The sequence below is a fragment of the Schistocerca serialis genome, chromosome 12, assembly GCF_023864345.2.
Source record: "Schistocerca serialis cubense isolate TAMUIC-IGC-003099 chromosome 12, iqSchSeri2.2, whole genome shotgun sequence".
Lineage (NCBI taxonomy): Eukaryota > Metazoa > Arthropoda > Insecta > Orthoptera > Acrididae > Schistocerca > Schistocerca serialis.
Genome location: NC_064649.1, coordinates 96,641,392 through 96,713,480, shown reverse-complemented (window position 1 = coordinate 96,713,480; position 72,089 = coordinate 96,641,392).

The following is a 72,089-nucleotide window of genomic DNA, read 5'->3' as shown; positions in this document are numbered from 1 at the left end:
ACAAGGAAAATTGTGTTTACTCAAGGCAGATGCATATTTCCTAGTTACATATCCGTCATAAAATTTCGATAGATAAGCTACAAGTATAAAAGGATGATAATTTTCTGTTAATAATTACAAAGTACCCATGGCTACAGCAGTCTGGCCGCAAGATTTTTGCAGCGTCATTTCGGATCCCTTTAGAGGGTAGGTGCCGTGCACGCATGCGCGAGAACTGCGTATAGCGGCTGCCAGCAGAGGGCGGTCGTAATGCGTGTTTACTGCGCGGCCAGACAGGTTTACTGAGCGCGCAGCTACGCAATGTCGGCCGCGTTATGAAGTGTGCGGCGCGTTGCGTGGGCGTACCGCCTACACCTGCACGCTGTGCAAGCTTTGTTTTGCATGCGCCGAGTGTCGCTCCAGCTGCGTGAAACGCAACCAGCTGTCGGGCATTAGGGAAGAAGATACCGTGGCGTGAAATGACCAACCACTTGTCTCTAATGGCCATCCGAAAATACAGCTCATTTTGGGTAGAAAATTGGCAATCAAGATGTCTGAATCAGGCAGGCTGGTCACTTGCCAGAAACTGGTCAGAATAGTTGGTTGGTTGATTTGGGGAAGGGGGCCAAAGTGCGAGGTCCAAAATGGTTCAGATGGTTCAAACATGGTTCAAATGGCTCTGAGCACTACGGGACTTAACTTCGGAGGTCATCAGTCCCCTAGAACTTAGAACTACTTAAACCTAACTAAGGACATCGCACACATCCATGCCCGAGGCAGGATTCGAACCTGCGACTGTAGCGGTCGCGCGGTTCCAGATTGAAGCGCCTAGAACCGCTCGGCCACCCCGGCCGGCAGTTCAGATGGCTCTAAGCACTATGGGACTTGACATCTGAGGTCATCTGTCCCATAGTCTTAGTAGTACGTAAACCTAACTAACCGAAGGACATCACACACATCCATGCCCGAGGCAGGATTCGAACCTGCGACCGTAACAGCCTCGTGGTTCCGCACTGACGCGACTAGAACCGCTCGGCCACAGCGGCCGGAAAAGTGGAAGGTCGTCGGTCCCATTGGATTAGGGACGGATGGGGAAGGATGTCGGCCGTGTCCTTTCTAAGGAACCATCCCGGCATTTGCCTGAAGCGATGTAGGAAAATCAAGGAAAACCTAAATCAGGATGGCCGGACGCGGGTTTGAACCGTTCGGAATGCGAGTCCAATGTGCTAACCACTGCCCTACCTCGCTCAGTGAGGCCAGAATGTCTTGTAACGAAGTGTATGAGGATTAATGGTCAATATTCGAGGACATGATACACTCCTTAAAAGCCTGCATGACCCTATTTTGCATCGCGAACACCTGAGATACGTTCTGGAACGGAGTCAGGGAGGCTGTGGAATTAAAAACAGGGATGTGGAGCCTTGCAGGCTGCATTGCCGCAACAAGATGGGCTAGGTTTCTAGGTGGTGGATCGACAACACGACCAGCCCGTTAGAGGTGGTCGCACAGATTCTCGATTGGGTCTTAATCCACAGAGTTTGGTGGCCAGAAGAGTACGGTTAACACATCCTGGTACCCTTCCATCAACGCACGTACACTTTCTAGTAGATGACATTGAAATGCCTGATGTAGCAGGAGAGAGCGTATTAAGTTGTGGAAAGGGCCCAAAATGAGTTCCTGTCAGTTGCACTCAACATACAAAGTTTATTTATCAACACACAATATTACAGCACGGATGCAAAACACTCAGAACTTTAATCGACCTCCTTTGATTAACTTTAGATCGGCTGAAGGCCACATTCAAAATCCAAGACGCAATGCTTAAGCAAAATTGAAATACAAGTTTATTCTGGAGGTTCCACCCAAGAATATTTCGTAAATCTTCAATCTAATCGGCTGAAGGCCTTAGCAAATTTAATTGTAATGGAACTAGGCTGGAAGTGTCATATTAAGCAATAAGAGGAGTTACAATTAAAAGGCAGAAGGCCGTATCTTAAAACATTTCATATAAAAGAAAGAATAACAATCTCATGCCTTAAGGGCAAGACAAGGACATTAATTTAAGAGCTTTTGATACTCGGCTGAAAGCCACACATCAACCAAATAACTAAAATCGAAACAGGGAAAATACTACGTAACATACAAGGAATGGAGCTCAGAAGTTTTCAAGAGTCGGCCTTGGGTTGTAATACTAACGGCCGTTTGGGTGAGACAGGCAGCCTGTCCAACCACTTATTAATCTGGAGGCTACTCAACCGACAGACAGCCGACCGACCAATCAACCAAATCAGTTCCGCTCCACGTAACCAAACGACCATAAGGTTTCAATACATGACACACACAATATTAGCGCCCACAACGACCAACAACACCTCAGCTGCCGAACTACACGCCACGCTGGACAGCAACAACATGACGAAGTAAATACACTGCCAAAAATTACGTCAGCGACCAGGGCAGGTAACGGGAACGTCTACGGCCACAAGGCAGAAGATACCGCTGGTGAACTTCAATAACAGGGAATAAACTAAGTTAAATTCCACACCAAGACGGCTGGAATCTTATCCGATTTAAATACACACACGTTGTTGTTCGTGGGAATGGCCGAAAAGAGACAGTCAGGATCAAACGAAGAAATGTAAACAGTTGAGGCTCAATAGTAAGTTAAGTGAGGACTCAACTTGCATGTCAAAGATCGGTGGGCGACGAACTTCGTCAGACTCCAACCGCACGTGCACGCCGCCAGCGGCTCCACGCCAACCGACCGCCTGGTCTGCTGGTCTGTCCGCGGCTGCTGCTCCGTCGCGACTGCACTGCTGGCGCGTCCCCCACTCACTGACTGCCCAACGCACAACGATCCGGAAATACCATCGGTCGCTCCAGAGATGATACGACAGGGCGCTTATCGATACGCGCTGCTGCTGCCACTCATGGGCAAGTAAGACAGGAAGTTCGTGACGCCAGTAAATGGAATAAGAAATGAAGGGGGGCACTACCGTGGTAGAAGATGACAAACAGTTAATGGGATGAACATGAGCCATCCACGGCTCAGCCATCGTGCAGAGGATGGTCGTGGTCACCAAAAATAAACGCATATTACTGTTTATCCACTGTCCCTTCCAGAATGACGAGATCACCCAGGGAATTTGTTGTGTACATAGTTCAGCGTAGTCAGTGCGTACACAACTTTCCCACTAGAGCGCGCCCCGCTAAGCACAACAGCGCAGGCGCAGCGCTCGTCCGTCTCCGCACTGCGAGATGGCGCTGCCTTAGAGACGGACCAAATTCTGCTTCCGCCGATCCACGTATTAATATGTAACGCAGCCAATGAGATTGCTGCTAACATAGAACCTTTCCTCCTCGCGGATCACACTCGCGCAGTGATACCTGAACGCGCGAGGTATTATAACGAGTGTACAGACCTCCGATCAATCAGTCTGCATTAGTTGCTATCAGTCTGCATTTATCTGCACCTGTCTGTACCAGTCTACATTAGTCTGTAGCAGTTTCAGTCTGTGCCTAATAAGATTACCATATTCCTGCACATAGCCGTACGGTGGAGCATAAAATGCTATTCGACTGAAACGACCAGCGGTCGCCATCCAGTGGAGGTCCCAGTTTCGGTACCAGCGTGCAAATTCCGGCCTCCGTCGCTGGTGAACACCAGTTAGCATGGGCCCATGAGACAGCCATCTACTGCAAAGACTCATTTGCAGCAACGTTTGCTCAACAGTCGTTGAGTAGGCGCCGTTGGTAGTTCCTTCGTTCATCTGGGTGGCCAACTGCTCAACAGTCGCACATCTATTCTCCCGCACACATCTCCGCAGCCGTCGTGCATCCCTGTGGTGCACCACACTTGCATCGGCGCCATTTTTGGATAGCTCCAATTTGGTATGCACAGTAGTCTTTAACCACCGAGGCACGCCGGCAGTTTACAGATTTTGTTTCGAAAATGCTTATACCCTTGGGCCGAAAGCCAATCATCACGCCCTTGAGTACAGGGTTACTACAAATGATTGAAGCGATTTCACAGCTCTACAATAACTTTATTATTTGAGATATTTTCACAATGCTTTGCACACACATACAAAAACTCAAAAAGTTCTTTTAGGCATTCACATATGTTCGATATGTGCCCCTTTAGTGATTCGGCAGACATCAAGCCGATAATCAAGTTCCTCCCACACTCGGCGCAGCATGTCCTCATCAATGAGTTTGAAAGCATCGTTGATGCGAGCTCGCAGTTCTGGCACGTTTCTTGGTAGAGGAGGTTTAAACACTGAATCTTTCATATAACCTCACAGAAAGAAATCGCATGGGGTTAAGTCGGGAGAGCGTGGAGGCCATGACATGAATTGCTGATCATGATCTCCACCACGACCCATCCATCGGTTTTCCAATCTCCTGTTTAAGAAATGCCGGATGAAAGTCCTGTGGAACACCATCCTGTTGAAAGATGAAGTCGGCGCTGTCGGTCTCCAGTTGTGGCATGAGCCAATTTTCCAGCATGTCCAGATACACGTGTCCTGTAACGTTTTTTTCGCAGAAGAAAAAGGGGCCGTATACTTTAAACCGTGAGAGTGCACCAAACACGTTAACTTTTGGTGAATTGCGAATTTGCTGCACGAATGCGTGAGGATTCTCTACCGCCCAGATTCGCACATTGTCATCGGGAGTCAGGGCTTGTAGCAATTGTAAACGGTAAGGCTTTAGCCTTTTCCGTAAGATTTTCGAAACCGTCGGCTGTGGTACGTTTAGCTCCTGCTTGCTTTATTCGTCGACTTCCGCGGGCTACGCGTGAAACTTGCCCGCACGCGTTCAACCGTTTCTTCGCTCACTGCAGGCCGACCCGTTGATTTCCCCTTACAGAGGCATCCAGAAGCTTTAAACTGCGCATACCATCGCCGAATGGAGTTAGCAGTTGGTGGATCTTTGTTGAACTTCGTCCTGAAGTGTCGTTGCACTGTTATGACTGACTGATGTGAGTGCATTTCAAGCACGACATACGCTTTCTGTCGCCATTTTGTCTCACTGCGCTCTCGAGCGCTCTGGCGGCAGAAACCTGAAGTTCGGATTCAGCCGAACAAAACTTTATGAGTTTTTCTACGTATCTGTAGGGTGTCGTGACCATATGTCAATGAATGGAGCCACAGGGAATTTATGAAATCGCTTCAATCATTTGTAATAGCCCTGTCCATCAGATAAATCTCTTCGTTTCCAGATTTAGACAAAGACTCGACTGTAATTTTTTCTACGTCCTCCCCTCCCCCCCCCTCCCGACACGCTTTAAATACTCTCCACTCCTATGTTGCCAGCTGCCGTCTGTGGGGGTTGGGTTGTGTTGTGTTGGGGAAGGAGACCAGACAGCGAGGTCATCGGTCTCACCGGATTAGGGAAGGACGGGGAAGGAAGTCGGCCGAGCCCTTTGAAAGGAACCATCCCGACATTTGCCTGGAGCGATTTAGGGAAATCACGGAAAACCTAAATCAGGATGACCGGACGCGGGATTGTACCGTCGTCCTCTCGAATGCGAGTCCAGTGTCTAATCACTGCGCCACCTCGCTCGGTTGCCGTCTGTGAGTTGAGGTCGAACACATGCAGTGGTAACATTAATGTGATTGGACAGTGAAGAATCGATCAATCGAAGCAAATATGTTTAGCAAACATGGGCTCTAAAATGCATACCTTGACAGGTATAATCTCTTCCTCAGTGGAAGAGATTCGTTTCACAGTTCCCATAGCTCTTAACGAGTGAACTTTAGATTCCATGCATATTTTCTTCTTGTTCTCTGTTATACTCCCAAAATATGAGAACCAAAGAGCTCGCAGTAGACGAAATTTGTTTCACAATATAGAAGATGGGGCGGGCTCGTAGTTCCTAAGTAGAGCGCATATTTACTACACTTTTTTGCTTTCAATGATCAAAAATGGTTCAAATGGCTCTGAGCACTATGGGACTTAACTTCTGAGGTCATGAGTCCCCTAGACTTAGAATTGCTTAATCCTAACTAACCTAAGGACATCACACACATCCATGCCCGAGGCAGGATTCGAACCTGCGACGGTAGCAGTCGCTCGGTTCCAGACTGTAGCGCCTTTAACCGTACGGCCACACTGGCCGGCTTCAATGATCGTTCCTGTCATACTCCTCATGAATAATCGTTATCTTGGGACACTCATGTAAGAAACCGACTGGCTAGTCGCATACAGGTGAAGTACCTAATTTTTCCATCTCAAATTACTTTAGACCCTTTAAAGACATTTGTAGTCTCTCCACCTAGACGAACAATGACCAGCGCCTTATGAAACAAACAACAATGCATCAGAACTTCACTGATAGCCAAGACATAGGAACCTACATTTTAGTAAGTGACACTATGCTATTTTTCCCACAGATGAGACAAAATGGGTGATAAAATTCATTTGTATACATAACAAGAAGCTACGGGGAGGAATTCAATAATTCTGGGGACGTTTTTGCTGTTGTTGTGGCTGTTGAATGGCCTGCCACCTAGCAGTTACGACATTCGGCAAGGAAACTTGCACTATCGGTTGGAAAAATGTTTCTATATAAAGAAATTGTCATATCGCTGGGAGATCATTCAGCTGGGAGTAACTTGCGGGAATTTTTCCACTTCGCGCAGTGTTCAACTAAGGGACAGGTATGTATAAGAACTGGCACAGTCAGGTTTGTTAGTGACAAAATTATTAGAATTTTCCGCAATAATTTAATCATGTTAACTGTAAATCAAATCATTTCTTCCACTTGTTTTACATCTGCTGTGTCATTTCCACATCGGTAATAATTCGTACATTAAAATAATAAATAAAAAAGCAATGACTGTGAATAAGAACAGCGACGACATTATTATGTACCGTAACATTTCTGTTGGTGTATCGCACAGTGATTCATTCGTTCTACCGATACGTGACGGAAAAAATTTGAACAAGTATCAATCGAAGATTACGAGACGAAAGCCAATAGGCAATACAAGTGCACAACGAAAGCTCAACATTTTTAATGTAGATGAATTGAAAGTTAAAAATGTTTGTTGTTAGGCCGTTCTAACACTCTAAGCCTAAAGCGTTTTGTCCGTTGTTCAGTTTCTTCTAGAGTATATTTTAAAATGTGGACGAGTGCAAGTGCCATAGTGACCGATTTTTCACTAAAGTAAGGAAATTCTTAAAATCATGTTCAGAATTCTGGCAATGTTGTTGTTCAGTACAACGAAACTATTGTGTCTTTCCAGGCTAGCTTTTCTCAGAACCACCTCCTTAGTCACTCGATCTACTAATCCAGTCTTCAACAGTCTTGCGTATAAAACACGTTTTAACAACTTCACTTTTCTTCTTGTCTCATCTACATTATGTGCACTTTGAGATTTGGTACAAGGCAATCCATAATATTAATACCTTCAGAAAAGACTTACTAACATCAAAACTTATATTAGATGTTTAAAAATCTGTTTTTCGGAAACCGTCTATTTCACACTGTCTGTGTACGTTACACATCCCCTCTACTTCGGCTAGCATCAGTTACCTTAGTGGCAAAATAGCAAAAGTCATCTGCTACTTTTAGGACCTAATTTCCTAATGTAATTCCTGCAGCATCATCTGATTTAATTCGACTAAATTCCATAAACATTGCCTCAGATTTTGTTGATTTTCATTTTACAAACTCTTTGCAAAAAGCTATCCATTGTGCTCAGCTGCCGCTACCAGGTGTTTTTCTTCCTTGTCCCTGGACAATAAATCCCTTTCCAGATCTCTCCTTGGTTTCTTCCACAGGTTGTTCAGTACAGAAGTTAATAAGATGCAGACAGGCAAGTGCCCTATCACACCGCTTCTCTACCATTGCTTCCCTTTCATATATTTTGACTCTTATAACTGCAGTCTGTTTTCTGTACAATCTGTAGATAATCTTGTGTTCTCCGTATTTTCCTTCAACTATTTTAAGATTTTAAAAGATCGTATTCATGTCAATAGTTTCAAAATCGGTCATTATATCTACAAATGCTGTAAACGCAGTTTTTTTTTTTTTTTTTTTTTTTTTTTTTTTTTTTTTTTTTTTTAAGCTTCCTTCTAAGACAAGTCGTTGATTAGTATTCATTCACGTTTACCTACACATTAAACTTCAACTCAATAAATCTGAAAGCATAAGGGGCAATCAAATGTAAAAGTGACAGATTCAAAGAAGTAAATAAACCATTTATTATTTCAAAAGTAATCACCGTAACCGTTAGGAAATTTATCACACTGTAGGACGAGACGGTTAATGCTTTAATGGAAACACGTGCGCGGTTGCCTAAGGAACCATTATTGTACCCAAGCGTTCATTTCTTCGTCGGGCACCAATGTCTTCCTTCAGGGTTGCAAAAATGTGGAAGTAGCGTGAGGAGAGATTGGGACTGTACGTGCCTGCCCACTCGTTGACAAGATTGTTTCGACTAAGCAGTCGAAGTTTCAAAAATGGTTCAAATGGCTCTGACAAGGGAACCTCCCCATCGCACCCCCCTCAGATTTAGTTATAAGTTGGCACAGTGGATAGGTCTTGAAAAACTGAACACAGATCAATCGAGAAAACAGGTTGGTTCAAATGGCTCTGAGCACTATGGGACTCAACTGCTGAGGCCAATAGTCCCCTAGAACTTAGAACTAGTTAAACCTAACTAACCTAAGGACATCACAAACATCCATGCCCGAGGCAGGATTCGAACCTGCGACCGTAGCGGTCTTGCGGTTCCAGACTACAGCGCCTTTAACCGCACGGCCACTTCGGCCGGCCGAGAAAACAGGAATAAGTTGTGTGGAACTATGAAAAACTAAGCAAAATATACAAACTGAGTAGCCCATGCGCAAGATAGGCAACAACAAAGAAAGAGCAGGCTCAGGACTGCCGTGGTCCTGTGGTTAGCGTGAGCTGCTGCGGAACGAGGGGTCCTTGGTTCAAGCCTTATTTTCAGTTTATGTGACAAACGCTTATGTTTTCATCACTTTTTTTGGGAGTAATTATCACATCCACAAGAAAACCTAAATCGGGCAAGGTAGAAGGTTGACAACATATTCCTGTCATGTGACGCACACGCCGTCACCAGTGTCGTATAGAATATATCAGACGTGTTTTCCTGAGGAGGAATCGGTTGACCTATGACCTTGCGATCAAATGTTTTCGGCTCCCATTGGAAAGGTACGTCCTTTAGTCTACTAATCGCACGGTTTTGCGGTGCGGTCGCAAAACACAGACACTAAACTTATTACAGTGGAAAGAGACGCCAATGGACGACGGACAGATCATAACTTTGCGAAAATAAAGAAAGTAAACTTTTCACCCGAAGGAAGACTTGAACCGAGGACCTCTCATTCCGCAGCTGCTCACGCTAACCACGGGACCACGGCGCTCCTGAATTCAAACAATCCTTGCCTATGTTCTGCATGGACTACTCAGTTTGTATATTTTGCTTACTTTTTTCATAGTTCCACACAACTTCTTCCAATTTTCTCGATTGATCTGTGTTCAGTTTTCAAGGCCTATCTACTGTGCCAACTTATAACTAAATCTGAGGGGGGTGCGATGGGGAGGTTCCCTTGTGAGCTCTATGGGACTTAACTTCTAAGGTCATCAGTCCCCTAGACTTAGAAATGCCTAATCCTAACTAACGTAAGGACATAACACACATCCATGCCCGAGGCAGGATGCGAACCTGCGACCGTAGCAGCAGCGCCTAGAACCGCTCGGCCACACCGTCCGGCCTCGGCAGTGAAATTAGGCATCGTGCAGCGTATTGCGCACAGTTTGAGTCGTAACACGACGTACTGTGGCTGCACGAAAATCATTACTCAACACGGTGGCGCTGCTGTCAGTGTTCCTCTGAGCCAAAATCCGTAGGTAGTGGTCATCCACTTCAGTAGTAGCCCTTGGGCAGCCTGAGCGTAGCATGTTATCCACAGTTCGGGTCTCTTTGCATCTCCTCCATGTCCAAACAACATTGCATTGGTTCACTGCGAGTCGCCTGAACACTTCCATTGTTGAGAGCCCTTCGTGGCACAGCAATGCGGACGCGATCTAACCGCGGTATTGACCGTATAGCCATGGTTGAACTACCGAAAACACGAGTCGTGTACCTCCTTCCTGGTGGAATGACTGGAACTGATAGGCTGTGTGAGCTCCTCCGTCTAATAGACGCTGCTCATGCATGGTTGTTTACGTCTTTGGGCAGGTTTACTGACATTACTGAGCAGTCAAAGAGACTGTGTCTGTGATACAATATCCACAGTCAACGTCTATCTTCAGGAGTTTTGGGAACTGGGGTGATGCAAAACATTTCTTGATGTGTGTAGTAGTCTTACAATATGACGTCATAACACATAATAGTGACATACGTGGCCGGTGCTGAAGATCTACATTGCAGACTTTTTAGTTTCAGGTGGTTCTATCTTTTAGCACGAGAACTTGGTGTGGAAGTAAATGCTTTATTTTTCCCTGCTATTTCTGGTGTTTTTGTGCTCCGGCATTCATGCTGTTGAGGCTGGTATGCATGTTCGAACTTTTAATTTTTTTTATATACAGGGTGTTACAAAAAGGAAGGGCCAAACTTTCAGGAAACATTCCTCACACACAAATAAAGAAAAGATGTTATGTGGACATGTGTCCGGAAACGCTTAATTTCCATGTTAGAGCTCATTTTAATTTCGTTCTTCCATCTACGCTCAATGGAGCACTTTATCACGATTTCATACGGGATACTCTACCTGTGCTGCTAGAACATGTGCCTTTACAAGTACGACACAACATGTGGTTCATGCACCATGGAGCTCCTGCACATTTCAGTCGAAGTGTTCGTTCGCTTCTCACCAACAGATTCGGTGACCGATGGATTGGTAGAGGCGGACCGATTCCATGGCCTCCACGCTCTCCTGACCTCAACCCTCTTGACTTTCATTTATGTGGGCATTTGAAAGCTCTTGTCTACGCAACCCCTGTACCAAATGTAGAGACTCTTCGTGCTCGTATTGTGGACGGATGTGATACAATACGCCATTCTCCAGGGCTGCATCAGCGCATCAGGGATTCCATGCGACGGAGGGTGGATGCATGTATCCTCGCTAATGGAGGACATTTTGAATATTTCCTGTAACAAAGTGTTTGAAGTCACGCTGGTACGTTCTGTTGCTGTGTGTTTCCATTCCATGATTAATGTGATTTGAAGAGAAGTAATAAAATGAGCTCTAACATGTAAAGTAAGCGTTTGCGGACACATGTCCACATAACATATTTTCTTTCTTTGTGTGTGGGGAATGTTTCCTGAAAGTTTGGCCATACCTTTTTGTAACACCCTGTATAAGATAAACTCCAATTTCTGAAGACGTCGTTTGTAAGATAAAACAGTCTCTTTCTGTGAACAAATGTTAACAAAATCAGAGAAAAAAAAGGTTGATGTTGGAGAGAATTATATAATGAATGAAGCAGCTGCCGCCGGCAGAAACGAGCCGAGGGCAAAGTTAATTAAAAAATGCGCGTGGGAACGACAGCGCCAGTGCAAACCGGATGGGAACATCCACCGCGCCCAATAAAGTGGAAAATCTCTGTAAAAATTTTAACTTACTTTTTGTGATCGACGATATAAAAGTTACTGAGTCGGTAGGAGGCTGTTTCTGTACAAAATAAAATAATCATTGCACAGCACATTTATTCACCTTTCTCACAATTTTGAATTGCTTAACAATATTGATACGTGTTACAAACCGGACACAATAGGAAGGACCAGGCCCCTTTGCTTTTTTCTTTTATCACTCGTTTCTTACGTCAGAGAAATTCACATTTTAAGACAAAATTTAACTGTATGACATATTGCTCCCTGTAAAGGTTAACATAAGCAGTGACAAAAGTTAGTTGTCTTAAGGGTTTTTGCTGGCAACAGATTTTAAGGAGGCAATGTAAGGTTTATATCAATTTAGCTCAAACACGTAGCTAGTGAATGAATCACGACACAGACACTTCAATAATTTCGGTAACAAATAAATAGCGTCAATTTGTACTCACAGTAACCAACTAATCAACAGCCTTGCCATTGAATAAGTAGTAGTCCATTTGGAACGAATTAGCAACACCCCGCAACTAGGGGAGTTAATACCAATAGTCTTTAAATGTCTTGCTCCCCATTAAATAAACAAACTTACAGTAATTAAATGAATAACAAATTAACACACTACGCTCCACTGAAACTCTTCAGTGGAAGCCAAGCCAAAATGAAGATCCCATTAACTGACTAGCACTGAAGTGACACTAAAGCTCATCTCTGTGTTTCCAGACACACATGGGGCAAACTTACACAAGACAAGATTTTGAAGGGAGCACATCAGTAAAACCGGTAGTGGAGCTAACTCGTGCCACTGAAAATTAAGGTACTAGGCCGGGACACAAGGTTGTATACAATGAGGTTGCCTTAGTGCTATACTGCGCTCCAAAATATTAATTCAAACGGCCAATTCAAAATTAAGTACACATAAACCAGCATTAATTAACGAGGAGTGACACCAGGTCGCTCGAAGGGATGACATCACTTAATTGAAAAGACAAATGCCGGAAGCGGCAGTAACATCAAACACCTTCTCCGAGTTTTAACCAGGAGTCACTTCCCGCTACACAAGTAAACGTTTAACCAAACACAAGGAAGGAATCCCAAAGAGAAAATTCAAATAAAAACCCAAAAGATTATAAAGGACAGGGAACTCCAACTATTTAAATTTAAAGGAATTAGCTCTCCCCAAACGCAGTGTAAACGCGAAGGCCACACTTACGAGGCCACCAAAATTGGTTACAAAAGGTCTTATACATTTGCTCCTATTGTTTAAAGAAACACAAGGCTGCTTAACTTCTGCTGGACGTACGGTTTGGTTCGTGTAGGATACACCAGGCAGTAACCCAAGCTAGGCGGTCACAAGGCACGGCGAGCAAAATCAGGAGAGCAGACAGGCAGGCAGCCAACACGTATCCTCCATGCTGAACCGGCAGACCGCGCACAACCAACTCCACATATACGTAGTTGCTTCCACCTCGTACCTCGCGGGGTCTCAGCAGGTAGCCCGAGCAAACGTCAACTGCCCCTCGCCCCGCGAATCCAGAAAACAACAAGGCAAGCAAAGATAAGAAACATCGAAGGTTCGATAATGGGCATCCAAGAGACTGGCGCGCCAGTAACGAGCGCCACGGCTGAAATATCTTTGATCTTGTTGCCAGTAAATTTCCGCACGGTAAAACCCCTACGTGGGAAGGTATTTGGTATGAATACTGGGCTCTTCAGAAGTTTTCCGCGATGGTATGTGTAGGTTCTCGATAACAGACGCAAGACCTGAGAAAAATCAAGATACTTTCACTGGATTTGTAGATCTACAAACGCGTTAGAAAACTTGTAAGTGTGGGCAATGTTGGAAGATTCAAAATGAAAATAAAGTGCTCATAAGGAATCATTGGGAAACTAGGTCTAGGTGGTCGGAAGAGAGTGGTAATATACAACATGGACAAGCAGCAAGAAGGAAAAACAGGAATGGAAGAATAAGAACAAAGTGCTCGGATTATAAACGGCATAAGACGGGGATCGAATCTTTCGCCCCTATATGTTCACTCTCAACAAAGGCGCAGTGACGGAAATAAATGAAAGGTGCAGAAAGGGAATTAATTTCAGAGTGAAAGAATACCAATAACATTCGCGGATGACATTGCTATCTTCAGCGAATATGATGAGGTATTACAGGACAACTTCAACCTTTTTGTCTTTTTTTTTCCTCCGCCCGTTTCCCCTTCTACATCTGTTCCTTTCCCTCTCTCCCTATCCATCCTCTTCTTGAACCCATGTCCTACCCCTCCACACTCTAAGTGGCTATCTCCCCCTCCTCCTCTTACTCCTCCTCCTCCCTTCCCTCTGTCCCCCTCATCATCCCCCTTACTAACCATCTCCTCTCCCCGTCTCTCTGCTCAGCCATGCTAATCTGCATGTATAGCACCTGCAATGTGTACTCATATTACCGGAACAACAAACTTCTTCCCGTCTCTATATGGCTATCTCCTTCTTCCCATTCCCTCTATTTCATACTCCCTCCCTTCCTCTCCCCATCCCCTACTCCCCCCATCCCCTCCGGCCCCTCTAATCATGACTTTCTTCCCCCTCCCTCCTCCTCCCCTCTGTCAATCACTTTCTTCTGTTTCTGTCCATCCATCTCCGTCTCCTCTCTTTTCTGTCTACCTCACTATCCATCTACTGCTCTCCTCTCTGCTCAGCTGTGACCACTGCATGTGTAGCCCCTGCAGTCCATGCTAATAGCACAACACAACTGTTGTGACAAGTTGGTGGTTTGGTGGTGGAGAATACTTTTTTGACCTACTTCCGCACTCCTATGGGAGCTAAGGGGCTCTAACTATCACAGTGCTCTCTCTCTCATATATATATATATATATATATATATATATATATATATATATATATATACTCCTGGAAATTGAAATAAGAACACCGTGAATTCATTGTCCCAGGAAGGGGAAACTTTATTGACACATTCCTGGGGTCAGATACATCACATGATCACACTGCCAGAACCACAGGCACATAGACACAGGCAACAGAGCATGCACAATGTCGGCACTAGTACAGTGTATATCCACCTTTCGCAGCAATGCAGGCTGCTATTCTCCCATGGAGACGATCGTAGAGATGCTGGATGTAGTCCTGTGGAACGGCTTGCCATGCCATTTCCACCTGGCGCCTCAGTTGGACCAGCGTTCGTGCTGGAGGTGCAGACCGCGTGAGACGACGCTTCATCCAGTCCCAAACATGCTCAATGGGGGACAGATCCGGAGATCTTGCTGGCCAGAATAGTTGACTTACACCTTCTAGAGCACGTTGGGTGGCACGGGATACATGCGGACGTGCATTGTCCTGTTGGAACAGCAAGTTCCCTTGCCGGTCTAAGAATGGTAGAACGGTGGGTTCGATGACGGTTTGGATGTACCGTGCACTATTCAGTGTCCCCTCGACGATCACCAGTGGTGTACGGCCAGTGTAGGAGATCGCTCCCCACACCATGATGCCGGGTGTTGGCCCTGTGTGCCTCGGTCGTATGCAGTCCTGATTGTGGCGCTCACCTGCACGGCGCCAAACACGCATACGACCATCATTGGCACCAAGGCAGAAGCGACTCTCATCGCTGAAGACGACACGTCTCCATTCGTCCCTCCATTCACGCCTGTCGCGACACCACTGGAGGCGGGCTGCACGATGTTGGGGCGTGAGCGGAAGACGGCCTAACGGTGTGCGGGACCGTAGCCCAGCTTCATGGAGACGGTTGCGAATGGTCTTCGCCGATACCCCAGGAGCAATAGTGTCCCTAATTTGCTGGGAAGTGGCGGTGCGGTCCCCTACGGCACTGCGTAGGATCCTACGGTCTTGGCGTGCATCGGTGCGTCGCTGCGGTCCGGTCCCAGGTCGACGGCCACGTGCACCTTCCGCCGACCACTGGCGACAACGTCGATGTACTGTGGAGACCTCACGCCCCACGTGTTGAGCAATTCGGCGGTACGTCCACCCGGCCTCCCGCATGCCCACTATACGCCCTCGCTCAAAGTCCGTCAACTGCACATACGGTTCACGTCCATGCTGTCGCGGCATGCTACCAGTGTTAAAGACTGCGATGGAGCTCCGTATGCCACGGCAAACTGGCTGACACTGACGGCGGCGGTGCACAAATGCTGCGCAGCTAGCGCCATTCGACGGCCAACACCGCGGTTCCTGGTGTGTCCGCTGTGCCGTGCGTGTGATCATTGCTTGTACAGCCCTCTCGCATTGTCCGGAGCAAGTATGGTGGGTCTGACCCAGCGGCGTCAATGTGTTCTTTTTTCCATTTCCAGGAGTATATATATATATATATATATATATATATATATATATATATATATATATATATATATATATATATATGTGAAGTAGAACAATTTAGGATGCACGTAACACACTCAGAACAGCGAGCAACAAAAAATGTGTAAAGCAGCAGATAAAAACGGCTACTTCATACTGTGATGATAACAAGGACCCATACTCTGAGGAGCGCAGGGTCGATGCGGGAGACCCTCACCGCTCTACTAGGCAAGGTCCTAGTGGGTGTGGTTTCCCATTGCCTTCCTCCGACCGTAATGAGGATGAATGATGATAATGAAGATGACACAACAAAGCCAGTCATCTCGAGGCAGGGAAAGATCCCTAACCGCGCCGGGAATCGAACCCAGGACCCCGTACACGGGAAGCGAGAACGCTACCGCAAAACCACGAGCTGCGGACGCTTCATACTGTACTGTCAGCTAGGTAATATTTGCTGCAACTCAAAACAAATGGCTAGCGGTGGAAGCTGTCCGACTTATTCTGATAAATTACAGTTAACACACTGTATATCCACTTGCGTGGCGCGTGGGACCGTTTACACGCGCTTCTCTCCTGCCCCTAACACTGTACCGCCCCCTCCCCCTTCTAACCGCACGTGCTCTCTCTCTCTCTCTCTCTCTCTCTCTCTCTCTCTCTCTCTCTCTCTCTCTAACCCCATCGCACTCTGGAGAGTGGAGTATTCTGTACGGCGGCAGCCCCTCGTGGCGGCGGCGAGAGGGAATTTCCCTTCTGCGGCAGAGCCAGCCAGAATAGGCCTCCGGGGCTGTAAATCGCTGCAGACGCATTCCGGGCCATTGTCGCCAACAGCGCCGCATAAAATTACCTGCACCTCCCCGGCAGATTCCTGACCCGCGTTCCCAGCGCTCCGTAGGCACCTGGAGTTTGCAGAACAAGCTGCTGCCGCGATGGAAACGCCTATGATGTCCACTGTTCTGACTCATTAGGAAAAGTAATGGGAAGTGAGTTTCAAAAAGTGAGTGGAATTTTGCAGTTTGCCCGCATCTCGTGGTCGTGCGGTAGCGTTCTCGCTTCCCACGCCCGGGTTCCCGGGTTCGATTCCCGGCGGGGTCAGGGATTTTCTCTGCCTCGTGATGGCTGGGTGTTGTGTGCTGTCCTTAGGTTAGTTAGGTTTAAGTAGTTCTAAGTCCTAGGGGACTTATGACCACAGCAGTTGAGTCCCATAGTGCTCAGAGCCATTTGAACCATTTTTGAATTTTGCAGTTTGGTCAGATTCTCGTAGTTTAACTGTTGTGGTGTTGGTAAAAATATCTGGAAAGCGTGTAGACAGAGTCAGGCACATTAGATATTTAAACTGTTTTAGCTGTCAAAGCCGGCCGGAGTGGCCGAGCGGTTATAGGCGCTATAGTCTGGAACCGCGCGACCGCTACGGTCGCAGGTTCGAATTCTGCCTCGGGCATGGATGTGTGTGACGTCCTTAGGTTAGTTAGGTTTAATTAGTTCTAAGTTCTGGGGGACTGATGACCTGAGAAGTTAAGTCCCATAGCGCCCAGAGCCATTCAGCTGTCAAAAAGGGAATGACTCTACATATTCGAACATGGGGTCGCTGACGCATATTTACGACTGTTGGTGACCTCCAAAAGTCATCGACCTGCCTGGTGGCGCGACAACCGGCGGTACGAGTCTGTAAGTTGGATGAGTAGTGACTTTTGTTCTCGTTGGTACCTGTGTCCGAACGAGGTAACTCTGCACTTGTTCCCGTTGTCCTCATTCGGTGCTGTGTACCAGAAATGTGCCGCCGTTCGTGTACTTTGCTTCCATCTCAACGCAGTTCGTAATCAAGAAGGTAAGATAATATGTTATGGAACAATGGTATGCACTAGCAAATGTAATAACAATGTTTACTCTGTGTTATCACGCGTGGGACAGGAACTTTTTCAGGTGGAATGAACTGCAGACATGCAGTTGGCTTCTGGTGCTGCAGCAACAATGGACGGAGCACTGCGTTTGTACCCAGAACGTTGTCCAAACAGACTAAATCCAAATCAGAGAGCAATTGCTGCTGTGGATCGCCGTCTCCATGTAAAGGGTACGTTACAGGGAGATGCCCATGCTCGAGGTCGATCACGGAGTGTACGCAGCCCTGGTTTCGAGGAATGAGTGCTACAACAACAATGCTTCAGATAGCGTACGCTCCGCTGCCCATGCTCTAAATGCTAGTTTTAGCAGTCTTTGGAGAATTCTGTGTGATGATCATCGTCATCCATACAAGTTGTGTAAAGTACAGGACCTGAAACTTCCTGGCAGATTAAAACTGTGTGGAGAACCGAGACTCGAACTCGCGACCTTTGCCTTTCGCGGGCAAGTGCTCCACCAACTGTGAAATTTGGAAGGTATGGGACGAGCTACTGGCGGAATTACAGCTGTGAGCACGGGTCGTGAGTCGTGCTTGGTTAGCTCAGATGGTAGAGCACTTGCCCCCGAAAGGCAAAGGTCCCGAGTTCGAGTCTCGGTCCGGCACACAGTTTTAATCTGGCAGGATGTTTCGTATCAGGGCACACTCCGCTGCAGAGTGAAAATTTCATTCAAGTGCTGACCGTCTACCCACTGATTTTCCAATTTGGAACGACTCTGCCGTATGGCTTTTGCAGCAAAGAACGCTGACTGCCGACTTTGCATTGTTGATTGGACTTTCACCCTAGAAGTAATGTACAACAATCGCAACTCCCATGTATGGTCTCACGAAAATCCATATACATATATACACATATATGTATTCGCTGGTAACAAAAATGTCAAAAAGATATTGGTCGATTGAGTTAGTTCAAATTTAAAAACGATACTCTATTAAACATTCAGACGGAATATACTATATATGTACTGAACAGCAAAGTGCAAGTTTTGTGTTAAAACAGATTGTAGGAAGGAAAATATTCCATTGCAGAAATTTGCGATTTTGTTCCCTCGGTTACTGGCTGTATCGACTATGACAGCGGCCACCATTACACGAATTCTCTCTCTCATATATTACTTTCTCATTATATTTTAACATAAGTTCGATAAACAGCAAAGTGATGTTTTGTTTTCTTCAGCATAAACGGTATTTATAGAAACTAGTAAAGCTGTATGTCTGTCTTATCGGTTTAAGATTAGAATACTACTAAAGAATGTGAATCTGCAACAAAAATAAACGAGGATCAAAGTCTGAGAGGGGTGGAGAGAAAGAGGAAATGAAGAGAGATGCGGAAAGAAAATTATTTAGAACAATTAGTTCATGAACCAACTCGAAGCGTAAATGGTTGCGAAAGCATACTTGATCTCTTAGCGACAAATAATCCTGGACAAATAGTATCGTGAAGAATGCAGGGATCAACGACCACAAGGCAGTTGCTGCTAGGCTGAATACCGCAACACCCAATTCATCAAAAAGAATTGCAAAGTTAAAAAAAAAAGCTGGTAAAAAGTTTTGCAGAAGTTCGAAATATAGCGCATACTTCAAGGGGAGATGCTTTTAGTCATTTCCAGAACGAAATTCTGTCTCGAAATCTCGTAGGAAATCCAAAGAGATTCTGGTCACACATAAAGCACACGAGTGGCAAGACGCAATCAATACCTTCACTGCGCGATAACAACGGTGAAGTCACTGATGACAGTGCCACTAAAGCTGAGTTATTAAACATAGTTTTCCAAAACTCCTTCGCCAAAGAAGATGAATTAAATATTCCTGAATTCCAATGAAGAACAACTTCCAAAACAAAAAGCTTAGAAGAAGATATCTTCGGTGCAGCAAAGCAGCTTAAATCACTTAAAAAAGCCAAGGCTTCTGGTACAGACTGTATTCCAGTCAGGTTCCTCTCAGAATAGGCTCGTACAACAGCTCCGTATTTAGCAATTATATACAGCCACTCGCTCACTGAAAGATCCATACCTAAAGACTGGAAAATTGCTCAAGTTACATCAATACCCAAAAACGAAAGTAGGAGTAATCTGCTGACTTACAGGCCCACATCACTAACGTCGATTTGCAATAGGGTTTTGGAACATATACTGTGTCAGAACATTATGAAGTACCTCGAAGAAAATTATTTATTGACACATAGCACGGATTCAGAAAATTTTGGCCTAGCGAAACACAATTAGCTTTTTATACTCATGAAATAATGAATGCTATCGACAGGGGATGTCAAATTGATTCCATATTTTTAGATTTCCAGGAGACTTTCGACACCGTTCCTCACAAGCGTCTTCTAACCACACTACGTGCCTATAGAAATTCGCCTCAGTTGTGCGACTGGATTCATGATTTCCTGTCAGAAAGGTCACAGTTCGTAGTAATAGACGGAAAGTCATCGAGTAAGACAGAAGTAATATCTAGAGTTTGCCAAGGAAATGTTATAGACCCTCTATTGTTCCTGATCTATATGAACGACATAGGAGACAATCTGAGTAGCCGTCTTAGATTGTTTGCAGATGATGCTGTCATTTACCGTCTTGTAAAGTCATCAGATGACCAAAACGAATTGCAAAAAGATATCTGTATGGTGCGAAAAGTGGGAGTTGACCCTGAATAAGGAAAAGTGTGAAGTTCTTCGCATGAGTACTAAAGAAAATCCGCTAAATTTCGATTACGCGATAAGTCACACAAATCTGAAGGCTGTAAATTCAACTAAATACTTAGGGATTACAATTACAAATAACCTAAATTGGAACGATCACATAGGTAATGTTGGTAGAGCAAACCAAAGACTGCGATTCATTGGCAGAACGCTTAGAAGGTACAACAGATCTACGAAAGAGACTCGTCCGCCCTATTCTGGAGTGTTGCTGTGCCGTGTGGGATCCGTATCAGGTGGGAGAGACGGATGACGTCGAAAAAGTACAAAGAAGGGCAGCTCGTTTTGTATTATCGCGAAATAGGGGAGATAGTGACACAGATATGACACGTGAATTGAAGTGGCAATCATTAAAACAAAGGCGTTTTTCGTTGCGACGGGGTCTTTTTATGAAATTTTAATCACCAGTTTTTTAATCACCAGTTTTCTCCTCCGATTGCGAAAACATTCTGTTGCCACCCACCTACACAGGAAGAAATGATCATCACAATAGAATAAGAGAAATCAGGTCTCGCACAGAAAAATGTAAGTATTCGTTTTTCCCGCGTGCCGTTCGAGAGTGGAACGGTAGAGAGACAGCTTGAAGGTGGTTCATTCAACACACTGCTAGGCCCTTTATTGTGGATAGCAGAGTAATCACTTAGATATAGATGTAGAACATAGAGAAAGGAAAGGAGGAGATGGACCGAGAGATGGGGCAGGAGGGAGAAAGGGGGGGGGGTGGAGATGAATGGGGAGAGAGAGAGAGAGAGAGAGATGGGTTGGAGGAGACAGAGAAACAGAGAGAGACAGAGGCGGGGAAGGAGGAGCAGATAAAGAGAGGGAAACAGGAGAAGATGAACACAGACAGAGGGGAGAAGGGGGCTAGGTCGTTTATCCATCTCCTATGGATTCCAGAGAGCTCTCCCATGTCTTTTCTTTCATTTCTACTGAATCAGACCGAGACACAGCAACGCGAGGCCGGATAGAATTACTTTTGTGTAAAATGAAGCAAAGAATTTTTATTATATTTTATTGTAAGAGTTGAATAAAATGATGCAAAATTTTAGAAATATTATATACTTCTTTCATTGAGTCTGCTACGAGTAAAAAGAGAGGTTTGAGAGAGGTGTAAGCGTTTCAAAGAAAGCCGTGATGTTGAAGCCGATGAGGGCTGTGTGCATCGCAAGACGCTATCATCCTATGAAATCGTGCAAAAATTCGAAGAAATAGTCACGAACACCCGCCCAATCACAATCAGAGAAGACTGATGATGTTGGCACATCAAACGGTTCACGCCATGAACTTTTTCGGATGTTTTGGGTATGGAACGTGTGACAGAAAAATTCATTCCAAGCTCGACGATCTTCGAACGAAACCAGCGCTGAATGAAAGCGGTTTAACAGTTGCCAGATGGCGTCAATAACGAAACAGAACTACTGCGACGAGTCATGACCAGTGATGAAACACGAACCCATTGATACGACATCGAAACCAAGGCTCAGTCGTCTCATTGGAAGGGCTCTGGATCGCCAAGATCGAAAAAAGCTCGAAAAATGCGGACAGATGTGGAGGTTATGCTCACTGTTTTCCTCAGTTTGAACGACATAGTGCAGCATAGTTCTTTTCACAAGGTCGGACGATCAATAGGCAATACTACTTACAAGTTCAGCGCCGTTTTCGTGTCGCAATCCGAAAAAGAAGAAAAAACTGTACGTATTTTCAACAGAGAAATTAATAGCACCGTTTTCGTGTCGCAATCCGAAAAAGAAGAAAAAAATTGTAGGGGTTTGCAACAGAGAAATTAATAACTTTAGCAACACGAGAATGCCTCATATCTCGTTGATTTGTGAATTTTTCGCAAAGCAGTCTACTATAATGCTGCTCCAGCCACCGTTATCGCCAGAAATGGTCCCGTTTAACTTCCTTTCTGTGCTAAAGAAAATTTTAAACGGCTGTCGGTTGGGAAAGGTTGAGCTCCAGAAGTGTTTTGAGGATAGAACAAGCACTGGAGTAATTAAATAATATGGATTGTTAATGGATAACACTGAAGTATACAAATAAATAAAATTATTACCGAATAACAAACATTAGCGTTGTTCATTTAAAACACCTCGTACCTGCTAATGCTAAAGTCAGTTTTGAATTAGAGCACTGCAAATAAAATCTTTTCGTAAGCAGCGTGTATGAGGAGGAATGGTAAATATTTAGGAATATGAGAGGAACGATAATTCGAAGTAAGAGATTCTGGTAAACGTGGTTATGTATACCTAAAGAAATATGAGAACCTCACCAGTAGAAGAGATATGTTTCACAGTATCCAGGACGCACAAGGACTCACAACGCTTTAGGTACGTGTTTTAGGGCCCAAGTTTACTGGACATTTTTTTGCTTCAAATGACCGTTCCTCTCATGTCCCTAAATACTGACCATTCCTCTGCTACCTCCTCGTAAGCTGAGTGAAGTAAAAAAGATTACTGGCATTCCTTAAGAACTCTGACGTCTCTTGTTTTTCCCTTTTACTCCATACTCGGCATGAAATATCGACGCAGTAGAACAGTTCCGCAGACTTTCATAAATGCAAAATAACATTTAACGAAATGCTTGGCCTCTCCTCTCCAATGATACTGACCCACACTGAAGCGTCAAAGAAATTGGTATAGGCATGCCTATTCAAATACAGAGATACGTAAACAGGTAGAACACGGCGCTGCGGTCGGCAACGCCTATATAAAGGCAACAAGTGTCTGGCGCAGATGTTAGATCAATTACTGCTGCTAAAATGACAGGTTATCAAGATTTAAGTGAATTTGAACATGGTGCTATAGTCGGCGCACGAGCGATGGGACACAGAATCTCCAAGGTAGCGGTGAAGTGGGGATTTCCTCCTACGACCATTGCTCGGCTGTACCGTGAATATCAGGAATTCTAAAACATCAAACCTCCGACATCGATGCGGCCGGAAAAAGATCCTGCAAGAACTGAACGAACGACGACTGAAGAGAAACGTTCAACGTGACCGAAGTGCAACCCTCTCGCAAATTTCTGCAGATTTCAGCGTGGGAACCATTCAACGAAACATCATCGATATAGACTTTCGAAGGCCCACTCGTGTACCCTTGATGACAGCAAGACACAAAGGTTTACGCCCTGCCTTCGCCCGTCAACACCGACACTGAACTGTTGATGAATGGTAACGTGTTTGTGTGAATTCCTAAGAGACCGAACTCCTGAGGTCATCGTTCCCTAGACTTAATGCCCGAGGGAGGAGTCGAACCTCCGGCGGGAGGGGCCGCGGAATCCGTGACATGGTGCCTAAGACCGCGTGGCCACTAAGCACGGCCTGGAAACATATTGCCTGGTCGGACGCGTTTCGTTTCAAACTGCATCGAGCGGATGAACGTGTACAGGTATGGAGACAACCTCATGAATTCATGGACCCAACATGTCAACAAGGAACTGTTCAAACTCGTGGACGCTCTGTAATGGTGTGGGTAGTGTGCAGGTAGAGTGATATGGGACCCCTGATACGTCTAGATACGATTCTGACAGGTGACACGAACGTAAGCATCCTGTCTGATCACCTGCATCCATTTATGTGCATTCTGACGGGCAATTCCAGAAGGACAATGCGATACTCCTCACCTCCAGAATTGCTGCAGAGTGGCAGCAGGACCACTATTCTGAGTTCAAACACTTCCTTTGGCCACCAAACTCCCCAGATATGAACATTATTCAGCATATCTTGGATGTCTTGCAACGTGCTGTTGAGAAGAGATTTCCACCCCCTCGTAATCCTACAGATTTGTGGACAGCCCTGCAGGATTTATGGCGACAATTCCCTCTAGCACTACTTCAGTCATCAGTGGAGTCCATGCCACGTCATGTTGCGTTACTTCTACGTGCTCGCGGGGGCCCCTAATTCCTTTGGCACTTCAGTGTCACAGCCGAGTGATTACTGAAAGACGCTCTTACTAACAGAACCAACTGGTAACAAATCAGTCCCTATTTCTTCGATATCTTCTCTAATCCGACCTGCTGGAGATCCCAAACGCCCGCAGTTTCCTCTGAAAGTGTGATACTTTTCCAAGAAGTCTAGTCGTATACCATAGTCTCAGCCTTCCTATTACTCGTTCAAGTGATTTCACAGTGGTGTGTTGGATATACAGGGTGTCCCAGCTATCTTGTCCACCCAAAGTATCTCTGGAACAATAACAGCTATTGGAAAACGACTTTCACCGGTATCAGTGTAGGGCTGGGGCCCATGAATGTACATATTTGGAAACTTTCTAAAACGAAAGCATATGTGTTTTTTAACACAAACTTATGTTTTTTTAAATGGACCTCCTATATTTTTTCTTCAGAAATCCATAGCATGACAAAGCACATACACAATGGCGTTGATTGCATCGCAATATTCCCATTACATCCCGAGATATTGAGACGCGAAGTTGACGCTTGAAACACCCGACATGCGCTGCTAGCGCACGTCCTGAGGCTCAGGCGTGAACCCCATGCTGCCCGTAATCGCGATGTGATTGACATGTGTAATCACACCTCCATACTTATCAAGAGGTCCGAAACGAATAATACGGTCTGCTGCGATTACGGGCAGCATGGGGTTCACACCTGAGCCTCAGAACGTGCGCTAGCAGCGCATGTCGGGTGTTTCAAGCGTCAACTTCGCGTCTCAATATCTCGGGATGTAATGGGAATATTGCGATGCAATCAACGCCGTTGTGTATGTGCTTTGTCATGCTATGGATTGTTGAAGAAAAAATATAGGAGGTCCATTTAAAAAAACATAAGTTTGTGTTAAAAATCACATATGCTTTCGTTTTAGAATGTTTCCAAATATGTACATTCATGGGCCCCAGCCCTACATTGATACCGGTGAGAGTCGTTTTCCAATAGCTGTTATTGTTCCAGAGATATTTTGGGTGGACAAGATAGCTGGGACACCCTGTATAATTAGCGTGACTGGCTCAAATAGCTGCGACCACTGTATTCAGTCATTAAAGCACAAGCCAGAAATCGTTCCAAACTCACTTAATCCTTTTGAGACGCGTAGCGTCGATTAAAATTATTTCCATCGTTTGTATAGTTACTGGCCATCATAGATCTAATTTGTCTGCAGAAATGGTAGTAAGAAATTATATTGTTCAACTTTTATTTTATTGATATACAACCCATTTCTAAAATGTAGATCACTGAAACACGAACATCCTTCTTTGCATGTTGTTTTCGTTGTTGTTGCAATATGGTTACAATTCATATTCACATTGACACTTGATAGTGCAATCGTGTTCAACTCACTCTTTCGACGTTCACGACTCGTGCTTTGTCTCGCACTTTTCACCTCCTGAACTGTTTCAGAATATTCTCCACCTTCTAAAATCTTAATAATGATGTACCAACAAAATAGTACTGCAACAGCTTCTAATCTTGCCACAAAACAGATTGAACACGAAAGAAAATTAAGTGGGACGGATGCATTGTTGTCCAGCAAACACTTAGCAAACAGTTCAAATATCTTTTAGGATGTTCTGCGACTGGCTGACAATAAAACCTTGCGAGCGTAAAGATTGTTAAATTTAACTGTTAAATTTTATATTCTAAGTTTCAACCATGCTCTATAATAGAACGATATACTGAGTTTAAAAAAAAAAGAAACTGGTGGTTGTTAAGTTTTGTAAAAATGGTGCTTCCTTGCATCCAATAAAATTTCTGTCCTAGTCATTCTGAATCCCTCTATAGTGATTTAACTAGTTATTGAAATAATTGACATTGCGCTGTCATTCTCCAACCATGAGAAAGTTGTGGGGCTCAGGTTATAGTAGTTTCTGTTATCCTACATTAATGTGTCTCTTGGGTTGATGTTTCCGTAGCAACCCCAGCTGTCATGAAAGATAATTTATAGAATTACTATGAAAAAGCATCATAGCAAAAAGCAGCATTATAGCAACAACAGGAATGCTTAAGTGGGCTGCTTCTGTGTTGGGAGCGCTGTGTAGAGCTTTGCGTTGGATCTCTGACTGCGCTTTCTTTGTAAGAGACTCTGTGGCTGGTCGGACACGTTGTTGGAAGTTAATCGCCAGTAGTGTTGGCGAGCTGGAAGTTAGTCGCCAGCAGTGATGGAACTATTGTTGGGCAGTTGGAGGTGAACAGCCAGCAGTGATGGATTAGATGTGAGAAGTTAGCATTGATGGAGGGTAGAAGTCTGAAGTGTTAGCGTAGGCTAACGATCTTTACATCTTACACTTGGAGATTGAATATTATTCATGATTATATACCTTTGTACTAGATGTCAGTGGCGATTTATATTCGTGTCTGAACTGGATGTCGCATTATTAAGGTATAAAATACATTATTTGGTTTGCAACAAAATCTTTTCTTTGCTAACCACATGCCTATTATTAGTTAGTGCCTTTAGTAGCTAGAATATTTTATTTAGCTGGCAGTAGTTCGCGTAATGAAGATTTTTGTGAGGTAAGTGCTTAAGTATAGGTTATTGTTAAGATTTCTTTTTAGTCTTTTGAATTAATTATCTGAAGTCAGGTTGTAATTTTTTCGAGCAGTCACATTGCGTTACGCTAGAATATTGTGGGTCAGTGTTGACATGATAAGAAAAAGTAAAGAGAAATTAGGCTCAGTACGTTCAGTTTTACTCAGCTGTTTCAGAGTCAAATAACGTAGAAGGTTCATCTTCTCAGTCATTCTGCAATTTAAGTATAGACACACTCATATTTAGAGAAAGTAGTTTCAATGTAAATGAAAAGTCATTTCGCAACGTTTGTCCCTCAAGGCGCTCCACGTGTCCGCCGCGTGTAGCAACTCACTAACTCGCCACAGCGTCCGCTGTCCAGCAGCAGCAGCAGCAGCAGCAACTGGGGGAATCCCCGAGGAGTGTGCCCGCAACAGCTGCGGTCCTTACTCGCCGGGGCTGTAAATCTCTGGCCACCCCGCGCCCCAGTGCGGCCAACCTCGGTACATAAAACTCCCCGCGACTCTCCCTCACTCTGTCGCTGCTTGAACTAGACCACTGTCCCCAGCTGGTGCCCAATTGTCCTCTCACGTTACGCAACCACTTACTGTGTCCATTGGCGTTAACCGATCTCATGATTCCACACCCTAACACAAATTGCTACTGCTATTGGCTACGATCGTGGATAATCCCAAAATACTCAGTTGATGCCAAAGTCCTAGTGGTGTCTTTTTACTGTTATAACACTTTCTATTTGAGATGCTTAGATTACAGAAATTTATCACTATTTACTGAAAAAGAATATGTGATCAGTGATTGTATCTCGATGCAAACAAGTGCTATCAAAAAATAGTTTCAGCGACATCGCGCCGTCGGAATTTTTCTCTGAAAGTATAGATGGGTAAGTATAGTAAAATGCCAATTTTAAATGTTATTTTGATTTGGTATATGTCTTGGTTCTTTAGAGTACCTTTACGTTTTCTTTTGTTTGCAAGATACTAGTTTCATAGCTTATTTTGTCTCCTGATACAGCACGCCAATTGCAAAATGAGCACCTGTTGTTAAGGAAATTTACCAGTAATAATAAATACCGTCAGGGTTAAGAATATCGTAGTTCACGTATATGATATGTTGAATGGGGTGAAGAGTTTAGTGAGCACAGAATATGGCCTCTGAATAAACTGAAGGTAGACAAAACTACAGAATGAGATTAAAGATACACTTACCATCAAAACTGGTGTCTGCAAAATGCATAAAGTGAAGGAATTTTCGTACCCTGGAAGGAAAAAAACAGTTCACAGACGAAGCAGGAAGGGCCTGAAAATCATTCTAGTAGGGAAAAAGAGGGCGTTCCTGGTCGGTCTAACAATTATAGGCTTTACATTGAGGGAAAAATTGTGAAAATGCAACTCTGTAGAACAGCATGTATCGAAGCGAAGCATGGACTACACTGTCATACTGAAAGATGAAGAAATGTAAGTGGACCGATAAGGGAATAAATAAGGGGATTCTCTGCAGAATCGGCGAGGAAAGGAATATGTCGAAACCACTGAAAAGAAGAATGGACAGGTGATAGGGCCTGTGTTAAGAACTTAGGGGATAGCTCTCACGATGGAAGAGGGAGCTATAGGATAGAATTGGAAGGAAAATTAGCACTGGCCATATCTTGTTGTTTTATTGTCAGCAAAATCGATTTTCAGTTACTTAGTGACCATCCTCAATGCTGTACTATACAATTAAAATTGGTAAGCACAAGCTTAGAGCAATCACATAAACTGTACCTGTAGGAGTTAATATGATAAGAGAACACAGAGACTGTAATATATCCAACAAATCATTGAAGAAGTTAGGTGTGAGTGCTGTTTTGAGTACAAAAGGTTGACTCAGGAGAAGAAATTGTTGCAGGCTACGTGAAGATTAATCAGGCACAATTTGGCTGGCCAGTCTGATGTATGTAATTTATACGTGGTGTGTGAGCAACTTAATAAGACTGATTTCTTACCTGCCACTTTTTTTATCATTTTTTTTTAAAACAACAATATTTTCTCCATCAAAGGAGTTCACTTCAGCTGCTATACAAGGTGCATTCAAGTTCTAAGGCTTCCAATTTTTTTTTTCCGGACTGGAAAGAGATAGAAACATGCGCATTGTTTTAAAATGAGGCCGCGTTCATTGTCAATATGTCCCAGAGATGGCAGCACCGTATAGCAGATGGAATCTTACCGCCAGCGGCGAGAATGAGAACTGTTTTAAATACTTAAAATGGCGATGTTTTCTTTATTTGAACAGCGTGCAATCATTCGTTTTCTGAATTTGCGTGGTGTGAAACCAATTGAAATTCATCGCCAGTTGAAGGAGACATGTGGTGATGGAGTTATGGATGTGTCGAAAGTGCGTTCGTAGGTGCGACAGTTTAATGAAGGCAGAACATCGTGTGACAACAAAACGAAACAACCTCAGGCTTGCTCAAGCCTGTCTGACGACATGATCGAGAAAGTGGAGAGAATTGCTTTGGGGGATCGCCGAATGACTGTTGAACAGATCACCTCCAGAGTTGGCATTTCTGTGGGTTCTGTGCACACAATCCTGCATGACGACCTGAAAATGCGAAAAGTGTCATCTAGGTGGGTGCCACGAATGTGATGGACGACCACATGGCTGCCCGTGTGGCATTTTGCCAAGCAATGTTGACGTGCAACGACAGCATGAATGGGACATTCTTTTCGTCGGTTGTGACAATGGATGAGACGTGGATGCCATTTTTCAATCCAGAAACAAAGCGCCAGTCAGCTCAATGGAAGCACACAGATTCACCGCCACCAAAAACATTTCGGGTAACCGCCAGTGCTGAAAAAATTACGGTGTCCATGTTTTGGGACAGCGAGGGCGTAATCCTTGCCCATTGCGTTCCAAAGGGCACTACGGTAACAGGTACATCCTACGAAAATGTCATGAAGATCAAATTCCTTCCTGCACTGCAACAAAAACGTCCGGGAAGCACTGCGCGTGTGCTGTTTCACCAAGACAACGCACCCGCACATCTTCGTGATAACAATTTTGAAGTGATTCCTCATGCTCCCTACTCACCTGACCTGGCTCCTAGTGACTTTTGACTTTTTCCAACAATGAAAGACACTCTCCGTGGCCGCACATTCCCCAGCCGTGCTGCTGTTGCCTCAGCGATTTTCCAGTGGTCAAAAGAGAATCCTAAAGAAGCCTTCGCCGCTGCCATGGAATCGTGGCGCCAGCGTTGTGAAAAATGTGTACGTCTGCAGGGCGATTACGTCGAGAAGTAACGCCAGTTTCATCGATTTCGGGTGAGTAGTTAATTAGAAAAAAAATCGGAGGCCTTAGAACTTGAATGCACCTCATACAACGGCGGTTTCGTTGCTCCCAGTCTTGGTAACAGAGCTGAAAGGATAGAACTGGTAGGTCCTTTAACATGTCGATCACATTCTTCAGAATGTTCTGCAAAGTCCCAAAATGACGTCCTTTTAAGACAGCTTTAAATTTTGGCAAAAGAAAAGGTCACAAGGGCGCAGATCAGGTAAACAGAGGTGCTGTGGGACAACAGGGACGTTTTTTTTGAGGTCAAAGAATCCGTGATGGAAGAGGCCATATGACATGGGGCATTTAAATGATACAGCGTCCGCTTGTCGGTGATAAGTAATAGTTTATTTGGGTCTTTTTTTCACGAGTTATAATGTTTCGAGTATTTATTGCGTATTGAACGTGTTTTACTTTACATAGGGACGTTTGACTTTTGGAGTTTTGAGGTGTTGTGATTTTGGTTTTGTTTGTCATAATTGTTGGTGTTGGTTTTTTCGTATCAATAATTATGATTGACCAATACAGGTCTAGGGAATGACCGATTCCAATTTTCATAGTTTTGTATGTAGGTATTGGTGCTTTGGTATCGTCAGCTGCGGTTGAGCTACATAGGTTTTTTTACTGTTATATTTAGCTTGACACTCCCTACCGCCCCCTACCCCCCCCCCCCCCCCCCCTCAATTTCCCACGTTTGTCTCGTTAGTTTGATTTTTTTTTTTTTAAGGGAGATGTTATTGTCTTATTAATACGTATCTTCGTGTTTGTTGCCGTGTGTATGTAGTGACACTACAGGCGCCATATTGGAAACTCTTAGAATAACCATTTCGGCCATATTGATGACACCATGGGTCAAAGCAGACGGGTGGGATTGGACACTTCCGTAATCACCGCTTTTCTGCATTGTCCGTTCTCGCTCGACTCACCGCTTTTCCTGAGGCTTTCGAGGACATCTTGCTAAGCCGCGTGGTTTGCCTAGAGGAACAAGTTCTTTATGCACGATACCTCTACCGTCGAAACAGCAAATCAGCATCCAATTGACCTTTAATTTGCTCATTCGAGCTTTTTTTTCCGTCTAAGACACGTCTCAGTGTGCCACTCTGCCGCTTGGTCTAAGATCGAACTCAACAATCCTGGGTTCGTCATTACTTGCAATCACACGACTGGACCATTCATAGTTATTGGGAATCCCATCAAGATCAACGCACACGTTTCTTCAATTGTCATTCTACTCATTTGTGAGGTTACTCGGCGCCGTCTGGACAAAAATCATTCCCATGTGGGCAACTTCCGTGAAAATTTGATGTACGGTGAAAGCGTTTTTGTTTAACACGTTACACATCATCCTTATTGTTAAACGTCGGTCTTTCTTCGGTTTTTGAAGGTCTCCCTGAACGAAGCTCATCTTCACTCGTTATCTTCGCCTTCCCAAAATTATTTGTTCGAGCGAAAAACTTGTGCTCTAGATAAGGAATGTCCCCCATAGGACCATTTGAACTCTTCAAAGGTTGCATTCAGAGATTTCCCAAGTTCGACACAAAACTTCAAGGCACAACGTAGCTCTAAATTCCGCTATTCGATTTTCCTAACACATAACAAAAATGAACTTCACCGGTGGGTGCTCTCGAGAATCACGTGATTACTGTAAGTTGCTGAAACTCGGACTGAAAACCTGGTAGGGAACAACACACTGGTCTACACAATTAGAACAACACAGCGTTGCCAGATCGCTCGCAGTACTGTCAGTATCATTAATTCTCTGTCACACCTAGTTTATTGGCCTCGATTTACTGCGAGACTACCTAGAAAAATTCATATTTGTGTTCAAAACTGCGATATTTCCTCGGCAATTCTCTGATGGCGTACCCTGAAGATGACCTACTTGCAAGTTTTACCCACTGACAATCGCGATATATCGCTGAAAATAACTGAAACTAACAAACATGTTGACACCATGCTTGTTATCCATTTTTGTTGCAAGGAAGTCCCAGCCATATCACGAATGACGTCAGCAGCTTTATCGCTTTATCTTGTGCATTGCGATTATTAAAATCTTGTTACTACGGAACCATCGTTCTGGAAGCAGATGGCACGTTTCTTGTGGGCGAAAAATTGTTTGAACAAAGGTGACCTCCGCTGTGATTCGAGGTTCGCAGATTTGCTGTGAGGCAGTGGATAAAATGTGCACCAGCTGCATGGACAGCGCTTGCCGTCTGCAGTGATCTGTGTGTGGCCGTAGGCCACAGGACATTCCTGATGTTCGTCCCTAGTTCGTAAGTGTTTCAGGCCTATAGTGTTAGCAAAATATTTGCCAAAAATTTAGTAGGACAAGTAGTTAGGACTAGGAGTGGAAGGTTGGCTTTGGTTGTGACCCATTTGGTTCACTGTTACATACAAGATGAACCTCGCAAACACAACCTCAGCAATTATGAATCGTAAACAATTTAAAACTGATTTGGTAAGAACTATTGAATCGGAAATGAACTGTCTTGGAATTGCTGAACTTTAGTATTGTCTGACAGACAAACGATGGAAAAACTTTACTCCTTAAAATACCTTATTCTTATGGTTTTTGGGGAGGGAAATCCAAATATAATACTTAAAAAACTGTATCATCCACAATTTCTTCACATTTTACAGTTAAATTTATTAAATTAAACGATTATTTAAGGAATTTAACAGCTTTTATATAGCTAAAGTAATTTAAAACGGAGGTGTAATGGATGTACACTCCTGGAAATGGAAAAAAGAACACATTGACACCGGTGTGTCAGACCCACCATACTTGCTCCGGACACTGCGAGAGGGCTGTACAAGCAATGATCACACGCACGGCACAGCGGACACACCAGGAACCGCGGTGTTGGCCGTCGAATGGCGCTAGCTGCGCAGCATTTGTGCACCGCCGCCGTCAGTGTCAGCCAGTTTGCCGTGGCATACGGAGCTCCATCGCAGTCTTTAACACTGGTAGCATGCCGCGACAGCGTGGACGTGAACCGTATGTGCAGTTGACGGACTTTGAGCGAGGGCGTATAGTGGGCATGCGGGAGGCCGGGTGGACGTACCGCCGAATTGCTCAACACGTGGGGCGTGAGGTCTCCACAGTACATCGATGTTGTCGCCAGTGGTCGGCGGAAGGTGCACGTGCCCGTCGACCTGGGACCGGACCGCAGCGACGCACGGATGCACGCCAAGACCGTAGGATCCTACGCAGTGCCGTAGGGGAGCGCACCGCCACTTCCCAGCAAATTAGGGACACTGTTGCTCGTGGGGTATCGGCGAGGACCATTCGCAACCGTCTCCATGAAGGTGGGCTACGGTCCCGCACACCGTTAGGCCGTCTTCCGCTCACGCCCCAACATCGTGCAGCCCGCCTCCAGTGGTGTCGCGACAGGCGTGAATGGAGGTACGAATGGAGACGTGTCGTCTTCAGCGATGAGAGTCGCTTCTGCCTTGGTGCCAATGGTGGTCGTATGCGTGTTTGGCGCCGTGCAGGTGAGCGCCACAATCAGGACTGCATACGACCGAGGCACACAGGGCCAACACCCGGCATCATGGTGTGGGGAGCGATCTCCTACACTGGCCGTACACCACTGGTGATCGTCGAGGGGACACTGAATAGTGCACGGTACATCCAAACCGTCATCGAACCCATCGTTCTACCATTCCTAGACCGGCAAGGGAACTTGGTGTTCCAACAGGACAATGCACGTCCGCATGTATCCCGTGCCACCCAACGTGCTCTAGAAGGTGTAAGTCAACTACCCTGGCCAGCAAGATCTCCGGATCTGTCCCCCATTGAGCATGTTTGGGACTGGATGAAGCGTCGTCTCACGCGGTCTGCACGTCCAGCACGAACGCTGGTCCAACTGAGGCGCCAGGTGGAAATGGCATGGCAAGCCGTTCCACAGGACTACATCCAGCATCTCTACGATCGTCTCCATGGGAGAATAGCAGCCTGCATTGCTGCGAAAGGTGGATATACACTGTAGTAGTGCCGACATTGTGCATGCTCTGTTGCCTGTGTCTACGTGCCTGTGGTTCTGTCAGTGTGATCATGTGATGTATCTGACCCCAGGAATGTGTCAATAAAGTTTCCCCTTCCTGGGACAATGAATTCACGGTGTTCTTATTTCAATTTCCAGGAGTGTAGATGACATTGGTAGCACTGCTGAAAAACGTTTGCTGGCAAGAAAAAGTCGATTCTATTTTTGTGTTAACAGATCTTGTTTTGTTTACTGTCAACCTAACCTCACTTTCCCATTTCCTGTACATGTGCTCAGTACAATGTCTAATCGTGATTGTAAAAACTCTGCTGACAGTTTTTGTTATATTTGTGGTGAATCTGTGATTAAAAAACACCAAAGAGACATTAGAGACTTTGTGAAAAACGTTTATCTATCATAATTTGGATATAAACTTGGTGATCGAGATAAATCTTGGGCGCACATACGGTATGTTATGTCTTTGTTGATGATCTGAGAAAATGGTCCAAAAAGGAGAAAAAAAGTCTATATTTGCTGTTTTATGAAATGAAGTGAGCCAAGAAATCATTCTGATGATTGCTACTTTTGCAGTGTTGACATTACTGGTCACAATTCGAAAAAGAAGATAATAAGCTACCCTAACCTTCCATCCGCCATCCGACAAGTAGGGCATGGTGTAGATTTGCCGGTTACTGAACCACCAGATGGTTTAAATTCTATTCCAACAGAAGTATTTCCTGATGTACAATCCGATTTACATGAACCAAATGATGATGAATTCCATTTAATACAGAAAGTCTAGAGCCCAGGTTGTTTACTCACACCGAACTTAACGATTTGGTTAGGGATCTGGGCTTAACGAAAGAAAATGCTGAATTCCTTGGCTCTAGATTAAAAGAAAAGAACTTATTGGCAGTTGGAACAAGCATATACATGTAGAGAAAGAGAGAGCAGCAATTTTCCAAGTTTTTTCAACAAGAAGGTGATTTAATGTACCGCTCAGACATTCATGGTCTGATGAATGAGTCTGGTATTGAATACTAAAAGGAAGACTGGAGGCTGTTTATTGATTCATCCAAAACTAGTTTAAAGGCTGTTTTATTACACATTGGTAACATGTATGCATCTATACATGTTGGACATTCTGTACATATGAAAGAAAGCTATGAAAACCTAGAAATGGTGCTAAATAAAATAGAATATTTTGCTCATGTTTGGATGATATGTGGCGATCTAAAAGTAACATACATGCTCCTTGGTCAGCAAGGTGCCTTTACAAAATTTCCATGTTTCTTGTCTGAATGGGACAGTAGAGCTAGGGATAAACCGCGGTGCACAAAGAAGTGGCCTGTGAATGAGTTTTTAAAGCCTCGTGAGAAGAACATTCTACGCAAAAACCTTGGAGATCCAAAACACATTCTCCTACCACCTCTACATATAAATTTAGGGATAATGAAACAGTTTGTAAAGGCATTGCCTAAAGATGGGCCACGTTTTACGTATCTCTGCTTTTGTTCGAAATTCAACGATTTTACAAACAAACTTTCTGTTACTTGTTGCATGCTCAAAACAACCAAAAAGATCGTAGCAGGAACCAGTTGATGTGGCGACATCATCAGCGGCTCGCCTCACTGAGACGGTAATAGTGCACAATTATTTATATCCTTCTGTTCAGCGATTTCATCGCTTACGACGTGCTGGGGTGCCCAGGCGCTCGTTATCTTCAACTTTACTACCTTCTTCGAAACGCTTATGACACTCGGAAATCCTTGTTTTACTCATAGCAGACTGTCCAAAACAAATATTTTATAGTTCTAGAAATATGCTACATTTTATTCCATTCTCATAGCAAAATTTAAAGAAATTCTCTAACCAATTTATTATTATTGTTATTGTTATTATGGGATTAATTAATATAAATATCAGATAATAAAAACATTTTGGTGTATTTCTGTTACCTTCTGCAATACATGTCTTTTTTCTGGGCGTCCTCCTTGTGTAGACCAGGACGCTCTACTATTTCGTTTATGGTAGGGGTAATATCAGGGCAAGAGACCAAACAGCGAGGTCATCGGTCTCACCGGATTAGGGAAGTATGGGAAGTCGGCCGTGCCCTGTCAAAGGAACCATCCCGGCATTTTCCTGAAGCGATTTTACGGAAATCAAGGAAAACCTGAATCGGGATGACCGGACGCGGGATTGAACCGTCGTCCTCCCAAATGCGAGTCCAATGTGGTAGCCACTGCGCCACCTCACTCGGCCATTTCGTTGATGTGGTCTTTCCAAGAACGTAGTGTTCTGTCTTTTTTACGTCCTTAAGAAACTTTGCACCGTTGATCAGGCATTCTCAACAAATGCCCATGCACTTTAATAACTTCCTTTCAGTGGTATCTGTTTCATCTGCCCCCATTTCAACTTTTACTTCATCAGTAGTTATTCTTTCGATTCATGATACTCTTTCACTCCCGTGTAAATAGTCGCTTCGACAGATATCAGTCTTCTTTTGAGGCCAGCATTTAAAATTCGTTGTCTTGATCCATACTACAGGACAGATTCAACTGTTAACCTACCCACTCTTTTTATATTGCTAATAGTAATGATGTTGTCCCACCAAAAAGTATTCGTGCAATCTATTGCGTTTCGGGTTCAATATATGTTCCTAGGTACTCAGATATTTACTACTTGTCTTATTGATGTCAGCGATTTGAACTTCAAATTTAGTGTCGTTATTCTCTACCAGATATTCATTTTTGTTAGACTCATCAGTAGTCCGGCTGAGCGCCCCACAAACCAAACATCATCATCATCATCTGCCATATTCCTTACATCAACCTCAAATCAGGAACAGATAAATTGTATTCATCCCGTGCCAGAATGGCATGATCATCGACAAAACTTAGCGAAAACACATGTATATAATTAACAATGGGTTTGGTTGTTTGGGGAAGGAGACCAGACAGCGAGGTCATCGGACTCATCGGATTAGGGAAGGATGGGGAAGGAAGTCGGCCGTGCCCTTTCAAAGGAACCATCCCGGCATTTGCCTGGAGTGATTTAGGGAAATCACGGAAAAACCTAAATCAGGGTAGCCGGACGCGGGATTGAACCGCCGTCCTCCCGAATGCGAGTCTAGTGTCTAACCACTGCGCCACCTCTCTCGGTCATTAACAATGATTCTCATTCCTCCACAGCTGTCCTTCCGTCTTTGGAGAGCTATTTCTACACATATCCTGAACAAAATGAGTGACATCGGCAATCTTGCCAATTCATTTTCTGACATTAATAGGTTTTGATAATTTTGACCCTCTTTTAACATGTATTATCTCTGTACATTTCAATAACGATCTGTAAAAGATGGTCACCCATATATCTATCTTTCGAAGCTCCCCACAGTTTTGTTCTAGGAACCGTGACATAAGGTTCTGCTGAAAAGTAAAGTCTCCGAAGATTTTATGTGAAAACTCTTAAGGCTTGCCAGTGGAAACAGACGATATTAACATTCTACATCTGTATTCTTCATGTCCACATGTTTATTTCTGAATGTAGTCACCCCAGAGGCAAGTACATTTCTTTCAATGAGACACCAGTTTGTTGATACCATCAGTTTGACTTTGTAGACGGAGTCACAATCTCACCTACGCTTGCACCGCTTCATCACTATCACAGTCAAGTCCTCGCAAGTGTTCTTCGAGTTTTGGAAACAGATGAAAATCGTATGGGGCCAAATCGGGACTGAATGGAGGACGATCGACGGCAGTGAACCCAAGGCGTCGGATTGTTGCGAATGTCGAAGCTCTCGTGTGTGGTCCGGCATTGTCACGCTGAAGGAGGGGGTGGCTCCATGTGTGGGAGAATTCTTCGACATCGTGCTTGCACTTAGAAACTCTGTTACAGCACATGCACCAACATACTTACGTAACACATACAAAGCATTAAGAACTTTCACACAGAAAAATTCGCAGGCATTAGCTTTCAGCATGTCGTCGTACAAAGCTTATAAACCTATAGGTCATTAAAACTGCTACACCAAAAAGAAACGCAGATGATAAATGGGTAAATCATTGGAGAAATATATTACACTAGAACTGACAAGTGATTACATTTTCATGCAATTTGGGTGCCTAGGTCCTGAGACATCAGTAGCGAGAACAACCACCTCTGGCCGTAATAACGGCCTTGATACGCCTGGGCATTGAGTCAAACAGAGCTTGGATGGCGTCTACAGGTACAGCTGCCCATGCAGCTTCAACACGATACCACACTTCATCAAGATTAGTGACTGGCGTATTGTGACGAGCCAGTTGCTCGGCCACCATTGACCAGACGTTTTCAGTTGGTGAGAGATATGAAGAATCTGCTGGCCAGGGCAGCAGCCGAACATTTTCTGTATCCAGAAGGGCCCGCACAGGACCTGCAGCATGTGGTCGTGCATTATCCTACTGAAATGAAGGGTTTCGCAGGGATCGAATGAAGGGTAGAGCCACGGGTCGTAACACATCTAAAATGTTACGCCCACTGTACATAGTGCCGTCAATGCGAACAAGAGTTTAACCAATGGCAAGAGTGTAACCAATGGCACCCCATATCATCACGCCGAGTGATACGCCAATATGGTGATGACGAATACACGCTTCCAATGTGCGTTCATCGCGATGTCGCCAAACACGGATGCGACCATCATCCATCATGCTGCTATAAACAGAACCTGGATTCATCCGAAAAAATGACGTTTTGCCATTCGTGCACCCAGGTTCGTCATTGAGTACACCATCAAAAGTGCTCCTGTCTGTGATGCAGCGTCAAGGGTAACCGCAGCAATGGTCTCCGAACTGATAGCCCATGCTCCTGCAAACGTCGTCTAACTGTTCGTGCAGATGGTTGTTGTCTTTCAAACGTCCCCATCTGTTGACTCAGGGATAGAGACGTGGCTGCACGATCCGTTACAGCCATGCCGATAAGATGCCTGTAATCTCGACTGCCAGTGATACGAGGCCGTTGGGATCCAGCACTGCTTTCCGTATTACCCTCATGAACCCACCGACTCCATATTCTGCTAACAGTCATTGGATCTCGACCAACGCGAGCAGCAATGTCGCGATACGATAAATCTCAATCGCGATAGGCTACAATCCGACCTTTATCAAAGTCGGAAACGTGATGGTACGCACTTCTCCTCCTCACACGAGGCATCACAACAACGTTTCACCAGGCAACGCCGGTCAACTGCTGTTTGTGTATGAGAAATCGGTTGGAAACTATCCTCATGTCAGCATGTTGTAGGTGTCGTTACCGGCGCCAGCCTTGTGTGAATGCTCTGAAAAGCTAATCATTGGCATATCACAGCATCTTCTTTCTGTCGGTTAAATTTCGCGTCTGTTGCACGTCATCATTGTGGTGTAGCAATTTTAATGGCCAGTAGTGAATGTGAACCCTTCCGCACTGCCAAAAATTGTAATTTCTTCATTAGCTGTTGTAAAAGAAGAAGGTTGTCTGTACAAGATCTCTTACTACTAAGCGTACTCGGTATTTTCTCATACGTAATTTTGCCAAATAAGCGGATCATCAAGCAGTTAACACTAATGCCTCTATAGTTTCTTGAAAACGCAAGCCATCTTTTCCATCATCATCGTATTTCATTTTGTTGACAACTTCTGTTCTTACAGTGCATTATTCCTTAATTCAAATGCTGTACCCCAGCTTTCCGTAACTCCACAGGAACATTCCCAGGATCAGGTGATCGTCCATTTTGCACTTAAGCTAATGTGTTCTTCACTTCATCTAACGTAATGGTCATATTTCGAACAGTTTCTTCAGTATTGCCTTCCCCCCTCTTTTGTGTACATGCATCTGCCGTCAGATAATAGATCCGTACAGTAGTTTTTCCATGCCGTTAAAGGAATTAAAGCATCTGCTGCTTAGCTTACTGATTATATCTTCACACTAGTAAATATCCTCCACACGCCTCCCGTTTGTGATCCACCTGCTAATCTTTCAATTTCAATGCGATTCTGTTCCCACAGCTTGTTCTTTTCTGATTTAAATCTCTTTTTATCTCCTCATGTATTGTTTGGTAGTTTTATCTATCTTGAGGTGATTTAGTTGATACGTGGTTTTTGCATAAATTCTTCTTTTCCCAAATCAAAACTTCTTAAGGTCATCCGACATCCACACACTTATCTACACACTTACTCTCGCTTCCCAACACAACTAGAGCAATTTCCATAACTGCTTATATAATATTCTCATTCAACACTGTAATCTTCTGGCATTACTTCCAGTTCACATTCTAAACTTCATTGACTTAAATCATTTTTTAAATTTTTTTACAAAATGAATAACGACAGATACTAAAAATCCATACATAACCATTTTCACAGCTGACAGCAGACTAAATATCCCATACGGCTAACACTGTGCAGAAACATATGAAATATGTTTACCAACACAACAACGAAAAAAGTCTCTGTTGATATTGCCGCAGGTGTAATGTGTCAACCACTAAACAAATAGAGGTGGCTCTAATTTTTACTGTGGCAATGATAAAAAAAGTCTGCCGCTTGCTGGCTTATGGCGAGTAACGGACTTGTATATCACTGCTGCTCGGACGGACATTCGCGCCTAATTTATGGCTGCTCGTAAAAAAGTCATGCTCGGACGTAAATGAGATTTAATGTTCCTCAATTTATGCCCAGAAAAATTCTCAGCTCGCCGTGATTTATTTATTGCCGTATCACCGTCCATATTTCAATAAACGCTGGGGGCGATAAATAAAAAGTAATAACGCCAGCCTTCCTCCAGCTATTGTACGGGGTATAGCTAGAACGCTCCCAATCGACCCCACAAACTCTAGCAAACCCGGGGGAAAAAAATTAAAAAAAGGGATGGAGGGAGCGAAAAAAAAGAACTGTCGTTGCAGCTTGTTGATTCCTGGACGGCGATACTTTATGAATTTATTACCGCACGTCGGCGGTGCAAATTAAAAACGAATTCTGGACGGCTAATGGAATTGTTAAAGGCACCCCGGGTGGATAGCCCAGCCGTATGGACGATCGGCGAACTGCCCGAGACGAAAGAATTACCGGTCCTCCACTGGGCAAAAAAAAAAAATAATAAAAAAAGAGGGAGAGTAATTGTTCCGCTAAAGACACTCACGACCGATATTGGATGTTTAATTCGTAATATGCCGGGATACAATTTGCCGCTTGACGGAACGCCATTGCGTGTAATTGTTTTCCTGCCGTAAATAACCACAAAGTTCAGTGACCCAACAGCTGAAGTTGGCTAGCTACGAATGCAGCTGCCTGTGAGTCTGTGGGTCTGAAATAACCTGGCTGATGCTTTGAGTCTCCCCCCTCGCCATAGTTATTATTTACAACTACAACTACATACATACCATCCTTGCACCGTATGGCGTATGGCGGAGGGAACCTTGCACTACTAGACATTTACTATCCTGTTCGACTCGGAAATGGAACGAGGAAAAAACGAATGTCGAAAGGCTGGTTTGATGCAGTTCTCCATGCTACTTTATCCTGTGCAAGCTTGTTCATCTCCGAGTAGCTACTACAACCTACATCCTTCTGAATCTGCTTAGTGTATTCTTCTCTTGGTCTCCCTCTACGATTTTTACCCTCCACGCTGCCCTCCAATAGTGAATTGGTGATCCCTTGATGCCCCAGAACACTTCCTACCAAACGATCCCTTCTTCTACTCAAGTTGTGCCACAAATTCCTCTTTTCCCCAATTCTGTTCAGTATCTGCTCATTAGTTAGGTGATCTACCCATCTAATCTTCAGCATTCTTCTGTAGCACCACATTCAGAAACATCTATTTTTTTCTTGTCTAACTTGTTTATCTTTCATGTTTCACTTGAAAGGGTCCTGCAGCCACCTTTCATTAGTCCGGTAGCCCATTTTCATTACCATTTCTCTTTCTTTTCCTCGTTTCTCTATTCTCTTTACTCTCATAGTAGTGTGATTGAATGAATGTGGTTGTGCGTCCCGTTGCTAGACGGTGGCGTAGTCTGCTGCAGAAAGTCTGCGATAGTCGTACAGATTCAGCAGCAGTTGTACAGAGTAGCCAACTCTCGTAGTGGTCAAGTCGGCAAAGAGGTTTCCGATACTTGTAAGAAATCCACCTGCGTTAGGTTGGTGGCGGGAATGGCATCTTTGGGTTTTCCGGTCCACGCGGAGCGTGGAAGAGGCTGGAGAAGCGGGAGGCAGTCTGCCGCCGGTACGGGAAGCGTACACAGCTGTGCTCCAGTCGAAGAAGGGTGAGTTAGACTGACCGCGTGGCGTGTTGTTACTTGGCGAGGGGAGAGCTGTTAGCCTTTGGTCTCGCTTTTCAAATCTGGAAGATTGCTTTGCCTTGTCGCAGCAAGGAATGCAAAACTTTGGCAGATTTTTCTTTTAGCAAATTTCTGTAGCAGACTTGGATCCGCCGGAAGAGCGCCACACAAAGGTGTCGATAAGAAGTGAGCACTCGCTTCTGTATGAATGTCTGTTTGCCTTCAGCTGTTCCTGCATAAGCTTTCACCTTTCTAAATATTTAGAGCCTTGCCTTATCGTAAATTGTCCTTGCTTTCCGTGTCTTTCGTCCGTGAGGAGCCAATCACGTGGTAGAACATTATAGTTGTTGGGCTACCGGCATCACTAACTGTCCGATCGCATGTTTGTTTTGGATAATGTTAACATGATTGTGTGATGTGATATTGTTGGAATTTGGCACTATACCTAGAAATTGTGCCTCCACAAACCACGTGTTATCAGGAATCGTGTACATGCCTCACATCCTTAGTTTAGGAATAAATGATTTTATCTACAATTTTCTCTTGTGTTCCGAGATTACGTTTTTGCGCCTAAGCCACTCACCTCGTAGCTTTCCCGTTAGCACATCAAATGCGTTTCCTTATGCACAGGTCCAGTGATTAGTCTCCACTTGTATTTTATAACAAATGCTGTAGATTAAGTCTTATTTTCAGGTGTGTTGCTGGGAGCTGATCTTCTGCACAGTGTTCTTGCATGTGCTATTTTATTTTAAATGTTTGATTTTCGTGAACAGTGCACGGGGAACACTATTAATTACATCGTATCCCATATGAGCGACATAACAACGTATGCCTGTTCGTGAGTTTTTGGTTTGTGATCAAATTAATTTATTTTCCGACTCGACCAAATCTTTGATTAGTTGTATGGTTAGAGTCGGTGGCGACCCTATTCTTCTCACGTTGATTTCATAAGCAATAAGTATTTCCATTCCCAATAATAAGGAATAACCCGTAGTAACCGGTTAGTTACACACTTCCATACATGACAACACTCCATACAAATACTTTCAGTAAAGACTTCCAGACACTTCAATCTACAGTCGATGTTAATAAATTTCTCAACTTCCTTGCTATCGCCAGTCTACATTTTATATTCACCATACTGCTACCCTCATCAGTTGCTTTGCTTCCCAAGTAGCAAAACTTATGTACTACTGTGTCTCATTTCCTATTTTAATTCCCTCAACATCACCTGATTTAATTCGACTACATTCCATTATCCTCGTTTTGCTCTTTGATCTTCATCTTTCAAGGCATTGTCCATTCCGTTAAACCGTTCATCCAAGTCCTTTGGTGTCTCTGATAGAATTACAATGTCATCGGCAAACCTCAAGTTTTTTATTTCTTCTGCCTGTATTTTAATTCCTACTCCAGATTTTTCTTTTGCTTCCCTTATTGCTTGCTTCATATGCAGACTGAATATTATCTGGGATAGGTTACAAACCTGTCTCTCCTCTCAACCAATGCTTCCCTTTTGTGCCCGTCGAGTCTTATTACTGCCATTTAGTGTTTGCAAAAATTGTAAATAGCCTTTAGCTCCCCGTATTTTATAGCTGCCACCTTCAGAATACGATTGAGAGTATTCTAGTCAACATTGTCAGAAGTTTCTGTAAGTGCACGGATGCTATATATGTAGGTACGCCTTTGCTTAACCTAGCTTCTGAGGTAAGTCGTAGGGTCAGTATTACCTCGCGTGTTCCTACCAGTTTTTCCATCCGTCTGTAACAAATTAGTATTCTGCAGCTGTGACTTATTAAACTGATAGTTCGGTAATTTTCATACCAGCCAGCACCTGCTTTCTTTGGAATAGGAATTATTATACTCTTCTTGACGTCTGTGGCTATTTTGCCTATCTCACTTATTTCGCTCACCAGATGGAAGAGTTTTGTCATGGCTGTCTCTCCCACTTCTATCATAGGTCTAACGGAATGTTACGTTACCGTGCGAGCAGTAATTTCTCTCATCTTGTCCTTGTGGTTCTTACGCGAATGGTCCGTAGGTGGCAGCAGAATCATTCTGCTGACAGCCTCAAATGTTAGTTTCCCATATTTCCTCAATAGTAGTTTGTGAAAAGAACTTAGTCCTCCCTTCAGCATTTCTAGTTTGATTTCATAGAGCATCTTCGTAATACTTGACGCTGATCGAAACTACCGGTAACGTATCTAGCAGCATCTCTCTGAATCATATCGATTGTCTCATTTAGTCCGAGGTGCGGAGATCCCAGTCTCCCTAGCAGTGCTCTATAAGAGGTCCACATAGTATTTGAGCTACGATTTCCTAAAATTCTCCCAATAATGGAATCGACCATTCGCCTTCTCTCCCACCATCCTTACAATCTCTTTCCACTTCATACGGCTTTGCAGCGTTATGTCTAGATACGAGGGTTGGAGCTTAAATAGTGGCAACAATTTATTCACAACCGATACAAAAGAGTTACATGTTTGCACCTGTTACTGTCCTTCAAAGTAGTCACCAGCGTTGTGCAGAACCCGTTTCCAGCGATATGGAAGGCGTAGTACACCGTTAGCAGAGCCTGTTCTGTCGAACTCTGGAACAGTTCTGAAGCGAATGCCACGAAGTGGTTCCTTCATCTTCGGAATGAAATCAAAGTCAGAAGGACTTAAGTCCGAGGAGTATGGTGGATGGTACAGTACTTCCCAGTCCCATCGACCGAACAGAGCAGCCACAGCTTGCGCTGTATGCGCCCGCGCATTGTCGTGCAAAATGATGGTTGCGTTGAGCAGAAAGTGTCGCCAATTCTTTCGCAAAGCTGGTCGCTAGTGATGCTCCAAAAACGAACAGTAATTACCGTGCATTGACGATCTGCCGTGGAGGAACGTAATGCGTTAGGACAACACCATCACAGTCGTACACGAGAATCACCATAACTTTCACCATACTGGGGCTCTGATAGACTTTAGCGGCGACCCATAATGAGGCCATTCGTTGGATTGGCGTTTCAGTTTTGGCTTCGTAGCATTCCCTTCAGAACTGTTCCAGAGATCCGACAGGCAGTAGACGGCTCCATTTGCACCAATAGAAAAGGTTCTGCTATCGGTATACTACGCCTTCCACATCGCTGGCAACGGGTTCTACACAACGCTGGTGACTACTTTGAAGCACAGTAAGAGGTGCAAACGTGTAACTCTTTTGTGTCGGTTGCGAGTAAGTAGTTGCCTCTGTTTGAGTTCCAACCTTCGTATTTAATGGATACGATTGTGTGAAGCAGCACACTACTCATGCTATATTCGAACTTTATAGGACTGGTTTTCCTAATCATCTGTATCACTTACACTTTGCTATGTTTAGAGCAAGCTATCATTCATCAGACCAGGTAGAAATTTTGTCTGAGTCGTCTTGAGTCTTTCTACCTTCTAGTTCACCAGAGAATCATCAGGAAACACCCACAGACTGCTGTTTGCCTTATCCCTCTGACCATTCATGTATAGAGAGTATGAGCAGTCATTCCACACTTCCCTGGGGCACTACTGACGATATTGAAAATAGCTGCAATTTTATATCGTATTAAGGTAATTTATATCATTTTACAATCTTTTATCACTAGTTTATCATCTGAAAATCTTAGACGAATGTATTTATATAATTCAATTTCGGATGCTGAGCTCCACCTAGCAGCACATCGGCTAAGCTAATTCAAATACGAAGACCCTAAAATCGAAGAAATTGGACAAATACATTACTTCTTCCAACAAATTGCTCGCGAAATGAATGCGACGAGAAAATCAGAGCAATTAGAACTAATACGGTGGTTCGGTATTCGAGTCCAGATACGGCAGTAGTCGTAATTTTCTTGACAGTTTCAAATCGGTGCAGAATCGGCTGCAGAGTGAAAAATCATTCTGGATTTTCCGATCACCGTCACTCACTAATTTCGATACGTGTCTTCGCCACTTGCCAAATATCTCATACGTAGTACACCAGTTTTGTGTTTTGTCTATACAGGGTGTTACAAAAAGGTACGGCCAAACTTTCAGGAAACATTCCTCACACACAAAGAAAGAAAATATGTTATGTGGACATGTGTCCGGAAACGCTTACATTCCATATTAGAGCTCATTTTATTACTTCTCATCAAATCACATTAATCATGGAATGGAAACACACAGCAACAGAACGTACCAGCGTGACTTCAAACACTTTGTTACAGGAAATATTCAAAATGCCCTCCATTAGCGAGGATACATGCATCCACCCTCCGTCGCATGGAATCCCTGATGCGCTGATGCAGCCCTGGAGAATGGCGTATTGTATCATAGCCGTCCACAATACGAGCACGAAGAGTCTCTACATTTGGTACCGGGGTTGCGTAGACAAGAGCTTTCAAATGCCCCCATAAGTGAAAGTCAAGAGGGTTGAGGTCAGGAGAGCGTGGAGGCCATGGAATTGGTCCGCCTCTACAAATCCATCGGTCACCGAATCTGTTGTTGAGAAGCGTACGAACACTTCGACTGAAATGTGCAGGAGCTCCATCGTGCATGAACCACATGTTGTGTCGTACTTGTAAAGGCACATTTTCTAACAGCACAGGCAGAGTATCCCGTATGAAATCATGATAACGTGCTCCATTGAGCGTAGGTGGAAGAACATGGAGCCCAATCAAGACATCACCAACAATGCCTGGCCAAACGTTCACAGAAAATCTGTGTTGATGACGTGATTGCACAATTGCGTGCGGATTCTCGTCAGCCCACGCATGTCGATTGTGAAAATTTACAATTTGATCACGTTGGAACGAAGCCTCATCCGTAAAGAGAACATTTGCACTGAAATTAGGATTGACACATTGTTCGATGAACCATTCGCAGAAGTGTACCCGTGGAGGCCAATCAGCTGCTGATAGTGCCTGCACACGCTGTACATGGTACGGAAACAACTGATTCTCCCGTAGCACTCTGCATACAGTGACGTGGTCAACGTTACCTTGTACAGCAGCGACTTCTCTGACGCTGACATTAGGGTTATCGTCAACTGCACGAAGAATTGCCTCGTCCATTGCAGGTGTCCCCGTCGTTCTAGGTCTTCCCCAGTCGCGAGTCATAGGCGGAATGTTACGTGCTCCCTAAGATGCCGATCAATTGCTTCGGACGTCTTCCTGTCGGGACACCTTCTTTCTGGAAATCTGTCTCGATACAAACGTACCGCGCCACGGCTATTTCCCTGTGCTAAACCATACATCAAATTGGCATCTGCCAACTCCGCATTTGTAAACATTGCACTGACTGCAAAACCACGTTCGTGATGAACACTAACCTGTTGATGCTACGTACTGATGTGCTTGATGCTAGTACTGTAGAGCAATGAGTCGCATGTCAACACAAGCACCGAAGTCAACATTACCTTCCTTCAATTGGGCCAACTGGCGGTGAATCGAGGAAGTACAGTACATGTTGACGAAACTGAAATGAGCTCCAATATGGAAATTAAGCGTTTCCGGACACATGTCCACATAACATCTTTCTTTACTTGTGTGTGAGGAATGTTTCCTGAAAGTTTGGCCGTACCTTTTTGTAACACCCTGCATACCAGTTCAGCACAAACATACATTTCATTTAAGGCCTGTATTTTCTACGCGTATCAGAAGCAAGTTTCTCTTAAGAATTTAGGATAGTGATAAAAGATAAAACACGGTGAAACTGAATTGAAACCTTTAACCGGCATTGCGGTGGCTGCTGATCTTTTTGTGGCTTGCGATGAAACCCGCTGTGTTCTGCAGCATGTGTTTCCTTCGTACACCCCTGTAGCTCTGCAACGACAAAACGAGTTATCTCCAGCTGGAAAAAAATACCGCAGAAATAAAGCAACCAGCGATGGAGTAGCAGTCTCAGCAATATTGCACCCGCTGCGTCCGAGTATTGGGACAACGAATAAGAATAAGAGAGAAGACGACAGTGCGAGCACTGCGCGAATAGTACTAGCGGAAAGGCGAAGAGATGAGAGAATTAGCGAGAATGCTGACGGAGTCAGGCAGGCGACGGGATCTACCCCGCTATTGGACGGCGTCCCCGCCACATATTTCGTTATTGGCTGAGAGCAGTCCTGTGGCGAAGAAGACACTGTCTCTTGATTGCAGACACTGTAGCTGTCTTCAGAATTAAGGGGAGAGTAATATAAGTGTGCAGAGAAAGAGGGATAATAGAAGATTCCAGTACTGTGCAGAATATCGAGACAAACCACGTAGCTGCGCCTGTTTTCGGTCATGACTTCAACTGTGCTGAGAAACTGACACTTAAACATTAAGCAGTGTACATGTTAATCTACTGCTAAACATGCAACATATTTACTTTTTTTTAGTAGAAGCTTAACTCAATGTACTCAAAAAAAAAAAAAAAAAGGACTGGTGGTTCTCACATTGGCATGGAACTACATGTTATACTGAGACAGTTAAGAGATAGTGAAACGTCTCTTTATCCTTGAGCTAATAATTAAAGAAGAACCATATTTTGTTATTGTATTACCTTATACGAATATCTGCATCAGGAACATAACTCAATGAGATTACAAAAAGAACACCGATGGTTCACATTAGCATGGAACTACGTCGAGCAGTGACATATTATACAGAGACAGTTAAACGTCTCTTTATTGTTGTGCTAATAAAGGATGACCATACTTTGTTATTGTGTTACTTTATACGAATATCTGCCTAAGACGTAATTTTACCAAGCTCTTCAACTGTAAATTGATACCCAATGAAAATATTAATTGTGGTGTGCGTACTGTAAGACCTTCAGTACACACACCATCAGATAATTTGACTTGTCGCACTAACGAAGTAGGCGAGTGTCAGCAATATGTCTCGCGGTCTTATTGTGGCGTGTTTACCTTCTGTCGTTAGGTCAGACGATAGAAATGCCACTTGCACGCTTAGAGTAGCAGATTGACGGTGACCAACTTTAAACAGAACTTGATTAATTTTCACACACATTTATTAAAATAGCAACAAGCATAAACCTTACGTAACTTGATTCTGGATGCTGTTTACAATGGACAATCTGAAGTTCCTTTGGTCTTGGTACGTTAATCATATTCTCACATATCTCTGGTACTTGACAAATGTGTTTGTACATTTATCTTCATGGCTAAGTACAGGAATATGATAATCTTATTAGACGCAGACTGAAACTTGACTATTGACTGGTACAGACTAATGCAGACTCGTACAGACTGATGCAGACAAATGCAGACTGACTAATCGGAGGTCTGTACACTCGTTATAATACCTCGCACATTCATGTATCACTGCGTGAGTGTGATCCGCGAGGAGGAAAGGTTCTACATTAGCAGCAATCTCATTGGCTGCGTTACATACTAATATGCGGATCGGTGGAAGCAGAATTTGGTCCGTCTCTAAGGCAGCGCCATCTCGTAGTGCGGAGACGGACGAGCGCTGCGCCTGCGCTGTTGTGCTTAGCAGGGCGCGCTCTAGTGGGGAAGTTGTGTACGCACTTACTATGTGGAACTATGTACACAACATTAATGATAAAAGTCTTCCTTTATCAGTTCGCATTTTAAATTAATTTACGTTTTGAACATGTATTATGAGTCTGGTAATAAGCTAAAAAATTTGTGATACTTTATTCACAAAAACTATGTATATGTACAGTATATAAGAGTGTCTGATTTTATATTTTTATAATTTCTTTTTAATTCATGCAAATCTACAGCTTTATTCCTGCCGTGACGAAATTTTTCGTAATTCAGCCCCGACTGGGACTCGAACCCGGGATCTCCTGCTAGCAGGAAGGTGTTCATTTAATTGTAATAGGCTATATCGTCTGTCAGGCATTTAATTTTTCATCAGTTTTCCTCATTGTCTCATCTGAATGTAGAAATGTAAACCAAAGAAGCCAAGAACTTTGAAGTAAATCGGTGAATTATGTTTCGAGATGTTAGGTTAGAAAGTTTCTCAGACCGATTTACTTCAAAGTTCTTGTCCTATTTACTTTAAATTTCTACATTTCGATGTAACACTGAAGAGGATTAATTAACAATTAAAAGTCTAACAGACAAAATATACAGTGATAAATTGACAGTAACTCTGTGGCAGCGGCAATGCGCGTCTTGCAGATAATACCATCAGACGCCACTATATCGTGGGGGAGCGAATGCTCGATAAATTGACAGAAATATGATTGCAAACTCTTATTTATCGATGAGTTGCCTTTCTTATAAGTGACATATCACGCAGAAGATATTCTAGTCAGCGTTTCTCATTTATTGCCCACGTTAGTGCAGAAACTCCACGTCATAGGACTCAACAAGTCCTGTAAGTCCTCTGCAGAAATACTGAGCCATGTTGTTTCTGTAGCCGTCCGTAACTGCGAAAGTGTTGCCGATACAGTATTTGGTGCACGAACTGAGCTCTCGATTATAACCCAGTAATGTTCAACGGAATTTATGTCAGACGATATGGGAGGCCAAATCATTTTCACGAACAGTCCAGAAAGTTTTTCGAACCACTGCTAACAACTGTGGCCTGGTGACAATGTCATCCGTAAAAATTCCACCATTGTCTGGGAACATGAAGTCCATGAATGGCTGTATGTAGTCCCCCCAAGTAGCCTAACATATTCAGAACCGCGTAAACACACCCCACACCCCACCACCACGTTGCACAGTGCATTGTTGACAACTTGGATCCGCTGCTACGAAGAGTCTGTGCCACGAACAGTTCTCACCAACTGAAATCGGCACTCATCTGACCAGGCCACTGTTTTCCAGTCGTCTAGGGTCCAACCGATACGGTCACGAGCCCAGCAGAGCCGCTGCAGGCGATGTCGTCCTGTTAGCAAAGGCACTCGCGTAGGTCGTCTGCCGCCACACCCCATTAACGCCAAATTTCGTCGCACTGTCCTAAGTGAAACGTTCGTCGTTCGGTGTGTTGCTTGTCTGTTAGCACTGACAGCTCTACGCCAGCGCCGGTGCCTTCGGTCGTTAGGCGAAGGCCGTCGGTCACTTCGTTACCCGTGGTAATGCCTTAAATATTGTATTCTAGGCATATTCGTGACACAGTGAATCTTGGAATACGGAATTCCCTAACTATTTACCAAATGGAATGTCCCATGCATATCTAGCTACAACTACCATTCCGCGATCAAAATTTGTGACTTTAAAGTCAGTACAGCCATTAGACTGTTTTTTTTTTATTTGCAGTGTTACATTTACGCGATCATGATTTCGGCTTCAAAGTGCCACTTCAAAGTGGCACTGCCACCTAAGATGGACATCTTAGGCACTGTATAACACTTAAAACACTTGGCACTTTGAAGCCGAAATCATGATCGCATAAATGTAACACTGCAAATAAAAAACAGTCTAATGGCGGTACTGACTTTAAAGAAATATATTATGACTGTAGCCCCACATTATGAAAAAAATTACGAACTCTGTTAGTTCACGTCGTGTGGCCATTATCAAGTCTGAAATCTCTTCAATGAGTGCAAATGACAGCTCCGTCAGTGCACTGTCGTTTTATATCTTTACCGTCATTCGTATTTATGCATATCGCTATCCCGTGTCTTTCCTCACTAGAGCGGTGTCCATATAAGCACTGTTCATATTGGATATTTTCCGGCAACTGGCTGATGCGGCACGTGTCGCAAGTGTACCCACGTGCTACAGAAGTCTGAAAGCGAACGGTTACGTCGCACGTAACTGCAAAATTAGTTGCAAGTTGATGTGCCTCTGTTATGCAACCAAGTCAGTACCACAATAAGAACCATACGACACCAGTGAGTGTATCTGCAGCTGAATGTACGCAGTCGAGTCACATTAATGTTATCGACTGTCAAAAACCTGAGTAACCACCTGTTGCAGCGCAAACCGCTGCAAGACGTGCAGGAAGAGAATCCATGAATGGAATTATGATGAAATCCAGACCTTTAGCTGCTTACAGGCGTTGATAAATATCAACGGGGATAGTTGAGAAATGTGTGCCCCGACCGGGACTCGATCCCGGGACCTAATGCTTACATGGCGGACACTATACCGAGGGTTTTTTTTTTTTTTTTTTTTTTTTTTTGCAGCTTGTTCGTTGTTGATCGTTGTGTTTGGTCGTTGTGGACGTCACATGACATCCGTTCAAGTTGGTTTGTTGATCCTTCCATTCGGTTTTTGTATTACAGAGGCCAACCAGCTCACTGAACTACCGTGCCGGCTCAGACCGAGCCAGCGAGGACACAGATGATAGTGCGACTACATGGACTTATCTCTGGCACACTCCCCGTGAGACCTGCACTTTCCAACTTTCTGTCCACACACTACAATTGTAGTGCACCTGCCCACCATACTCATTACTCGCGGCATTCAATCTACCGATTCCCCTAAGAATTCAGGCAGTGTGAGTGCATCCGCAGTGAAGACGATGATTGGCCGGTAAGCCTTATCTATATGAAGATGGTATCTGTTCTTTCGGACATGTCACACTACCCTCTGTGTCCTTGGTGGCTCAGCTACACGTCGCCCAGATCCTCCCAACACCGTTACTCCTTGGCCGCCGCATCCAATAAGCCTTTCGATATTTCGTGTCAGCAGGGGCACTTTTCAAAGTCCGTTACAACACTCTAACACTGCCTCCTGTAAAAGGTGGCCTCGGACTCGTCAATGTGCGGGCACGATCTTCTGCACTCTTTGTCCATACTACGTTACTTCACTAGCGGGGGCTGGCACCGTCCTTAATACTCAGACATTTTCTGACCAGCTTCTCTCGATCCACCGATTAATGTGGCACCTGTTTCTCCATTACTGTACCATGTCACCAATTGTTTCATAGAACTCAGCTAGTTCAGGCCGATCTTCCAGTCAGCCGTCCTCCCCGTGCAAAAGACTATTATCGTTTGTTTATGCGGTCCAACCCTTGCGACCCCATGGTGATGCAGCAAACAGACATTAACTGCCGAACGGTTTGGGGGTGTGTGCATGCACCCTTTTTACCGCACCCAGACATTAACTGGCAAACGGTTTCGGGGTGTGAGCATGCACCCTTTTTACCGCACCCAGACATTAAATGACGAACGGTTTGGGGGTGTGTGCATGCACCCTTTTTACCGCACCCAGACATTAACTGGCGAACGGTTTGGGAGTGTGTGAACGCACCCTTTTTACCGTCGTCTGTGTCTGCACTCTGTTTATGCTTTAGTCTATGGTAAATTCCCGACTAATAGTCTACTTAATCGCATAGGACTGGCCACATCCCCACAAAGCCCTGACTGTCAGCTCGAAGACACCGACGAGCACCGTCTTACGTGCCCCGTAAAACGAAACGTTTGGCTCCTGATCCAACGAATCGTGGGCTTTTACCTACGAGCCCCACCAGCGGCGGTAACCCCAGATTTCTTGTGGTTGGCCCAGACATTTCACTACCCTCTTGCTAAGCACCATACACTCGATTGGTTTCGAGGACAGGCTTTAGTATACCTCTTTCAGAGTGGTCCAAATACAGTCCCCGACTTTTGGTGTAAGGTTGTGACCACGCATAGCACCCTCACCCGAAAACCACCTTACCGGCCGGCTGGTGTGGCCGAGCGGTTCTAGGCGCTACAGTCAGGAACCGCGCGACCGCTGCGGTCGCAGGTTCGAATCCTGCCTCGGGCATGGATGTGTGTGACGTCCTTAGGTTAGTTAGGTTTAAGTAGTTCCCAGTTCTAGGGGACTGATGACCTCAGCAGTTAAGTCCCATACTGCTCAGAGCCATTTGAACATTTTTTGAACCACCTTACCGACAAACGTTAGCCGGTTATCTCCGCAGCGTCTTCCTTGGCCATTCCCCAAAGTTGTGGTGTGCCATGCCTACCCGGCACATGATGCAACACCCATATCGTGTGTCGACAATAAATAAATAAATAAATAAAGGAAGACAGAATGTGTTATATTTTGTTATATTTAATGTTTTTCTAGTATTTTTTTAAAAAATCATTTGTGTTTCTTTAAATTGTACCTTGAAGAAGTATGGATGATGCTGTAGTATACAGAGAAGTTGCAGCATTAGAAAATTACAGCGAAATGCAGGAAGATCTGCAGCGTATAGGCACTTGGTGCAGGGAGTGGCAACTGACCCTTAATGTAGACGAATGTAATGTATTGCGAATACATAGAATGAAGGATCCTTTATTGTATGATTATATGATAGCGGAACAAACACTGGTAGCAGTTACTTCAGTAAAATATCCGGGAGTATGCGCACGGAGCGATTTGAAGTGGAATGATCATATAAAATTAATTGTTGGTAAGGCGGGTGCCAGGTTGAGATTCATTGGGAGAGTCCTTAGAAAATGTAGTCCATCAAGGAGGTGGCTTAGAAAACACTCGTTCGACCTATACTTGAGTATTGCTGATCAGTGTGGGATCTGTACCAGGTCGGGTTGACAGAGATAGAGAAGATCCAAAGAAGAGCGGCGCGTTTCGTCACAGGGTTATTTGGTAAGCGTGATAGCGTTACGGAGATGTTTAGCAAACTCAAGTGGCAGACTCTGCAAGAGAGGCGCTCAGCATCGCGATGTAGCTTGCTGTTCAGCTTTCGAGAGGGTGCGTTTCTGGATGTGGTATCGAATATATTGCTTCCCCCTACTTATACCGCCCGAGGAGATCACGAATGTAAAATTAGAGAGATTCGAGCGCGCACGGAGGCTTTCCGGCAGTCGTTCTTCCCGCGAACCATACGCGACTGGAACAGGAAAGGGAGGTAATGACAGTGGCACGTAAAGTGCCCTCCGCCACACACCGTTGGGTGGCTTGCGGAGTAGAAACGTAGATGTAGAAGTGTTGCATTTTATATATATATATATATATATATATATATATATATATATATATATATATATATATATATATGGAACTCCGCCTAAGCCGGTCCCAAGCCCGGTTGTAAAAGGAGGAGGGGGAGGAGTAACACCTCGTAAAAAAACCTTGGTTCACCTGGCCCGGGTGATAGTACCTTGTGAGGGTCCCTTGCCAGGGATACGGCGAAGACCTCAACGGTAGTGAAGACGGAGATGAAGATCATCGGTACGGCGGAACTGGCGGAAGAGGCAAGCATTATCAACAAGATAAAGCATATTGAAAAGCCCAGACACGTCTGTGTGGCAACCACCGGTACTCTGGCCAGCGTCTGTTCACCATGTGAGGTGCGGCTGAACACCAAGCTCCAGGAACTAACAATCCCTGGTTCTAACTACCCAGCATTAGCTGGAACTTAATTACAAGCAGTATGATTCGTACAAGTAAAATTAATATTACCCCAGGTGGCCAATCCACTCGCCCTGTGGCGACAACCAAGCTATCGGATTCTGGGGAGCTTGGGCTCGTACGACAGAGAAAGTCGGAGTTCTCTAGTAAACGTCCACGAAAGTCCCATACATTTATTGGCACTTTTAACATTCAGACACTAATTCAGACAGGCAAACTTCATAATCTTACAACAGAACTCAACAAACAGAAAATTCAAATCCTTGCTCTCCAAGAGACCAGATTCACTGATTCAGAAACAATAGACTACAACAATTACCGTATCTTTAAAAGTAAAACAGACAAGAAAATTGGCAAAGGAGCTGCAATATTTGGCATGGCTTTTATTGTAAATAAGGACACCCTTGACTCTGTTATAGACATGAATCAAATCAGTAACAGACTAATGACCATGCGAATCAAGCACACCAACAAAATATATACATTTATTAATGTTCATGCACCTACCAACATTGCCGACAAAAAAGAACCGGAGAAGACAGAAAAATTTTGGGAAAAACTCGAAACTGAAATGTCCAAAATTCCAGAGGAGGATGTAAAAATTCTTCTAGGGGATTTCAACGCGCAAATTGGCAAAGAGAGGAAATATAAAAAAACAGTCGGTAATTACCCTGCACACAAATTCACAAACAAGAACGGCATGAGACTCATCGAGTTATGTCAGCAAAACAACCTAAAAATCGTGACAACATCACTTCGAAAAGACCCCAAGAAACAAAAAACATGGAGATCACCAAACCTTCAGCTTGGTGAATTTCAAATAGACCATGTTGCGATCTCCTATGACTTCCAGAAAGAAATACACGACGTTCAAGTCCGCAGAGGGGCAAATATAGATTCTGACCACTACCTTACCAGAGTTAAAATTAAATTCACTCCAAAAAGAAAACGCCAAAGGAAATCACCACTAATTCCCAAATTTGACTTGAAAAATATCAAGGAATCAGAAATTACAGAAGCATGGGATAAACAACCAACAAACAACTGGAAAGATTTCCGAACGAAAATTATACAGAAAGCAAGAGATTTGATTCCGTTAAAGAAAATATCCAAGCATCCATGGTGGAATTCGAATTGTGATAACGCATTAGAAGAGAGACAACAAGCCTTTTTAAATTACAATTGTGACAAATCAGAAACCACACAACAAACATTTTTCAAAGTGAGAAAACAAACAGCTAAAATACTTAGACAAACTAAAAGAAAATACCTTAATGAACAGCTAAACACAATTGAAGAAAACTTTAAGAACCACAACACTCAAGATTTTTATAAAATATTCGCAAATCAAATCAAAGGATACACTCCACAAAATCTCTGCTTCCGGAAACAGAATGGAAAATTGGCACTAACTAACAAAGAAAATTGCCAAGAACTAGCTAAATATTTCTCACAACTCCTAAATTGCCCACAACCAAGTACAAGATTCCCCAGATTACAACCAGAACACACGAATGAGACTTCACTACCACCATCTCAAGAAGAAATTTATAGTCACATTAGAAAACTCAAAAATAATAAATCATCGGGAGAAGATGGAATTGTAGCTGAACTACTGAAAAACCTTGGTCCAAATTCGTTAAAAGAGATCACTAGCATCATCCAAGAAATTTGGCAGACAGAAAATATCCCAGAGGAGTGGAAGTGTGCACTAATTCACCCATTGCACAAAAAGGGAGAGAGATCAGACGTAAACAACTACAGAGGCATTTCACTTTTACCAGTTACCTACAAAATTCTATCTGCATGTCTCCTAAAGAGGGCACAAGAACAACTAGAACATACAATTTCAGACTACCAAGCAGGCTTTCGTCCTAATAGATCATGCCCGGAACAGATATTCAACCTTAAAACTATTTTAAAGATTAAAGCAATCAGGTCAAAACCAATAATCTGCACATTCGTTGATTTCAAAAAGGCATACGATTCCATAGACAGACAGTCTCTATGTCACATTCTCGAAGAACGAGGCCTAGACACTAAAACCCGAAAACTAATTGAACAAACACTAACAGAAACCAAATCAAAAATTAAATTCAGAGGGGAAATTTCGGAACCATTCTCAATTAAAACAGGAGTAAGACAAGGAGATGGGATCTCACCACTATTATTCAATATAGTTTTGGACAAAGTTATGAAAGCGTGGGAAGTAACACTAAGGAAACAAAGCTTTTGGAAGCCAATTGAACTAGGAAGAGGTAAAGGAAAATTGAACATCCCTTATTTAGCGTTTGCAGATGACTTGGCAATTATAACTGACAGTGAAGAAACAGCAGTAAAACAAATTGAGACACTTAAAGAATGTGCTGAGAAGGTTGGCCTGCAAATCTCCTTTGAGAAGACAGAATTCATCTGCTCAAAATTAGATATTTCGAAACTAAAAACAAAGTATGGTGAAATAACTAGAGTCAAGCACTTTAAGTATCTCGGTGAAGTTATTGAACCAACAGGACTTGAGAAAATAGCACAAAAAAACCGATTACAGAAAATCAAGAAAGCATTCGGACTTATTCAAAATATATATAACAAGAAATGTCTATCAAAAGGCACTAAAATCAGACACTACAACACAGTCATCAAACCAACAGTCACATATGCAAGTGAAACACTCTCCCTGAATAGAAAATTAGATTTACACGAAATTAAGAAAGTAGAGAGAAAAATTATTAGAAAAATCCTAGGACCACGATACACACAAGATGGATGCAGGCTGCAGACTACCGAGACAACCGAAAAAATATCAAACATCGAGGCAGATATCAGGAAGAGGCGGATGAAGTTTTATGGACATATAGACAGATTACCTGGAAACAGGTTAACTAAACGTCTATTGGACTATATGACATCACTTAAGGCAACAATACCCTGGGTAACTGAAGTTAAGAAGGATTTGAAAAAGGCAAAAATTGACATAACAAACACATCAGACCGGGATACATTCAGAAGAAAAATCGACAAGTGGAAGTTTACTCCAGAGACGGAATCTAAACCTTTCCGACCAAAGTGGACCGAAGAAGGGAAGAAGGCCTTTGGGGAGGCAATGAAGAAATACTGGGAAAATAAGAAGAACATTAAGAAATGTTAATCACCTGCTTATCGTTCTCCCATGGGGACATTCGCTAATAATAATAATAATAATAATATATATATGGCCGGAAGACCGTGGTCTTCACGTTCCTGCCACGTGCTCCTCGGTCAGACTCAAGTCCCACGGGTTGGTTGCGATGAAGAGGGTACGCTACTAGCAAGGCACGTTGCGGAATCGACCCTCCAATCAGAGACTAGTCGTGTGATTACGTGGGGACGCGGCCAGGAGCGGCGAGGGCGGCTCGGAAATAGCCCCACGCCCTCTTAGCTTCAGACCTCGGCCCCGAGTAGTCGCTGCCTCTCACTTCAAACCTCCTGATGAAGAGACGGCAACCCCTCTTGGGGCTGCTCAGCCGTACGTAGGCACCCGTGTACCATCTTTACATGAATAAATTGGGTCAATTCAAGCTTAATTACTTTTCATTATTGCAACGCCCACAATTTTCCGCTCCTGACATCTATCCTGACGAATAGCAGTGAGTCTCATAAAATGAAAGTTGGATAGAGCGTCTGCCATGTAAGCAGATCCCTGGTTCGAGTCCCGGGCGGGGAACACATTTTCAACTGTCCCCGTTGATGTTTTTCAACGACTATAAGCAGCTAAAGGTCTGGATTTCATTATAATTTCATTCTTCGAGAACTGCAGGATCACCAATGGTATCCGTACAGATACCAGCTTCATAGAGAATCACTGAGCTTCTGGAAGGTACTGACAGAGATGCGGAACCTCGCCGACTCCAATGTCGTGGCCAGCTACACTAGGTTTCTCGGCTGAGGATCCATGCCGTCAAAAGCGTATTCGAGGTGGTCCCACAGGTTCTCGACTGTAGTCCGGAGTGTTGTGGCCAGCAGAGCTCGGTTAACTAGTCCTTCTGCTCTCAGAGAGCGTACTATGCTGTGTGAGGCATTTCATTGGGCTGCTGATACATGACATCGTGCCGAGAATAAATAAATTCCACGCAGGAGTGGACGTGGTTCAAAGGAACAGACCTGCAGCATATCCCACGGAAGATAGCGGGGCCACCAACGAAGTACCGTAAATGTTTTATAACACTAGATGTCGAAGGGCGATTCTATGCAACTTACTTAAAATAAATGATCGACATCCGTTTCGATAACAGAACAGTGACCCTAAAGTACTGAAGACGCCCTTACACCACGAGATTAATAACAGGAGCAGTCGCAAGTGTTTTGTTCTGATGTACCATTACTTTCTACTTAGTGAAATTAGAAGGAAGAAACTAAAATGTTAACTAAGAAAGTGTAAATTGAACAGCGGAATAACACGTCCACATACATTCGTACAGTTACTGTTGAGTGCTGTTTTTTGGCACTGTCTTGAAAGATTTTTATAGTAACTTCAATGTAATAACGCAATTCTCGGTTTAGATCCTAAGGTGCTAAACAATGCGAAACTACGACAATATAAACTCTCTACGATTTTGTGGAACCCAGTCCGATTTGTTCGCCCACGAGACCCAAAGGTCAGAGTGGGTATTGGCGATGAAGTTGATTACGTAACCCTTGACGTCAGTAAGACGTTAGGCAGCGTTTCGTTCTGCCACCCAGTATACAAAATTCTGATAAGGGGAATACTAAGTGTCATTCTTAACGCAGACAAATCTTCTTACGCAGAAGTAATTTCTGGCGTACTGCACATGTGCGTTACAGGACCATTAGTTTTCACAACAATGAGCTAGTGAATAACATCAGAAGTTATACTGAAACTTAGATCTTGATACTTCTGCTGTTTTGTGCGTACACAAACTTTGGGATTAAATTGTCGCGAATTGTAGCGAGCGAACAGTTGTTGAGAGCAGTTGGACGCAGCCTGCTTTGGAGAGAAGCCTCGCGACATGAGAGGTCACTAGTAGAGCCGGAGGAGACTTTGGTACTAATTTAGCATTTTTGGTAATTTGCCTTTCTACTGCACGTAGTTGTTGCTTGCTTGCGCGCTAGAGGCATTTTGTCAGATTTTTGTGTGCATACACTGAGAGTAATATTCACATCTTTCCAGAACAAAATTTTCACTCTGCAGCGGAGTGTGCGGCAGATAAAATCTGTGTGCTCGACCGAGACTGGAACTCGGGACCTTTGCCTTTCGCAGGCAAGTGCTCTACCGACAGAGCTACCCAAGCACGACTCACGACCCGTCCTCACAGCTCTAATTCCGCCAGTACCTAGAGCACTTGTCCGCGAAGGGCAAATATCCCGAGTTCGAGTCTCGGATCGGCACAGAGTTTCGATCCAACAGGAAGTTTCATTCGTACCTTTGCTGTGACCAGACAATAGATTATTGATTACAGACGTTGAGTAACAATTACAGTGATTGCTAATCAATCTGTCTAAGAAAAGGATAGTCCCAATAAAACCTGTCAGTGTTCAACTTGTAAATTTTCTGAACACAGTAAATTAAAAGTTGTTACTGGTTTCTTTCACTTTTAACACCGCTTAAGGCTTGTTCACCAGCTCCCTGCAGATCAATCAATTTCTGTATTTAAAAAAAATTGCAGTAGTTGTATCACTAGTAGTGACAATGCATTGCTGTTTCCATGACTCGCAGTATTTCTTTTGAGTTATTTCAGTATGTTGCTGGATACAGAACATTCACGCAGTAGCAGCGGCTAGAGGAGAGAAGTTGTCCGTTGCGTTCAGAAGCATTATTGCATTAATTTTGAGCATATGTTAGCATACATATTTTCAGCAGCAGTCAGATATAAGAGAATTTGGTTTTTCATGATTTATGGGAAGAGTAATAAAATTCTCGTTTCTGTTCCTTTTTTTGTTCTCAGTCAGAATACAGATACTGTCAGAGATTGAGCTTCACAAATGTCCGTACGTGTTTCACCAGAACAATTTTTTTTTTTTGGTCATCAGTCTACTGACTGGTTTGATGCGGCACGCCACGAATTCCTTTCCTGTGCTAACCTCTTCATCTCAGAGTAGCACTTGCAACCTACGTCCTAAATTATTTGCTTGACGTATTCCAATCTCTGTCTTCCTCTACAGTTTTTGCCCTCTACAGCTCCCTCTAGTACCATGGCAGTCACTCCCTCATGTCTTAGCAGATGTCCTATCATCCTGTCCCTTCTCCTTATCAGTGTTTTCCACATATTCCTCTCCTCTCCGATTCTGCGTAGAACCTCCTCATTCCTTACCTTATCAGTCCACCTAATTTTCAACATTCGTCTATAGCACCACATCTCAAATGCTTCTATTCTCTTCTGTTCCGGTTTTCCCACAGTCCATGTTTCACTACCATACAATGCTGTACTCCAGACGTACATCCTCAGAAATTTCTTCCTCAAATTAAGGCCAGTATTTGATATTAGTAGACTTCTCTTGGCCAGAAATGCCTTTTTTTGCCATAGCGAGTCTGCTTTTGATGTCCTCCTTGCTCCGTCCGTCATTGGTTATTTTACTGCCTAGGTAGCAGAATTCCTTAACTTCATTGACTTCGTGACCATCAATCCTGATGTTAAGTTTCTCGCTGTTCTCATTTCTACTACTTCTCATTAGCTTCGTCTTTCTCCGATTTACTCTCAAACCATACTGTGTACTCATTAGACTGTTCATTCCGTTCAGCAGATCATTTAATTCTTCTTCACTTTCACTCAGGATAGCAATGTCATCAGCGAATCGTATCATTGATATCCTTTGACCTTGTATTTTAATTCCACTCCTGAACCTTTCTTTTATTTCCATCATTGCTTCCTCGATGTACAGATTGAAGAGTAGGGGCGAAAGGCTACAGCCTTGTCTTACACCCTTCTTAATACGAGCACTTCGTTCTTCATCGTCCACTCTTATTATTCCCTCTTGGTTTTTGTTCATATTGTATATGACCCGTCTCTCCCTATAGCTTACCCCTACTATTTTCAGAATCTCGAACAGCTTGCACCACTTTATATTGTCGAACGCTTTTTCCAGGTCGACAAATCCTATGAAAGTGTCTTTATTTTTCTTTAGCCTTGCTTCCATTATTAGCCGTAACGTCAGAATTTCCTCTCTCGTCCCTTTACTTTTCCTAAAGTCAAACTGATCGTCACCTAGCGCATTCTCAATTTTCTTTTCCATTCTTCTGTATATTATTCTTGTAAGCAGCTTCGATGCATGAGCTGTTAAGCTGATTGTGCGAGAATTCTCGCACTTGTCTGCTCTTGCCGTCTTCGGAATTGTGTGGATGATGCTTTTCCGAAAGTCAGATGGTATATCGCCAGACTCATATATTCTACACACCAACGTGAATAGTCGTTTTGTTGCCACTTCCCCCAATGATTTTAGAAATTCTGATGGAATGTTATCTATCCCTTCTGCCTTATTTGACCGTAAGTCCTCCAAAGCTCTTTTAAATTCCGATTCTAGTACTGGATCCCCTATCTCTTCTAAATCGACTCCTGTTTCTTCTTCTATCACATCAGACGAATCTTCACCCTCATAGAGGCTTTCAATGTATTCATTCCACCGATATGCTCTCTCCTCTGCATTTAACAGTGGAATTCCCGTTGCACTCTTAATGTTACCACAGTTGCTTTTAATGTCACCAAAGGTTGTTTTGACTTTCCTGTATGCTGAGTCTGTCCTTCCGAAAATCATATCTTTTTCGATGTCTTCGCATTTTTCCTGCAGCCATTTCGTCTTAGCTTCCCTGCACTTCCTATGTATTTCATTCGTCAGCGACTTGTATTTCTGTATTCCTGATTTTCCCAGAACAATTATAATTACAAAATGTTGAACTAAACGAATTTTCAACATGAGGGTATTCATTCATGATTGTACTGTGTAGAGAAAAATCGGAAAGTTATGAGATTGTAGTGAAATGCCGGAAGGCTGTGAGAAGACGTCAGGCAGTTCCACGCTGACCCACCTCCGTTCCAGGACGACAACGCGATAGTAGCGGCCCCTAGGTGAAGAGGACTGGTGGGGGGCCCACTTGGATAGCAGCTTCAATGTTAGGCACTTCGATAGCAACGTGGAGAGTTTCTGAAGTATCTCCATCCAGCAAATGAGCATAAAGGTGGTGAACGCCCAGTAAAACTCCACTGGGAGACTCTCTCGCGCTGGCTACTTGTTCTTCGCCCCCTTGTCAATCGCGTCCGTCACAGACATCATTAGTGTCGACTCTGCAATGGTGAGGGTCCGTTCAGGAGTGGGGCAGAGGTCGCCGGGAATTGGCGCTGCCATCGGATCGTCGTCGTAGAAGTGACATTAGTGGTTAGCAGAAGCAAGACACCACCCCTCTCTTCTTTGTGCGGTGAGTACCATCTGAGATGGTGAGGGGAGAGACGAAAAGACGACGTCGACGACGATGGTCAGATGCATCGTGGACTGTGGACGACGATTCATCGTGTAGAATCTTCGCTATGAATCTCTACCTAGCACAGATTTGAGTTTGTCTTCTCTGAAGAAGTCGGATTACAGGGTTATTACGAATTGAAGCAATTTCACAGCTCTACGATAACTTTATTATTTGAGATATTTTCACAATGCTTTGCACACACATACAAAAACTCACAAAGTTTTTTTAGGCATTCACAAATGTGCCCCTTTAGTGATTTGGCAGACATCAAGCCGATAATGAAGTTCCTCCCACACTCGGCGGAGCATGTCCCCATCAATGAGTTCGAAAGCATCGTTGATGCGAGCTCGCAGTTCTGGCACGTTTCTTGGTAGAGGAGGTTTAAACACTGAATCTTTCACATGTTGTTGTTGTTGTGGTCTTCAGTCCTGAGACTGGTTTGATGCAGCTCTCCATGCTACTCTATCCTGTGCAAGCTTTTTCATCTCCCAGTACCTACTGCAACCTACATCCTTCTGAATCTGCTTAGTGTATTCATCTCTTGGTCTCCCTCTACGATTTTTACCCTCCACGCTGCCCTCCAATACTAAATTGGTGATCCCTTGATGCCTCAGAACATGTCCTACCAACCGATCCCTTCTTCTGGTCAAGTTGTGCCACAAACTTCTCTTCTCCCCAATCCTATTCAATACTTCCTCATTAGTTATGTGATCTACCCATCTAATCTTCAGCATTCTTCTATAGCACCACATTTCGAAAGCTTCTATTCTCTTCTTGTCCAAACTATTTATCGTCCATGTTTCACTTCCATACATAGCTACACTCCATACGAATACTTTCAGAAATGACTTCCTGACACTTAAATCAATACTAGATGTTAACAAATTTCTCTTCTTCAGAAACGCTTTCCTTGCCATTGCCAGCCTACATTTTATATCCTCTCTACTTCGACCATCATCAGTTATTTTGCTTCCCAAATAGCAAAACTCCTTTACTACTTTAAGTGCCTCATTTCCTAATCTAATTCCCTCAGCATCACCCGACTTAATTAGACTACATTCCATTATCCTTGTTTTGCTTTTGTTGATGTTCATCTTATATCCTCCTTTCAAGACACTGTCCATTCCATTCAACTGCTCTTCCAAGTCCTTTGCTGTCTCTGACAGAATTACAATGTCATCGGCGAACCTCAAGGTTTTTATTTCTTCTCCATGAATTTTAATACCTACTCCTAATTTCTCTTTTGTTTCCTTTACTGCTTGCTCAATATGCAGATTGAACAACATCGGGGAGAGGCTACAACCCTGTCTTACTCCCTTCCCAACCACTGCTTCCCTTTCCTGTCCCTCGACTCTTATAACTGCCATCTGGTTTCTGTACAAATTGTAAATAGCCTTTCGCTCCCTGTATTTTACCCCTGCCACCTTTAGAATTTGAAAGAGAGTATTCCAGTCAACATTGTCAAAAGCTTTCTCTAAGTCTACAAATGCTAGAAACGTAGGTTTGCCTTTCCTTAATCTTTCTTCTAAGATAAGCCGTAAGGTCAGTATCTTTCACATAACCCCACAGAAAGAAATCGCATGGGGTTAAGTCGGGAGAGCGTGGAGGCCATGACATTAATTGCTGATCATGATCTCCACCACGACCGATCCATTGGTTTTCCAATCTCTTGTTTAAGAAATGCCGAACATCATGATGGAAGTGCGGTGGAGCACCATCCTGTGGTGCGTTTAGTTCCCTGCTTGCTTTATTCGTCGACTTCCGCGGGCTACGCATGAAACTTGCCCGCACGCGTTCAACCGTTTCTTCGCTCACTGCAGGCCGACCCGTTGATTTCCCCTTACAGAGGCATCCAGAAGCTTTAAACTGCGCATACCATCGCCGAATGGAGTTAGCAGTTGGTGGATCTTTGTTGAACTTCGTCCCGAAGTGTCGTTGCACTGTTATGACTGACTGATGTGAGTGCATTTCAAGCACGACATACGCTTTCTCGGCTACTGTCGCCATTTTGTCTCACTGCGCTCTCGAGCGCTCTGGCGGCAGAAACCTGAAGTGCGGCTTCAGCCGAACAAAACTTTATGAGTTTTTCTACGTATCTGTAGGGTGTCGTGACCATATGTCAATGAATGGAGCTACAGTGAATTTATGAAATCGCTTAAATCATTTGTAATAGCCCTGTATTTTGAATGTCTCCCATTGCTTGCGACACGTCTTCCAAAGTTAAGTATTACAATTTTCTTACCGTAATAAAACGCATTAATACGGACATATCCGAAAGAACAGATACCATCATATATATATGTAGTTAAGGCTCACCGGCCATTTGATCATCTTCTTCTGTGGAGATGCACAAACAGTGCCCGAACTCTTACGGGAATCGCCAAAAAGCCGCAAGTAATGAGTATAATGCGCAGGGGTACTATGAATATAGTGCGGGACAATAAGTTGGGAATGTGGGTCTCACGGGAGGCATGGCAGTGATAAGTCCCTGCAGTCGCAGCAGTATCCTCTGTGTCCTCGGTGACTCAGATGGACAGAGCGTCTGCCCTCTACGGGGATCCCGGTTTCGAGTCCTGGTCGGGGCACACATTTTCAACTGTCCCTGGGGACTTATATCAAAGCTTGTATGCAGCTAGGGGTATTCATTTCATTGTAATTTCATTAATACGAGTTGTTTGTTTAGCGAAGTATGTAGGCACAACAAAGCTAATCGCGCCTACGACAGACACTAACGGAGCAATGCTCAGGAAATGCAGTCAACACGGAAATGAGGCTGCTTAAAAAACCCTCCCCCTTCCAACATTTGAATGTGTATTACTTTACAGTCGGGGATCCGCACGAGATTGGATTGGTGCAGAAAAGAGCTGCGCGTTTCGTTACAGGTTCATTCAGTATTGGCGAAGCCTCACGAAGATCGTCAGCCAACTGCAGTGGCAAAGACTACAAGAGAGGCGTTCTGCATCACGGTGTGGTTAGCTGTTAGAGTTCACAGATCGCATGTTCCTAGGAGACCCAACCATCATCGTGCTTCGGGCTACATGTATCTCGCGGAAAGACCATGGAGGTAACATTACAGATGTTTCCAGAATGAAATATTCACTCGGCAGCGGAGTGTGCGCCGATATGAAACTTCCTGGCAGATTAAAACTGTGTGCCGGACCGAGACTCGAACTCGGGACCTTTGCTTTTCGCAGGCAAATGCTCTACCGTCTGAGCTACCCAAGCCTTAGTGATACTCGAGCCCACTCGGAGATTTTACCTACCATTGTTCTCAAATGTTTTTTTTTATTCCAGTCTCTGATCACAGTATTACGGCCTTATCACTTTAGGACATGGTGTAGGCAAGATCTCAGAATGGTCATTACTGTCTGAAACCGGTCATCGTCAAAAGAATTGATATTGTGATGAAAGACTGGAATAAAAAACATTTGACACTATTGGATCACTGTTCATATACGCGGCTAAGTCGCAGCTGGTGGGACAACTGTTCTTCCTGCTGCCCGTTCGCAACAGGAATAGTGAAAGGGAGGGAGTGACAGTGATGCAGAAAGTATCCTCCACCACACTCCATTAGGTGACTCGCAGAGGTAGCTGTAATTGTGTACAGTCTGGGAGAAAACCAGAGAATCGAACCATCTGAAACGTGTTGCTACAGAAGAATGTTGACAATTCGGTTGACTGGTACGTTAAGGAATGAGCAGATTCTCCGCATAATCGGGGAAGAAACAAATTTATGGAAACCACTGACGTGAAGAAGGGACAGGGTGACATAACATCTGTTAAGACATCAGGAAATAACTTTCAACCTACTTGAGGGAGCTGTAGGGGGTAAAAAGTGCTGTGGAAAACAACGATCGGGAAACATCTAGAAATTAATGAAAGACGTAGGTTGCAAGTGCTACTCTGAGATGAAGACGTTGGCATAGGAGGGGAATTCCTGGCCCCCTGCATCGAATCAGTCGGAAGATTGTTGGAAAAAGAAAAGGATTCTGTTTCAAATTTGTTACAGTGTGGCTACGTGTGGTTATGTTAGTCCTCAGCATAATTCTCTCATCAACTGATTTTTCCGTTACAAATGACTCCTCACATGTAAACGACTCTTTACTCACCAACCCAAGAATATTTTCATCTGAAGTCGTTCAGTACCAAATTAGTAGTGCCACATTCATAATCAGCGTTCGCCCTTCTTATAAAGACTAAAATATATAAAAACACCTCACTGGTGGTAAACCAACGGTATGCCCGAAAAACAAGTGCTTGGTTAGTTGTGGAAAACACAATAAATGACTGTATTGCCAACACAAAGATCACGTATTTCCCCACATTTTGATACAAAAATGACTTATTGAAGAAGGACAAATTTAACCGAAAGTCCTGCGCAACAATAAAATAATTGTGATTTGCATTTAAATTAATCTATGGCAAATTAAAAATTAAGTCAGAACACGTGCTGCTCCTGCCTTTTCTCTTGTAAATTCAGAGTGATTTGGGCATAAAAGGAATGAATGTAACAGAAGTAATTCCAACCGAAGCATTACTGAATGCTGACGGAGTTATGGATATCTCCTGTGATATCCTCAGCCATTCAAAGACCGCAAACAGGTGTACATTCACATAAATTAAAAAAAAAAAACAACATACAAGCAAGCAACTGAGACACATATTCTGCAGTCGCTGTATTGCCGAGGTGAGTACGACCATCATTGAAATTCGCGGGTGGAATTGATAGCAAGTTATTATTATTCCTACCTGTACAGCTCTAATAGTTATGTATAATGCCTCGAGAGGTCATCTTCAGCTGCCGGAACTCACCTGCAAAAAGAAGTTGGAAACAGAAATTAGTTGCCAGTCGCACAGAGCACGTAGAATGGATGAGAGATCGGTTTGGGAGATGAAATAACTTTAAGTTTGAAAAACATAAAATTTACTGCAAGAGTAGCAAAGGACACACTTAGAAATTAATAGTATTTTATCCATATTTGTTTGGTAACACTGAAATTGTTTCCTCGTGTATCATTAAAGACAAAACTGCAAGGAGTTACACTATTTCAGTGAATGATTTATTTCATGTAATTAGTTTTGGTCCGTCACATATGATCAGTTACAAGAAATTTTCCTTACAAATTTCTCATTCTTGTCTCACATTATGATACAATATTCATTATTTTCTTGATTACGAATGCTTTTACTTTACATGGAAGGCCTTTACGTTTCACTTACTTGAGCTAAGATTTTGCTTGATGCATTACAGTATAGGGGTCTGCGTCGTTGGCAAGTGAAGTGTTGAACATCACTTTGGACTAAAGACAAGATGTAGGATAGCAGTTGACGTGCCACTCAAATCCAAACACGTGTGACGGCCCTCTTTTATTTAGTCTAACCCATAATTCAAAGCTTCGCATATCAGTGGTACAGACCCCTGTGCTGTAATGCATAAACCAAAATTTTTCCTCAAATATATTAAATGAAGTTTTGTAATCAACATAATCATGAACGTTCTGTTATGTTATAGGACAAACAACGCGAAATATGTTCAAGACTTTCTTACTGCTGAGTGGGGATGATCAAGGGCCAAAACTACGCACTAGTCATCCAAAACGAGTGGCTAGTTGCAGTTCGTTCTTAACGATATTTGGCCTAGAATCTACTACCAGTATTTATTCATCTAAGCTGTTTGTCACGTGTATTTTTTGTGCACCAGAAGAACTATTTCTGCTCTTTAATTTAATTTATTTAGATATTTATTACTGCATCTCCAAACATTGTTGTTATGTACTGTTTCAAGTAGGTCCAGATGCATCACTTCAGACCTCATAGACCACTTGGGAATGCCTGCAGGGCGCCCATAATAGAGTTGTCTGCAAATGATCTATACCTATCAAACAACACACATCGAATGCATTCAGTCACGCAGAGAGACACACACTAACGTAAACTGAAGACACACCTGAACAAATTCAAACTTGGCGGCTGATAATCGTCAATAAAAGAGCGGAACAAGGAATAAAGTAACAACCAGAATTCGGAAAGGTTTAAGAGAAAATGTACGCAAGCGCTGTTACGAACTAGCGACACAGTCTATAAATAGCGTATCTTGACAGATAATTTCCATAGCAAAAAAAATACGAAATATAACTAATGCCCACAGGTAACTTTCAATATAAAAGGTTGCTAGAACTCACGTAGCAGGCAAATGCTAAACGAGTGAACTCAGAATAGATCTACTCTAACAATGACAGTTATGAAATGAGGCATGCGCCAGATCTTTTAACAAAAGAAAGAGTTTAGAGTTGTATTCCAGGCAAAACGAACTCAGTATAGACTGTCTTAACATCCTTGAATGTCTGTATTACAGTTGACATGGTGTGTTAGTATCAACTCGTCGCTAATTTAGTTTGAGAGCCACGACGTCCACATGATGTAAGAAAAGTCCAGAAGATATGTGTCATCCAAAGAATAGAAAAAATTACGATGTGAAGATATTCCTAAGCTACATTAACGTTTTTTATGTATATCCCTCAGTCGTAAGAAAACAAAAACGCACTAAAGATGCCACAACTGTGTCGAAAGATACTTGGGGAATATAAAACGAAACTCTGTTCCTGAAAGCATGTAGACGCTTGTAAATAGTTGTTACAGTTGACCGTCTTCGAGCTAGGGTCAGTCCATGTTTTACAGCCATACCGTAACGCTCTTCCTCGAATCAAATACAGCTGCGAGCATTCATAATGCCTTTGTTTGCACACGCTCAAAATTCTCTCTTAATCCAACTCATTGCGGGTCCCACACATCTGCCAATGTTCTATGATGGAAATCTGAAGTGTTTTGTAAATAATCGCCTCTGTAAACTATGGTGTTAGACTTGTTTACAAAAAAGGTACGGAGGATACTGTACTGAATTAATTAGTAATGGAACAACTGTTGCCTATGCCCAAAAACAACTTCGTTGCCCGCAGTCAGGCAGTGTTTTAAAAAATATTCTAACTCAGCGGAAACCCTGTAAAATGATATCGATTGTATTTATTTTTGGACGTCGTCTCTTCTCATCTAGATCTACCAGTGTTCATCTGAAATGGCAATAGTACGAGCGCCCCATAACAATGGAGACTCCAAAACCGACAACTCATTATTACGAATATAAGCCAAATACACTGCTCTTTAAATCGTTTTTATTTCTTAACTCACTCACGATAAGGGCAAAAAAATGGTTCAAATGCCTCTAAGCACTATGGGACTTGACATCTGAGGTCATCAGTCCCCTAGAACTTAGAACTACTTAAACCTAACTAACCTAAGGACATCCCACACATCCATGCCCAAGGCAGGATTCGAACCTGCGACCGTAGTAGCCACGCGGTTCCTGACTGAAGCACTTAGAACCACTCAGCCACAACGGCCGGCCACTATGACGCCATTTCGATATATTGGCATCATTAGGTGCCCTGTAAATACATAAGTAAGTGATGGTATTAATATAATGGTCTGTAAATAGGATCAGAAAAGTTATAATACACGGTGAGGTGTTTTTACCTCACATGTAATATCGTTGATGTACACTGGAGGTCTGTCTCGGACTTTAGTAGTTTGTTTTGTACACTATTTTTCTATTGACAGGTTGGATGACAGTGGATCAGTGATATTACATGCTTACATAGTTACCATTATTAATAAGTGATGTGTGGAAATTTGGGTGCTTTTTGTTTTTTTATAGGTTCAGTTCTAATTCTGCCTTTGTCTAGAATTTTTTTCGGTTTCATTTGCGATTTTTATTTCATATTTTTATTTTTTCGTAAGAACTTCATTATTATCTATCACTTATGTTGGTCTTCGTTTAATATTCTTCATAACACATATCCATAGGA